Below are 72,089 nucleotides of genomic sequence, written 5' to 3'. Positions count from 1 at the left end.
CCCCATTCCTTCTCGACCATGGTCTCACATCGCCCTAGACTTCATTACCGGTCTGCCTTTGTCTGCGGGGAAGACTGTGATTCTTACGGTTGTCGATAGGTTCTCTAAGGCGGCACATTTCATTCCCCTCGCTAAACTTCCTTCCGCTAAGGAGACGGCACAAATCATCATTGAGAATGTGTTCAGAATTCATGGCCTCCCGTTAGACGCCGTTTCAGACAGAGGCCCGCAATTCACGTCACAGTTTTGGAGGGAGTTCTGTCGTTTGATTGGTGCGTCCGTCAGTCTCTCTTCCAGGTTTCATCCCCAGTCTAACGGTCAAGCAGAGAGGGCCAATCAGACGATTGGTCGCATACTACGCAGCCTTTCTTTCAGAAACCCTGCGTCTTGGGCAGAACAGCTCCCCTGGGCAGAATACGCTCACAACTCGCTTCCTTCGTCTGCTACCGGGTTATCTCCGTTTCAGAGTAGTCTGGGTTACCAGCCTCCTCTGTTCTCATCCCAGCTTGCCGAGTCCAGCGTTCCCTCCGCTCAAGCGTTTGTCCAACGTTGTGAGCGCACCTGGAGGAGGGTGAGGTCTGCACTTTGCCGTTACAGGGCACAGACTGTGAGAGCCGCCAATAAACGCAGGATTAAGAGTCCAAGGTATTGTTGCGGCCAGAGAGTGTGGCTTTCCACTCGCAACCTTCCTCTTACGACAGCTTCTCGTAAGTTGACTCCGCGGTTCATTGGTCCGTTCCGTGTCTCCCAGGTCGTCAATCCTGTCGCTGTGCGATGCTTCTTCCGCGACATCTTCGTCGCGTCCATCCTGTCTTCCATGTCTCCTGTGTCAAGCCCTTTCTTCGCACCATGTGTCGTCTTCCCTCCCCCCTCCCGTCCTTGTCGAGAGCGCACCTATTTACAAGGTACGTAGGATCATGGACATGCGTTCTCGGGGACGGGGTCACAATACTTAGTGGATTGGGAGGGTTACGGTCCTGAGGAGAGGAGTTGGGTTCCGTCTCGGGACGTGCTGGACCGTTCACTTATTGATGATTTCCTCCGTCGCCGCCAGGATTCCTCCTCGAGTGCGCCAGGAGGCGCTCGGTGAGTGGGGGGTACTGTCATGTTTTGTCTTAGATTGTCTTGTCATTTTGCTTTTCCCTCTGTTCATTTTCCCCTGCTGGTCTTTTTAGGTTCGTTCCCCTTTTTCGCTCTCCCTTCCTCCTCTCTTCTCTCTATCTTTCCGTTCCTGCTCCCAGCTGTTCCTATTCCCTAATCAATCATTTAGTCTTCCCACACCTGTTCCCGATCCTTTTCCCTGATTAGAGTCCCTATTTCTCTCCTTGTTTTCCGTTCCTGCCCTGTCGGATCCTTGTCTATTGTTCACCGTGCTGTGTCTATGTATCGCCCTGTCGTGTCGTGTTTCCCTCAGATGCTGCGTGGTGAGCAGGTGTCTGAGTCTGCTACGTTCAAGTGCCTTCCCGAGGCAACCTGCAGTTCTTGATCAAGTCTCCAGTCTGTTCTCGTCATTACGAGTAGAATTATGCCTTTTGATTGTAAAGTTACTTTACTGGATTAAAAACTCTGTTTTCGCCAAGTCGCTTTTGGGTCCTCATTCACCTGCATAACAATCATAGCTTTCACCTGGATTCACCTGGTCAGTCTATGTCATAGAAAGAGCAGGTGTTCATAATGTTTTGTACACACAGTGTATATATTCTGGCAACATAAATAATGTTTTCTTTTGGAATGGACCCGATATTCAGGTTCTCTCGGTTTACAGATAAAACATTTAACAGATGCACTTATCCAGAGCAATTTACAGGAGAAATTAGGGTTAAGTGCCTTGCTCAAGGGAACATCGACAGACTTTTCACCTAGTTGGCTCTGGGATTTGTACCAGCAACCTTTCGTTTACCAACGCTCTTAAAAGCTTGGCAACCTGTCACCCCCTCATCTTTCACACCTCCATATGCAAATATGTGAAAGAACAGGTTTCTTTGTGTGTGTGTGTGTGTGTGTGTGTGTGTGTGTGTGTGTGTGTGTGTGTGTGTGTGTGTGTGTGTGTGTGTGTGTGTGTGTGTGTGTGTGTGTGTGTGTGTGTGTGTGTGTGTGTGTGTGTGAGTGCGTCTTTTTTCAAGAGATCTTTTTCCCTAAGTAAAAAGATTTGATCTGAGATAAAACAGAATGACAGAGTGCTATAGAGAGAGAGAGAGACAGAGTGCTATAGAGAGAGAGAGAGACAGAGTGCTATAGAGAGAGAGAGAGAGACAGAGTGCTATAGAGAGAGAGAGAGAGAGAGAGTGCTATAGAGAGAGAGAGAGACAGAGTGCTATAGAGAGAGAGAGAGACAGAGTGCTATAGAGAGAGAGAGAGAGAGTGCTATAGAGAGAGAGAGACAGAGTGCTATAGAGAGAGAGAGAGACAGAGTGCTATAGAGAGAGCGAGAGACAGAGTGCTATAGAGAGAGAGAGAGACAGAGTGCTATAGAGAGAGACAGAGTGCTATAGAGAGAGAGAGAGAGAGAGAGAGAGAGAGAGAGAGACAGAGTGCTATAGAGAGAGAGAGACAGAGTGCTATAGAGAGAGAGACAGAGTGCTATAGAGAGAGAGAGAGAGAGACAGAGTGCTATAGAGAGAGAGACAGAGTGCTATAGAGAGAGAGAGAGAGAGACAGAGTGCTATAGAGAGAGAGACAGAGTGCTATAGAGAGAGAGAGAGAGAGAGAGAGAGAGAGAGAGAGAGAGAGACAGAGTGCTATAGAGAGAGAGAGACAGAGTGCTATAGAGAGAGAGACAGAGTGCTATAGAGAGAGAGAGAGAGAGAGACAGAGTGCTATAGAGAGAGAGACAGAGTGCTATAGAGAGAGAGAGAGAGACAGAGTGCTATAGAGAGAGAGACAGAGTGCTATAGAGAGAGAGAGAGAGAGAGAGAGAGAGAGAGAGAGAGAGAGAGAGAGAGAGACAGAGTGCTATAGAGAGAGAGAGACAGAGTGCTATAGAGAGAGAGAGAGAGACAGAGTGCTATAGAGAGAGCGAGAGACAGAGTGCTATAGAGAGAGAGAGAGACAGAGTGCTATAGAGAGAGAGAGAGAGAGAGAGAGAGAGAGAGAGAGAGAGAGAGAGAGAGAGACAGAGTGCTATAGAGAGAGAGAGACAGAGTGCTATAGAGAGAGAGAGAGAGACAGAGTGCTATAGAGAGAGAGAGACAGAGTGCTATAGAGAGAGAGAGAGACAGAGTGCTATAGAGAGAGAGAGACAGAGTGCTATAGAGAGAGAGAGAGAGACAGAGTGCTATAGAGAGAGAGAGAGACAGAGTGCTATAGAGAGAGAGAGACATAGTGCTATAGAGAGAGACATAGTGCTATAGAGAGAGAGAGAGTGCTATAGAGAGAGAGACAGAGTGCTATAGAGAGAGAGAGAGAGAGAGAGACAGAGCTGCTATAGAGAGAGAGAGACAGAGTGCTATAGAGAGAGAGACAGAGTGCTATAGAGAGAGAGAGAGAGACAGAGTGCTATAGAGAGAGAGAGAGACAGAGTGCTATAGAGAGAGAGAGAGACAGAGTGCTATAGAGAGAGAGAGATAGAGTGCTATAGAGAGAGAGAGAGAGAGAGAGAGAGAGAGAGAGAGAGAGAGAGAGACAGAGTGCTATAGAGAGAGAGACAGAGTGCTATAGAGAGAGAGAGAGACAGAGTGCTATAGAGAGAGAGACAGAGTGCTATAGAGAGAGAGAGAGAGAGACAGAGTGCTATAGAGAGAGAGAGAGAGAGACAGAGTGCTATAGAGAGAGAGACAGAGTGCTATAGAGAGAGAGAGACAGAGTGCTATAGAGAGACAGAGAGACAGAGTGCTATAGAGAGAGAGAGACAGAGTGCTAGAGAGAGAGAGACAGAGTGCTAGAGAGAGAGAGACAGAGTGCTAGAGAGAGAGAGAGAGAGAGAGAGAGAGAGAGAGAGAGAGAGAGAGAGAGAGAGAGACAGAGTGCTATAGAGAGAGAGAGAGACAGAGTGCTATAGAGAGAGAGAGAGAGAGAGAGAGAGAGAGAGAGAGAGAGAGAGAGAGAGAGAGAGAGAGAGAGACAGAGTGCTATAGAGAGAGAGAGACAGAGTGCTATAGAGAGAGAGAGACAGAGTGCTATAGAGAGAGAGAGACAGAGTGCTATAGAGAGAGAGAGAGACAGAGTGCTATAGAGAGAGAGAGACAGAGTGCTATAGAGAGAGAGAGAGAGACAGAGTGCTATAGAGAGAGAGAGAGACAGAGTGCTATAGAGAGAGAGAGACATAGTGCTATAGAGAGAGACATAGTGCTATAGAGAGAGAGAGAGTGCTATAGAGAGAGAGACAGAGTGCTATAGAGAGAGAGAGAGAGAGAGAGACAGAGTGCTATAGAGAGAGAGACAGAGTGCTATAGAGAGAGAGACAGAGTGCTATAGAGAGAGAGAGAGACAGAGTGCTATAGAGAGAGAGAGAGACAGAGTGCTATAGAGAGAGAGAGAGACAGAGTGCTATAGAGAGAGAGAGACAGAGTGCTATAGAGAGAGAGAGATAGAGTGCTATAGAGAGAGAGAGAGAGAGAGAGAGAGAGAGAGAGAGAGAGAGAGAGAGAGAGAGACAGAGTGCTATAGAGAGAGAGACAGAGTGCTATAGAGAGAGAGAGAGACAGAGTGCTATAGAGAGAGAGACAGAGTGCTATAGAGAGAGAGAGAGAGAGACAGAGTGCTATAGAGAGAGAGAGAGAGAGACAGAGTGCTATAGAGAGAGAGAGACAGAGTGCTATAGAGAGAGAGAGACAGAGTGCTATAGAGAGAGAGAGACAGAGTGCTATAGAGAGACAGAGAGACAGAGTGCTATAGAGAGAGAGAGACAGAGTGCTAGAGAGAGAGAGACAGAGTGCTAGAGAGAGAGAGACAGAGTGCTAGAGAGAGAGAGAGAGAGAGAGAGAGAGAGAGAGAGAGAGAGAGAGAGAGAGAGAGAGAGAGAGAGAGTGCTATAGAGAGAGCGAGAGACAGAGTGCTATAGAGAGAGAGAGAGACAGAGTGCTATAGAGAGAGAGACAGAGTGCTATAGAGAGAGAGAGAGACAGAGTGCTATAGAGAGAGAGAGAGAGACAGAGTGCTATAGAGAGAGACATAGTGCTATAGAGAGAGAGAGTGCTATAGAGAGAGCGAGAGACAGAGTGCTATAGAGAGAGAGACAGAGTGCTATAGAGAGAGCGAGAGACAGAGTGCTAGAGAGAGAGAGAGAGAGAGAGAGAGAGAGAGAGAGAGAGAGAGAGAGAGAGAGAGAGAGAGAGAGAGAGAGAGAGAGAGAGCGAGAGACAGAGTGCTATAGAGAGAGAGACAGAGTGCTATACAGAGAGAGAGACAGAGTGCTATAGAGAGAGAGAGAGAGAGAGAGAGACAGAGTGCTATAGAGAGAGAGAGACAGAGTGCTATAGAGAGAGAGAGACAGAGTGCTATAGAGAGAGCGAGAGACAGAGTGCTATAGAGAGAGAGAGACAGAGTGCTATAGAGAGAGAGAGACAGAGTGCTATAGAGAGAGAGAGACAGAGTGCTATAGAGAGAGAGAGAGAGAGTGCTAGAGAGAGAGAGAGAGAGAGAGAGAGAAGAGAGAGAGAGAGAGAGAGAGAGAGAGAGAGAGAGAGAGAGAGAGAGACAGAGTGCTATAGAGAGAGAGAGACAGAGTGCTATAGAGAGAGAGAGACAGATGTCTTCCTTTGTAACGCACAGCGCTGAGATGCTATAGAGAGACAGAGTGCTATAGAGAGAGAGAGACAGAGTGCTATAGAGAGAGAGAGACATAGTGCTATAGAGAGAGACATAGTGCTATAGAGAGAGAGACAGAGTGCTATAGAGAGAGAGAGACAGAGTGCTATAGAGAGAGAGAGAGACAGAGTGCTATAGAGAGAGAGAGAGACAGAGTGCTATAGAGAGAGAGAGAGACAGAGTGCTATAGAGAGAGAGAGACAGAGTGCTATAGAGAGAGAGAGAGACAGAGTGCTATAGAGAGAGAGAGAGACAGAGTGCTATAGAGAGAGAGAGATAGAGTGCTATAGAGAGAGAGAGAGAGAGAGAGAGAGAGAGAGAGAGAGAGAGAGAGACAGAGTGCTATAGAGAGAGAGACAGAGTGCTATAGAGAGAGAGAGAGACATAGTGCTATAGAGAGAGACATAGTGCTATAGAGAGAGAGAGAGTGCTATAGAGAGAGAGACAGAGTGCTATAGAGAGAGAGAGAGAGAGAGAGACAGAGTGCTATAGAGAGAGAGACAGAGTGCTATAGAGAGAGAGAGACAGAGTGCTATAGAGAGAGAGAGAGACAGAGTGCTATAGAGAGAGAGAGAGACAGAGTGCTATAGAGAGAGAGAGAGACAGAGTGCTATAGAGAGAGAGAGATAGAGTGCTATAGAGAGAGAGAGATAGAGTGCTATAGAGAGAGAGAGAGAGAGAGAGAGAGAGAGAGAGAGAGAGAGAGACAGAGTGCTATAGAGAGAGAGACAGAGTGCTATAGAGAGAGAGAGAGACAGAGTGCTATAGAGAGAGAGAGACAGAGTGCTATAGAGAGAGAGAGAGAGAGACAGAGTGCTATAGAGAGAGAGAGACAGAGTGCTATAGAGAGAGAGAGACAGAGTGCTATAGAGAGAGAGAGACAGAGTGCTATAGAGAGAGAGAGACAGAGTGCTATAGAGAGAGAGAGACAGAGTGCTATAGAGAGACAGAGAGACAGAGTGCTATAGAGAGAGAGAGACAGAGTGCTAGAGAGAGAGAGAGAGAGAGAGAGAGAGAGAGAGAGAGAGAGAGAGAGAGAGAGAGAGTGCTATAGAGAGAGAGAGAGACAGAGTGCTATAGAGAGAGCGAGAGACAGAGTGCTATAGAGAGAGAGAGAGACAGAGTGCTATAGAGAGAGACAGAGTGCTATAGAGAGAGAGAGAGACAGAGTGCTATAGAGAGAGAGAGACAGAGTGCTATAGAGAGAGACATAGTGCTATAGAGAGAGAGAGTGCTATAGAGAGAGCGAGAGACAGAGTGCTATAGAGAGAGAGAGAGAGAGAGAGAGAGAGAGAGAGAGAGAGAGAGAGAGAGAGAGAGAGAGAGAGAGAGCGAGAGCGAGAGACAGAGTGCTATAGAGAGAGAGACAGAGTGCTATAGAGAGAGAGAGACAGAGTGCTATAGAGAGAGCGAGAGACAGAGTGCTATAGAGAGAGAGAGACAGAGTGCTATAGAGAGAGAGAGACAGAGTGCTATAGAGAGAGAGAGAGACAGAGTGCTATAGAGAGAGAGAGAGAGAGAGAGAGAGAGAGAGAGAGAGAGAGAGAGAGAGAGAGAGAGAGAGAGAGAGAGAGAGAGAGAGAGAGAGAGAGAGAGAGAGAGAGAGAGAGAGACAGAGTGCTATAGAGAGAGAGAGACAGAGTGCTATAGAGAGAGAGAGACAGAGTGCTATAGAGAGACAGAGTGCTATAGAGAGAGAGAGACAGAGTGCTATAGAGAGACAGAGACAGTGAGACGGTTGATGAAGGTAGGACTTCATACTCATCATTACAATAGTGCCATGGTGCCCAAATGGTAAATCAGTGGTGCTATATAAACTCAGCATAAAAAGAAAAATCCTCTCACTGTCAACTGCTTTTATTTTCAGCAAACTTAACATGTGTAAATATTTGTATGAACATATCAAGATTCAACAACTGATACATAAACTGAACAAGCTCCACAGACAAATGGAATAATGTGTCCCTGAACAAAGGGGTGGTCAAAATCAAAAGTAAGTCAGTATCTGGTGTGGCCACCAACTGCATTAAGTACTGCAGTGCATCTCCTCCTAGTGGACTGCACCAGATTTGCCAGTTCTTGCTGTGAGATGTTACCCCACTCTTCCACCAAGGCACCTGCAATGTCTCTGACATTTCTGGGGGGAATGGCCCTAGCCCGCACCCTCCGATCCAACAGGTCCCAGACGTGCTCGATGGGATTGAGATCCGGGATCCTCGCTGGCCATGGCAGAACACTGCCATTCCTGTTTTGCAGCAAATCACACATAGAACGAGTATGGCTGGTGGTATTGTCATGCTGGAGGGTCATGTCAGGATGAGCCTGCAGGAAGGGTACCACATGAGGGAGGAGGATGTCTTCCTTGTAACGCACAGCGCTGAGATTGCCTGCAATGACAACAAGCGCAGTCCGATGATGCTGTGACACACCGCCCCAGACCATGACGGACCCTGCACCTCCAAATCGATCCCGCTCCAGAGTGCCGGCCTCGGTGTAACACTCATTCCTTCGACAATAAACACGAATCCGACCATCATCCCTGGTGAGACAAAAACGTGACTCGTCAGAGAAGAGCATTTTTTGCCAGTCCTGTCTGGTCCAGCGACGGTGGGTTTGTGCCCATAGGCGACGTTGTTGCCGGTGATGTCTGGTGAGGACCTGCCTTACAACAGGCCAACAAGCCCTGTCCAGCCTCTCTCAGCCTATTGCGGACAGTATGAGCACTAATGGAGGGATTGTGCATTCCTGGTGTAACTCGGGCTGTTGCTATTGCCATCCTGTACCTGTCCCGCAGGTGTGATGTTCAGATGTACTGATCCTGTGCAGGTGTTGTTACACGTGGTCTGTCACTGCGAGGACCATCAGCTGTCCGTCCTGTATCCCTGTACCGCTGTCTTAGGAGTCTCACAGTACGGACATTGCAAATTATTGCCCTGGCCACATCTGCAGCCCTCATGCCTCCTTGCAGCATGCCTAAGGCACATTCACACAGATGTATAGGGTCCCTGTGCATCTTTCGTTTGGGTTTTTTCAGAATCAGTAGAAATGCCTCTTTAGTGTCCTAAGTTTTCATAACTGTGACCTTAATTAAAGGTATTTGCATATTTGACTGAACAGATGGCAGCAGGGAAAGGTTGTGTCAAAGGGCAGTAGTTTACCCAGATTCTAACCAATACCAACACCGTAGACGTGTGCCAGAAGCCACTAGACATCATGTCACTAGCTTTGTTTCCATTAACTTGTTCAGTGCTTCTTTGTTGACATTTAGAAAGTTTGCATGGAAAAGAGATGTGACAGTCGCCTGCTAGGGTGCTTTTTCATTTAACTAAAGTATCTTGTGTCCATAAAAACAGCTGGACGTAATGTCACACCACTTTTTTGGCAAAAACCTACAGTATTGAGCATTAATACATTTGGCGACAGCCTGTAGGTCCTCCAACCTACTGTATCTGTTTCATGTCTCAGGTGTAGCCAATGAAAGCAAGCATGTATAGAATGCAATAATTAACTCATATTTGCCATAAAAGATCCCCACAGCATGATGCTGCCACCACCATGCCTCACCGTAAGGATGGTGCCAGGTTTGCTCCAGACGTGATGCTTGGCATTCAGGCCAAGAGTTCAATCTTGGTTTCATCTGAGCAGAAAATCTTGTTTCTCAAAATCTTGTCTGAGAGTCTTTAGGTGCCTTTTGGCAGACTCCAAGTGGTCTGGCATGTGCTTTTTGCTGAGTGGCTTCCGTCTGGCCACTCTACCATAAAGGCCTGATTGGTGGAGTGCTGCAGAGATGGTTGTTCTTCTGGAAGGTTCTTCCATCTCCACAGAGGAACTCTAGAGCTCTGTCAGAGTTACCATCGGGCTATTGGTCACCTCCCTGACCAAGGCTCTTCTCCCTCAATTGCTCAGTTTGGCCGGGCGGCCGGCTCTAGGAAGATTCTTGGCGGTTCCAAACTTCTTCCATTTAAGAATGATTGAGGCCACTGTGTTCTTGGAGACCTTCAATGCTGCAGACATTTTTTGGTACCCTTCCCCAGATCTGTGCCTCAACACAATCCTGTCTTGGAGCTCTAAGGACAATTCCGTAAACCTCATGGCTTGGTCTTGCTCTGACATGCACTGTCAACTGTAGGATCTTATATAGACAGGTGTGTGCCTTTCCAAATCATGTCCAATCAATTGAATTTAACAGAGGTGGACTCCAATCAAGTTGTAGAAACATCTCAAGGATGTTCGATGGAAACAGGATGCATCTGGGCTCAATTTCGAGTCTCATAGCAAAGGGTCTGAACACTTATGTAAATAAGGTATTTCTGGTTTTTATTTTTTATTAATTTGCAAACATTTCTAAAAATGTGTTTCTGCTTTGTCATTATGAGGTACTCTGCGTAGACTGATGGGTGAAAAAAATGTATTTAATCAATTTTAGAATAAGGCTGTAACGTAAAAAAGTGTGTGAAAAGTCCAGGGGTCTGAATACTTTCCGGAGACACTGTAACTGCCTTTTCCATTACACAAAAATAACATCCTGTGTGGATGGGTGGGTGTATAACAGGAATGTCTAGTAACCGAAAAGTTGTGAGTTGAAATCTCATAATGGACAACTTTAGCATTTTAGCTAATTTGCAACCTTTAATTTGCAACTACTTACTACTTTTTAGCTACTTTGTAACTACTCAGTACGTTAGCTAAACCTCCTCCTAACCCTGACCTTAACCCTTTTATCTAAGCATTTCCCTCACCTTAACTCATTAACCTAACTCCTAAATGGGATTTTAGCCCCCTCTCTCATCAGAAGGGTCTGGTATCCACCCTTCTCTAAACGTACAGGTGTCAGGAGTAGAGCAGGGTGTTTGATGTGTGTCTCTTGTTTTCCTGTTTCTCTCTCTCTCTCTCTCTCTCTCTCTCTCTCTCTCTCTCTCTCTCTCTCTCTCTCTCTCTCTCTGTCTCTCTCTCTCTGTCTCCCCCTCTCTCTCTCTCTCCCTCCCCCTTCTCTCCGTCCCCCCATTCTCTCCCCCTCTCTCTCTCTGTCTCCCCCTCTGTCTCTCTCTCTCTCTCTCCCCCTTCTCTCCGTCCCCCTTCTCTCTCTATCTCTCTCTCTCTCGTTCTCTCATGCTCACACATGCAGAAACACACGCGCACACATTTGCACACATGCACTTTTAATGACAGTGAAGTGCTGAAAAGACATTTCATATTCATTCCTTTATGTAACTTTTAATGGCAGTGGTGTTAAAGTACTTAAGTCAAAATATGTTTAAAGTACTACTTAAGTAGTTTTTTGGGGTATCTGTACTTTACTATTTATATTTTTGACTACTTTTTCTTTTACTTCACCACATTCCTAAAGAAAATGATGTACTTTTTACTCCATACATTTTCCCTGGCACCAAAAAGTACTCGTTACATTTTGAATGCTTAGCAGAACATAAAATGGTCCAAGTTCATCCCTACTGCCTCTGATCTGACGGACTCACTAAACACAAATGTGTGTTGGAATGTGACACTGGCTATCCATAAATAAATAAAAAACAAAACAATTGTGCTGTCTGGTTTGCTTAATATGAGGGATTTTTAAAATTATTCGTACTTTTACGTCTACTTTTGATATTTAAAACCTGCTAGGGTGCATGAACCGCTAGCGGGACACCTACGACAACATCCGGCGAAATTGCAGAGCACAAAATTCAAAATACACAAATTGTAATATTGAACATTCATGAAAATACAAGTGTCCTACATAACTTAAAAGCTTAAACTTCTTGTCAATCCAACCACGTTGTCAGATTTCAAAAAGTCTTTACGACGAAAAAATACCATGCGATTATCTGAGGACAGCGCCCCACATCAAAATACTTTTTCAACCAGCACAGGCCTCTTAAAATCCCAAATAGTGATTAAATAAATCACTTAACTTTTAAGATCTTCTTCTGTTTGCAATCCCAAGGGTCCCAGCTACACAATTAATGGTTGTGTTGTTCGATAAGGTCCTTCTTTATATGCAAAAAAGTCTGTTTGGTTGGCGCCAATGATCTCAGTAATCCACTCATTCAACATGCATACAAACGAATCCAAAAGGTTACCGCTAAAGTTCATTCAAACAAGTCAAACTATGTTTCTAATTAATCCTCAGGTACTCTAATATCTAAATAAACGATAATATTTAAGACAGAGAATCATATGTTCAATAGGGAAGATAAGTAACAAAGAGCACGCACCTCATTCACGTGCCAACAAGACTACTTTTCTAATGAGAGACACCTTGTAGTTTTTCCAACTACTGTTGACATCTAGTGGAAGCCATAGGAACTGCAATCTGGGTCCTATTTATTTGTATTTCCCATAGGCTTGCACTGAAACGGCCCGTGACCTAAAAAAAAAAAAAATAAAAAAATAAGGAAAATAATTTTCCTCAGGTTTTTGCCTGCCACATCAGTTTTGTTATACTCACAGACATTATTTTAACAGTTTTCGAAACGTCAGAGTGTTTTCTATCCAATGCTACCAAGTATATGCATATGCTAGCTTCTGGGCCTGAGTAACAGGCAGTTTACTTTGGGCATGTCAGTCATCCGAAATTACGAACAATAACCAGTATGCTAATGAAGTTAAGTATATTTTAGCAATTACATTTACTTTTGATATTTAAGTATATTTAAAACCAGATATGTTTAGACTTTTACTCAAGTAGTATTTTACTGGGTCTTTCACTTTTACTTGAGTCATTTTCTATTAAGGTATCTTTACTTTTACTCAATGTCACGTATACTCTCTGGCGCTCGAGGTCACCCGTCTGCTTATTATTACGCACACCTGTCACCATCGTTACACGCACCAGTGCCTCATCAGACTCACCTGGACTCCATCACCTTCCTGATTACCTTCCCTATAACTGTCACTCCCTTTGGTTCTTTCCTAAGGCATTATTGACTCTGTTCATGTTTCATGTCTGTACGCTTTTTGTGGTTCTTGTTATGTTCCATGTTCGTTTATTTATTACATTATTCACTCCTTGTACTTGCTTCCTGACTCCCAGCATACATGTTACAGAATAACGCCTCACCAAAGGGGAGCATCGGAGTGTTTCTTGTTTTGTAGGTGACGTCTGGTCTGGGTTCCCATGCCTCAGCAGAAACGATCGGCCCAGTCCTGGCCCCTGGTCGGCATCCTGTGGCTGGAGCCGCACGTCAAGGAGAGGGTACTGTCACATATACTCCCACTCCAGCACTCAAGGTCGCCAGTCTGCTTATTACGCACACTTGTCACCATTGTTACACACACCACGCCTCATCAGACTCACCTGGACTCATCAGACTCACCTTCCTATAACTGTCACTCCCTTTGGGGCTTTCCCAGGTGTTATTGACTCTGTTTTAGTTTCATGTCTGTACGCTGTTCGTGTTTCTTGCTTTCCAAGTTAATTTATTTATTAAATGATTCACTCCTTGGACTTGCTTCCTGACTCCCAGCGTACACATTACACTCAAGTATGAGAATTGAGTACTTATTCCACCACTGCTTGTGTTGTGTCTCTGGCTATCATTATTAAATGTGAAGACTTATTTTATCAAATCAATTCTCTGTAATTATTGTTATGTGATTACACTAATCATGTACATTTTCCGAATATAACTCTTCAGATATTTTAATATCTGATCAATTAGACTTCTATTAATGAATCATTCTTTACCTTACGTCAGTCTCATTTCAAACGTCATAGAATTCTTGGTTATCTACACGAAAACAGCCTAAACCATGAATCATCCGTACACCAATTGGCTTAATCATTTATTTACTACCTAACTAAATAATCACAGAAATACATTAAACAAACAAACCGTATGTATTGGTTACTAACAATGATAGGGAAGATCCCCTAGTGGGCTAAACCGATATGACAGCTTGGTGGACAAAGGAAAGGGGGTGTGGACTGAGAAAGAAGCAGGAAAGACAAATGGCTTCACTACACACAGTGGATAATTATATTATTGAAATGCTAATCCTTTGCACATGATCGGCCGCTCATTTGGGAAAAATTGCAATAAATATATTTACGCCCGTATGTCGTTGTCTTCTCTGTTGGAATCGTCGGTTCATCTGCTGGAGAGTCAGTTCATCAGAGAGTCTCTGGTTACTTCCCCAGAAGTTAGAATGTCTTTCGTGGTTGTAGCTTTATCAGCGCCTCTGGATTGTGTCTGTTGTAACGGATACGTCAGGCGTCCAGTTTTCTTAGGATAGATGTTTCGGGGGTTGTCGGTATTCTCATCTTATTCTGTAGGGATCGTTTAAAACTCACAACAGATCATGAAAAAGGCTGTTGTTTTTTAAAAACTTTTAGAACATTTTCAATTCACTAAGTACAACACACAAAATCACAGTGACTTTTTCACCAAACCTAATCAGTGTTTAATCTAGAAATACATTTCATATAAAGGTATTGCTTTTCACAATGCTCACAATAATTGTCATATAATCGTCTTCTCATTTGTTTAAATACATTTGACTATCACTTAATCCAACTGTGCTTAGTGGTTTAATCACTTAACTGTTTGGTGAAATAGATAGATAGATTGTAAACTGGTTTGTATACTACAGTAATACGGATTTTGAGTACTGCAGAAATAAAGTGTTTGTAAAGTTTAAACATCTAAGATACAATATAACCATACATAATGACTACTCAATATTGCTTATTGATTTCACATAGTGGTAACCACAATTGGTCACCATATAAAAGAGCGTGTGTGAAATTTGCATGTTCTTTCAACATGGAACAGGATAGACATTAAGGGAGAGGAAGATATAAAAAATCTTGTAGACAAGGGGCCCGTCAGAAAGGTCAAAGAGGTGGGCTTGGGCCCCGTCAAAGAGGTCAAAGAGGTGGGCTTGGGCCCCATCAAAGAGGTCAAAGAGGTGGGCTTGGGCCCCGTCAAAGAGGTCAAAGAGGTGGGCATGGGCCCCATCAAAGAGGTCAAAGAGGTGGGCTTGGGCCCCATCAAAGAGGTCAAAGAGGTGGGCTTGGGCCCCGTCAAAGAGGTGGGTATGGGCCCCATCAAAGAGGTCAAAGAGGTGGGCATGGGCCCCATTAGAGAGGTCAAAGAGGTGGGCATGGGCCCCGTCAAAGAGGTCAAAGAGGTGGGTATTAGCCCTGTCAAAGAGGTGGGTATGAGCCCTGTCAAAGAGGTCAAATGAGTGGGCATGGGCCCCATCCAAGAGGTGGACACTAGAAAGAGGGAGGCAGACGGTAGGGAACTGATACTCTGAATGATCGGAAAAGCCCACTGACATTAACTCCTGAGGTGCTGACCTATTGCACCCTCTACAACCACTGCAATTATTATTATTTGACCCTGCTGGTCATCTATGAACATTTGAACATCTTGGCCATGTTCTGTATAATCTCCACCCGACACAGTCAGAAGAGGACTGGCCACCCGTCATGGCCTGGTTCCTCTCTAGGTTTCTTCCTAGGTTCCGGCCTTTCTAGGGAGTTTTTCCTAGCCACCGTGCTTCTACACCTGCACTGCTTGCGGTTTGTGGTTTTAGGCTGGGTTTCTGTACAGCACTTTGTGACATCAGCTGATGTAAGAAGGGTTTTATAAATATATTTGATTGATTGATTGAGTGTTGTGTCTAATGAAGTCCGGGCCATTGTTGTTGACCATGTGGTAAACAGAGGCCTTACCATGGCAGAGGCTGCCAGACTAGTTCATTCCCATCTGAAAAGATCAACTGTCAATTACATCGTAAAAACATTTTGCCAAAATAAACGGTACGTCTGCAGGATATGCACTATGCTTTACCATGACATTTACAGTAAATGACATATTGTAATGCATGTACGTTCAGAAAACATGTAACAGTACTCTTACAGTGTGATCTATTGACAGTACACTCTGTTGTACCCTCAAAATGGACAGAAAACCCCATGCTGGTGGCCGTGGCTGTGTGCTGACCGACGAGCAGGAGAGGGTGGAAATGATGAGAGCCACAAATGACATCTGGCTGTCAAAAAATAAAGCAGGCCATTGAGGAGAACAATGACACCTTTGCCAATGTGGCATCCATCAGCCTACCAACAATCGCCCGCCGTATGAAGTGGCACCAGGTGTCCCTGCGTGTCCATTTCACTTTGATTATACATCAGATAGATATTATGAAAATTATAGACTTTCTGTCAATGTTGTTGAGTAATGTAAGTGTATTGCCTAATGTGAAAAATACTGTAATTTACTGTACTCTAGCATACTACTTTCAGAACTTCTAAGGGCGATTTGAAACACATATCCTGCATTGTTTGCTCTTGGATTGTTGGATTAACTGATAGTTAAAATGACTAAATTGAAAAGATATCATGTTGTGTTTTGGTGATGATTGATCAAGACAAAGGAGATGATTGTGAACTACAGGAAAAGAGGATCGAGCACGCCCCCATTCTCATAAATGGGGCTGCAGTGGAGCAGGCCCAGAGCTTCAAGTTCCTTGGTGTCCACATCACCAACAAACTAACATGGTCCAAGCACACCAAGACAGTCGTGAAGCGGGCACGACAAAACCTATTCCCCCTCAAGAGACTGAAAAGATTTGGCATGGGTCCTCAGAACCTCAAAAGGTTCTACAGCTGCATCATCCTGACTGGTTGCATCACTGCCTGATATGGCAACTGCTCTGCCTCCGACCGCAAGGCACTACAGAGGGTAGTGCGAACAGCCCAGTGTATCACTGGGTCTAGCTTCCTGCCATCCAGGACCTCTATACCAGGCGGTGTCAGAGGAAGGCCCTAAAAATTGTCAAAGACTCCAGCCACCGTAGTCATAGACTGTTCTCTCTGCTACCGCATGGCAAGCTGTACCGGAACGCCATGTCTAGGTCCAAGAGGTTTCTAAACATCTTCTACCCCCAAGCCATAAGACTCCTGAACATCTAGTCAAGTTCACTAAGTGCCACACCAGTGCCAATCTCTGTTGTCATCTATGCATAGTCACTAACAACTCTACCTACATGTACATACTACCTCAACTAACCGGTGCCCCCGCACATTGACTCTCTACCGGCACCCCCCTGTATATATTGTTATTTTTTACTTGCTGCTCTTTAATTACTTGTTACTTGTTATATCTCTTATATTTATCCATATTTTTTTAAACTGCACTGTTGGTTAGGGGCTCGTAAGTAAGCATTTCACTGTAAGGTCTACAATAAAATTTGATTATACCAATGTTCTCATTACATTTCACAATAAACGTATATTTTGAATCAATGGGTGTGTGGTAGAGATGTTTACAATCTAAATGCACAATGACAGGTTTTGAATGAAAGACTGGCTGCGTTACAAGTGTAACCTGTTTGGAGTTTGTGAAAATGTACCAAAGCAATTAAAACAAACTGTAGCGTTAGTGCGTGTGCGTGTGCGTGTGTGTGTGTGTGTGTGTGTGCGTGCGTGTGCGTGTGTGTGTTTGCGTGCGTTGGCGTGTGCTGTTCGTCAGCATTGAAACTGACATTACTGTCTCAAGTTCACCTGACAGACAGACAAATGGACAGGCAGACAGACAGCATTAGCCTAGGCTACGACAAGACAGACAATTATGAGAGCTTGGGAATAGGAAGTTCTATCTGCAAAAGGATGATTCTGAGATAAAGTTCTGAACACTCATTGGTTTGAATGGTGTCAGTAATTTGCATATTTTGAAATGAACATGAATTGTGGTATTAATATAGGTAGAGAACATTGAACAGAACTAGGCTGTGTCAATAACTACATTTACACCTGAATGCAGATAGAACCCTATAGCCGCAAACTCTACAAACTGGTTCTACCAGCAAAGATGTGCTGTGGGACAGGTTTTCGCTCTTGGCATCAAGCACCAGTTTGCGATGTATAGGTGGAAACACCCATATGAGATGTCCTTTCCAGGCTCTAGGCTTCCCCAACATTGTGTAAATAAAGTGTATTTCTCCAATTACAGTACAGCTTCCACCATCGGCAGTGTGACGCACAGGTGAGAGAGAGAGAGACAAGAGAAAGAAAGACAGAGAGAGAGAGAAAGAAAGAAAGACAGAGAGAGAGAGAAAGAAAGAAAGACAGAGAGAGGCTCCTGTCGCATCCTGTAGTAGGCTGTAATATCCACACCATTTCCATGGTCTGGCTGCATCTGGTGGATTTGACTAAACTATTTGAAATTTGAATCTATTTACACATCATAAATCACTACCTTTTTGTGGATACAATTTGGTCCTTTTCCTGGACTTACACGCAGGTATTTTCAGTTCCTTCTTGAAATGGATTGATGTTGGTGCCAGATATATTTACGATTTTCTAAAACCCATTAACAACTGGCTTCTAGCTGTTTTCAAGAGATTGTTAAATACATTGTATAACTATTTGATTTGAATAACATTACCTCTAGAATTGCATGATTCCACGTTTAGCTCTATCATCAGAGTTATACAGCTAGTAACTGCATGCTTTTCATGATCAGTAACCATCAGTTGATCATGTATTTTCAGATATACGTGATAGTAACCTATTCATTTGACATGAGCTACCTAGCTGGCTAAGCAAACAACGTGTCATTTAGCATAGATTAGGTTGAAGGAAAGAGATTGACATTGGCAAATCCGTGTCCTGGTAAAGATGTTAATCAGAACTACTGTCATCACCACTACATTCAGAATACGGCTGCCAGGATCCTGGTGAGAAAAGGAATGGTGTTGTAATGTATTTGTTTGTCCAACATCCTTTCTCGAATTGAAAAGTAATCCAAGATGTAATCATTTAGATTTTCAAACGTATCTGTAATCTGATTACAATATGTTTTGCTGATAACACACCTGTTTAGAGTTACAGTTTGTAACTGATTACAGTTACATTTTGTAACTGATTACAGTTACAGTCCAGGCGAGATTCGTGTTGGGAGGGTCTTTCAATTCGGCATTCTTGATGGGTGGCCAATATCTGGTGGGTTGAAGAGTTCCTCCTGGAGTGGCAGATGTGGGGTGGTGGAGTCTTAAAATCATTTTGTGGGTTTTTGAGAGTCTCCGGATACAATGCGTTCAGAAAGTATTCAGACCCTTTGACTTTTTCCACATTTTGTTACGTTACAGCCTTGTTATAAAAGGGTTTCAATAAAACAGTTCTCAATCTACCCACAATACACCCGAATGACAAAGCAAAACCAGGTTTTTAGAAATGTTTGAAAATGTATTAAAAGTAAAAAAAACAAGGTATTTTGATCAAAAATTGATTCAAAAAATGTATTTTTGAAGAGATCTTTAAAAAAGGTATCATTTTAATGAATGATATAATAAATAGGACTGTAGTTATGACACACATGCAGTTAACACAGACATATGGAAATGTCTGCTCTACCCAAAATTACAACCAACTAATTGCAGCATTACCCCAAAAATGAAAGAGGCAAGTAGAAGGGGGAAAAAGTAAGGAACTTGTATGGCGGCCCTGTATTAAAGAACATAAATGGTTAAAGAAAAGTGTGATAAATAAAAACATATACCAATTTAATTTAAGGACCAAAAAAAACTGACCAAAAAAAACTGTGCCATATAAATTGCTAAATAGTTGGGAAGAGATTTTTGATGTACCCATTCCATGGCACATGTTTTATGAATAAATACGCAAAACGCCGGATTCAAAACTTCAAATGTATCAATCGAAATTACTATACAAAATTATTGCAACCAATAGAATGTTATATATATGGGGGATACAATCTTCCCAGCTCTGCAGATTCTGCTGTGAGGAGGCAGAGTCATTAGATCATTTATTTTGGTATTGTCCATATGTAGCTCGTTTTTGGTCACAGGTCCAGGAATGGCTGAAGAATTGCAACATTTGCCTAGAACTAACTCTGCAGAAAGCAATACTGGGTGATTTGAAAAGCCATAGTCAATCAATCAATAATCTAATCATTATTTTAGCAACATTTTAATTTGTTTATTCACAATCTGTAGAAGCTATGAGAATAGAAAGGTTCAGTACTTTTGTGAAGCATCACTGCAGAGTTGAAAAATATATGGCAAATAGAAATCCAAAATGGATGATGTTGAGAGACAGATGGGAGGGGTTGAATGGAGCTGAAGGGTGGGACTTAATAACAAGATAACCAATGTAAAACAAAGGGCTTCTGTTAAATGTATATAGGTTCAGAACTTTTGTGAAATAGCACAGTTACAAATAGAAAACAAACTGGATGGACATCAGAAATAGAGGAAGGACTAAAAACAAACTAAATATAACTATTGTACAATAGATTATGTCTGTAAAATGTGTATAAGATGTATAAATTGAAGGTAAAAACTGAAGTGTTTATTAGTTTACTCCAATTGGGGGATCGGCGGTAGGATTTGCGGGGAATAATAATAAAGGTATATTCTTACAAAAGTATGTATGTCTATATAGGTATGTGCATGTATATATGTGTATACAGTATATATGTCTATATAGGTATGTGCATGTATATATGTGTATACAGTATGTATGCATGCGTGTATGTATATGGATATATTTACCAAACAAATATATTTAAAAAATATATAAAAAATATATATATAATAAATAAATAAATAAACATTTAAAAACTGAAAGTATTCAGACGCTTTACTCAGTACTTTGTTGAAGCACCTTTGGTAGCGAATACAGCATTAAGTCTTCTTGGGTATGACGCTACAAGCTGAGCACAACTGTATTTGGGGAGTTTCTCCCATTCTTCTCTGCAGATCCTCTCAAGGTCTGTCAGGTTGGATAGGGAGTGTCGCTGCACAGCTATTTTCAGGTCTCTCCAGAGATGTTCGATCAGGTTCAAGTCCGGGCTCTGGCTGGGCCACTCAAGGACATTCAGAGACGAGTCCCGAAGCCACAACAGAGTTGTCTTGGCTGTGTGCTTCGTCCCAGTCTGAGGTCCTGAGCACTCTGGAGTAGGTTTTCCTCAAGGATCTCTCTATACTTTGCTCTGTTCATCTTTCCCTCGATCCTGACTAGTCTCCCAGTCACTGCCTCTGAAAAACATCCACACAGTATGATACTGCCATCACCATGCTTCACCGTAGGGATGGGGCCAGGTTTCCTCCAGACGTGACACTTGGCATTCAGGCCAAGAGTTCAATCTTGGTTTCATCAGACCAGAGAATCTTGTTTCTCATGGTCTGAGAGTCCTTTAGGTGCCTTTTGGCAAACTCCAAGCGGGCTGTCATGTGCATTTTACTGAGGAGTGGATTCTGTCTGGCCACTCTACCATAAAGGCCCGATTGGTGGAGTGCTGCAGAGATGGTTGTCCTTCTGGAAGGTACTCTGATCTCCACAGAGGAGCTCTGGAGTTCTGTCAGAGTGACCATCGGGTTCTTGGTCACCTCCCTGACCAAGGCCCTTCTCCACCGATTTCTCAGTTTGGCTGGGCGGTCATCTCTAGGAAGAGTCTTGGTTGTTGCAAACTTCTTCCATTTAAGAAAAATGATGGAGGCCACTGTGTTCTTGGGGACAATCAATGCTGCAGAAATCTTTTTCCCACACTGTCAACTGTGGGACCTTATATAGACAGGTGTGTTCCTTTCCAAATCATGTCCAATCAATTGAATTTACCACAGGTGGACTCCAATCAAGTTGTAGAAACATCTCAGGGATGATCAATTTTTATTTTTTATTTTTTATTTCACCTATATTTAACCAGGTAGGCTAGTTGAGAACAAGTTCACATTTGCAACTGCGACCTGGCCAAGATAAAGCATAGCAGTGTGAACAGACAACACAGAGTTACACATGGAATAAACAATTAACAAGTCAATAACACAGTAGAAAAAAATGGGCAGTCTATATACAATGTGTGCAAAAGGCATGAGGAGGTAGGCGAATAATACAGTTTTGCAGATTAACACTGGAGTGATAAATGATCAGATGGTCATGTACAGGTAGAGATATTGGTGTGCAAAAGAGCAGAAAAATAAATAAATAAAAACAGTATAAAAAACAGTATGGGAATGAGGTAGGTGAAAATGGGTGGACTATTTTCCTATAGACTATGTACAGCTGCAGCGATCGGTTAGTTGCTCGGATAGCTGATGTTTGAAGTTGGTGAGGGAGATAAAAGTCTCCAACTTCAGCGATTTTTGCAATTCGTTCCAGTCACAGGCAGCAGAGTACTGGAACGAAAGGCGGCCAAATGATGTGTTGGCTTTAGGGATGATCAGTGAGATACACCTGCTGGAGCGCGTGCTACGGATGGGTGTTGCCATCGTGACCAGTGAACTGAGATAAGGCGGAGCTTTACCTAGCATGGACTTGAGGTCATAGCAAAGGGTCTGAAAATTTATGTAAATAAGGTATTTCATTTTTTAAAAATTGTATGTACATTTAAATAATTTCTAAAAACCTGTTTTTAATTTGATTTGTCATTATGTCATTTAATTAATACATGTTTATTTTACCAGGTAAGTTGACTGAGAACACATTCTCATTTACAGCAACAACCTGGGGAATAGTTACAGGGGAGATGAATGAGCCAATTGTACGCTGGGGATGATTAGGTGGCCATGATGGTATGAGGGACTGCTTGGGAATTTAGCCAGGACACCGGGGTTATAACCCTTACGATAAGTGCCAAATGATCTTTAATGACCGCAGACACCCGTTTAACGTCAGGACACCTGTTTAACGTCCTATCCAAAAGACGGCACCCTGTGTGTGTGTGTGTGTGTGTGTGTGTGTGTGTGTGTGTGTGTGTGTGTGTGTGTGTGTGTGTGTGTGTGTGTGTGTGTGTGTGTGTGTGTGTGTGTGTGTGTGTGTGTGTGTGTGTGTGTGTGTGTGTGTGTGTGTGTGTGTGTGTGTGTGTGTGTGTGTGTGTGTGTGTGCATGGTGTGTGTGTGTGTGTGTACCTTGACTTAGCACCGTAACTCCCCTTGTGATTTTCCACATGTGAAATCATGTGTTTTTCTGTAAAGATCTGCTGCTGATAATGAGGGTGCTAATTCTGCAGGTAGTAGTGCTCCCTGTAGAGCCAGCTAGTTTGGAGATGAGGTGGTTCTAGGTTTGACTATGGTGGCAGTGCTCTCTGTAGAGCCAGCTAGTTCGGAGATGAGGTGGTTCTAGGTTTGACTATGGTGGCAGTGCTCCCTGTAGAGCCAGCTAGTTAGGAGATGAGGTGGTTCTAGGTTTGACTATAGTGGCAGTGCTCTCTGTAGAGCCAGCTAGTTAGGAGATGAGGTGGTTATTGGTTTGACTATGGTGGCAGTGCTCCCTGTAGAGCCAGCTAGTTAGGAGATGAGGTGGTTCTAGGTTTGACTATGGTGGCAGTGCTCCCTGTCGAGCCAGCTAGTTTGGAGATGAGGTGGTTCTAGGTTTGACTATGGTGGCAGTGCTCTCTGTAGAGCCAGCTAGTTAGGAGATGAGGTGGTTCTAGGTTTGACTATGGTGGCAGTGCTCTCTATAGCCAGCTAGTTAGGAGATGATGTGGTTCTAGGTTTGACTATGGTGGCAGTGCTCTCTGTAGAGCTAGCTAGTTAGGAGATGAGGTGGTTCTAGGTTTGACTATGGTGGCAGTGCTCTCTGTAGAGCCAGCTAGTTAGGAGATGAGGTGGTTCTAGGTTTGTCTATGGTGGCAGTGCTCTCTGTAGAGCTAGCTAGTTAGGAGATGATGTGGTTCTAGGTTTGACTATGGTGGCAGTGCTCTCTGTAGAGCCAGCTAGTTAGGAGATGAGGTGGTTCTAGGTTTGACTATGGTGGCAGTGCTCCCTGTAGAGCCAGCTAGTTTGGAGATGAGGTGGTTCTAGGTTTGACTATAGTGGCAGTGCTCTCTGTAGAGCCAGCTAGTTAGGAGATGAGGTGGTTATTGGTTTGACTATGGTGGCAGTGCTCCCTGTAGAGCCAGCTAGTTAGGAGATGAGGTGGTTCTAGGTTTGACTATGGTGGCAGTGCTCTCTGTAGAGCCAGCTAGTTTGGAGATGAGGTGGTTCTAGGTTTGACTATGGTGGCAGTGCTCCCTGTAGAGCCAGCTAGTTAGGAGATGAGGTGGTTCTAGGTTTGACTATGGTGGCAGTGCTCCCTGTCGAGCCAGCTAGTTTGGCGATGAGGTGGTTCTAGGTTTGACTATGGTGGCAGTGCTCCCTGTCGAGCCAGCTAGTTTGGAGATGAGGTGGTTCTAGGTTTGACTATGGTGGCAGTGCTCTCTGTAGAGCCAGCTAGTTAGGAGATGAGGTGGTTCTAGGTTTGACTATGGTGGCAGTGCTCTCTATAGCCAGCTAGTTAGGAGATGATGTGGTTCTAGGTTTGACTATGGTGGCAGTGCTCTCTGTAGAGCTAGCTAGTTAGGAGATGAGGTGGTTCTAGGTTTGACTATGGTGGCAGTGCTCTCTGTAGAGCCAGCTAGTTAGGAGATGAGGTGGTTCTAGGTTTGTCTATGGTGGCAGTGCTCTCTGTAGAGCTAGCTAGTTAGGAGATGATGTGGTTCTAGGTTTGACTATGGTGGCAGTGCTCTCTGTAGAGCCAGCTAGTTAGGAGATGAGGTGGTTCTAGGTTTGACTATGGTGGCAGTGCTCCCTGTAGAGCCAGCTAGTTTGGAGATGAGGTGGTTCTAGGTTTGACTATGGTGGCAGTGCTCCCTGTAGAGCCAGCTAGTTTGGAGATGAGGTGGTTCGAGGTTTGACTATGGTGGCAGTGCTCCCTGTAGAGCCAGCTAGTTAGGAGATGAGGTGGTTCTAGGTTTGACTATGGTGGCAGTGCTCTCTGTAGAGCCAGCTAGTTTGGAGATGAGGTGGTTCTAGGTTTGACTATGGTGGCAGTGCTCCCTGTAGAGCCAGCTAGTTTGGAGATGAGGTGGTTCGAGGTTTGACTATGGTGGCAGTGCTCCCTGTAGAGCCAGCTAGTTAGGAGATGAGGTGGTTCTAGGTTTGACTATGGTGGCAGTGCTCCCTGTCGAGCCAGCTAGTTTGGCGATGAGGTGGTTCTAGGTTTGACTATGGTGGCAGTGCTCTCTGTAGAGCCAGCTAGTTAGGAGATGAGGTGGTTCTAGGTTTGACTATGGTGGCAGTGCTCTCTGTAGAGCTAGCTAGTTAGGAGATGATGTGGTTCTAGGTTTGACTATGGTGGCAGTGCTCTCTGTAGAGCCAGCTAGTTAGGAGATGAGGTGGTTCTAGGTTTGACTATGGTGGCAGTGCTCCCTGTAGAGCCAGCTAGTTTGGAGATGAGGTGGTTCTAGGTTTGACTATAGTGGCAGTGCTCTCTGTAGAGCCAGCTAGTTAGGAGATGAGGTGGTTATTGGTTTGACTATGGTGGCAGTGCTCCCTGTAGAGCCAGCTAGTTAGGAGATGAGGTGGTTCTAGGTTTGACTATGGTGGCAGTGCTCTCTGTAGAGCCAGCTAGTTTGGAGATGAGGTGGTTCTAGGTTTGACTATGGTGGCAGTGCTCCCTGTAGAGCCAGCTAGTTTGGAGATGAGGTGGTTCGAGGTTTGACTATGGTGGCAGTGCTCCCTGTAGAGCCAGCTAGTTAGGAGATGAGGTGGTTCTAGGTTTGACTATGGTGGCGGTGCTCTCTGTAGAGCCAGCTAGTTTGGAGATGAGGTGGTTCTAGGTTTGACTATGGTGGCAGTGCTCCCTGTAGAGCCAGCTAGTTTGGAGATGAGGTGGTTCGAGGTTTGACTATGGTGGCAGTGCTCTCTGTAGAGCCAGCTAGTTAGGAGATGAGGTGGTTCTAGGTTTGACTATGGTGGCAGTGCTCCCTGTCGAGCCAGCTAGTTTGGCGATGAGGTGGTTCTAGGTTTGACTATGGTGGCAGTGCTCTCTGTAGAGCCAGCTAGTTAGGAGATGAGGTGGTTCTAGGTTTGACTATGGTGGCAGTGCTCTCTATAGCCAGCTAGTTAGGAGATGATGTGGTTCTAGGTTTGACTATGGTGGCAGTGCTCTCTGTAGAGCTAGCTAGTTAGGAGATGATGTGGTTCTAGGTTTGACTATGGTGGCAGTGCTCTCTGTAGAGCCAGCTAGTTAGGAGATGAGGTGGTTCTAGGTTTGTCTATGGTGGCAGTGCTCTCTGTAGAGCTAGCTAGTTAGGAGATGATGTGGTTCTAGGTTTGACTATGGTGGCAGTGCTCTCTGTAGAGCCAGCTAGTTAGGAGATGAGGTGGTTATTGGTTTGACTATGGTGGCAGTGCTCCCTGTAGAGCCAGCTAGTTAGGAGATGAGGTGGTTCTAGGTTTGACTATGGTGGCAGTGCTCTCTGTAGAGCCAGCTAGTTTGGAGATGAGGTGGTTCTAGGTTTGACTATGGTGGCAGTGCTCCCTGTAGAGCCAGCTAGTTTGGAGATGAGGTGGTTCGAGGTTTGTCTATGGTGGCAGTGCTCTCTGTAGAGCTAGCTAGTTAGGAGATGATGTGGTTCTAGGTTTGACTATGGTGGCAGTGCTCTCTGTAGAGCCAGCTAGTTAGGAGATGAGGTGGTTCTAGGTTTGACTATGGTGGCAGTGCTCCCTGTAGAGCCAGCTAGTTTGGAGATGAGGTGGTTCTAGGTTTGACTATAGTGGCAGTGCTCTCTGTAGAGCCAGCTAGTTAGGAGATGAGGTGGTTATTGGTTTGACTATGGTGGCAGTGCTCCCTGTAGAGCCAGCTAGTTAGGAGATGAGATGGTTCTAGGTTTGACTATGGTGGCAGTGCTCCCTGTCGAGCCAGCTAGTTTGGAGATGAGGTGGTTCTAGGTTTGACTATGGTGGCAGTGCTCTCTGTAGAGCCAGCTAGTTAGGAGATGAGGTGGTTCTAGGTTTGACTATGGTGGCAGTGCTCTCTATAGCCAGCTAGTTAGGAGATGATGTGGTTCTAGGTTTGACTATGGTGGCAGTGCTCTCTGTAGAGCTAGCTAGTTAGGAGATGAGGTGGTTCTAGGTTTGACTATGGTGGCAGTGCTCTCTGTAGAGCCAGCTAGTTAGGAGATGAGGTGGTTCTAGGTTTGACTATGGTGGCAGTGCTCCCTGTAGAGCCAGCTAGTTAGGAGATGAGGTGGTTCTAGGTTTGACTATGGTGGCAGTGCTCTCTGTAGAGCCAGCTACTTAGGAGATGAGGTGGTTCTAGGTTTGACTATGGTGGCAGTGCTCCCTGTAGAGCCAGCTAGTTAGGAGATGAGGTGGTTCTAGGTTTGACTATGGTGGCAGTGCTCTCTATAGAGCCAGCTAGTCAGGAGATAAGGTGGTTCTAGGTTTGACTATGGTGGCAGTGCTCTCTGGAGAGCCAGCTAGTTAGGAGATGAGGTGGTTCTAGGTTTGACTATGGTGGCAGTGCTCCCTGTAGAGCCAGCTAGTTAGGAGATGAGGTGGTTCTAGGTTTGACTATGGTGGCAGTGCTTCCTGTCGAGCCAGCTAGTTTGGAGATGAGGTGGTTCTAGGTTTGACTATGGTGGCAGTGCTCTCTGTAGAGCCAGCTCGTTAGGAGATGAGGTGGTTCTAGGTTTGACTATGGTGGCAGTGCTCTCTATAGCCAGCTAGTTAGGAGATGATGTGGTTCTAGGTTTGACTATGGTGGCAGTGCTCTCTGTAGAGCCAGCTAGTTAGGAGATGAGGTGGTTCTAGGTTTGACTATGGTGGCAGTGCTCTCTGTAGAGCCAGCTAGTTAGGAGATGAGGTGGTTCTAGGTTTGCTATGGTGGCAGTGCTCTCTGTAGAGCTAGCTAGTTAGGAGATGATGTGGTTCTAGGTTTGACTATGGTGGCAGTGCTCTCTGTAGAGCCATCTAGTTAGGAGATGAGGTGGTTCTAGGTTTGACTATGGTGGCAGTGCTCCCTGTAGAGCCAGCTAGTTTGGAGATGAGGTGGTTCGAGGTTTGACTATGGTGGCAGTGCTCTCTATAGAGCCAGCTAGTTAGGAGATAAGGTGGTTCTAGGTTTGACTATGGTGGCAGTGCTCTCTATAGAGCCAGCTAGTTAGGAGATGAGGTTGTTCCTGGTTTTCACAGCCGATGAAGCCCTGTCTCCTGCAGAGTGTCAGTCAGTGTCTGTAGCCTTGGTGATGACTGTTGACATGTGGGAAATACATATTTGATCTGTATCTTATTTAGTTCAGCAGGCTGCTACAATGGGATATTGGAATGGAATAGGCCTAGCAAAAAAGTGCAAACTCTAATTTACACTAATTCAAGCACAGATTGACATATGTATTGCAAGCCTGGGTAGGGAGAATATGAATAGGATAGGATAGAATATGAATTGGATAGAATATGAATTGGATAGAATATGAACAGGATAGGATAGGATAGAATATGAATTGGATAGAATATGAACAGGATAGGATAGGATAGAATATGAATATGATATAATATGAATTGGATAGAATATGAATAGGATAGGATAGAATATGAATAGGATAGGATATAATATGAATAGGATAGGATAGAATATGAATTGGTTAGGATAGAATATGAATAGGACAGGATAGGATAGAATATGAATAGGATAGGATAGAATATGAATAGGATAGGATATAATATGAATAGGATAGGATAGAATATGAATAGGATAGAATATGAATAGGATAGGATATGAATATGAATAGGATAGAATATGAATAGGATAGGATATGAATATGAATAGGATAGAATATGAATAGGATAGGATATAATATGAATAGGATAGGATAGAATATGAATAGGATAGGATAGAATATGAATAGGATATAATATGAATAGGATAGGATAGAATATGAATAGGATATAATATGAATAGGATAGGATAGAATATGAATGGGATAGGATAGAATATGAATAGGATAGGATAGAATATGAATGGGATAGAATATGAATAGGATAGGATAGAATATGAATAGGATAGGATAGAATATGAATAAGATAGGATAGAATATGAATGGGATAGAATATGAATAGGATAGGATATGAATATGAATAGGATAGGATAGAATATGAATAGGATAGGATAGAATATGAATAGGATAGGATAGAATATGAATAGGATAGGATAGAATATGAATAGGATATAATATGAATAGGATATAATATGAATAGGATAGAATATGAATAGGATAGGATATAATATGAATAGGATAGGATAGAATATGAATGGGATAGAATATGAATAGGATAGAATATGAATAGGATAGGATATAATATGAATAGGATAGGATAGAATATGAATGGGATAGAATATGAATAGGATAGGATATGACTATGAATAGGATAGGATAGAATATGAATAGGATAGGATATAATATGAATAGGATAGGATAGAATATGAATGGGATAGAATATGAATAGGATAGGATATGAATATGAATAGGATAGGATAGAATATGAATAGGATAGGATAGAATATGAATAGGATATAATATGAATAGGATAGGATAGAATATGAATGGGATAGGATATAATATGAATAGGATAGGATAGAATATGAATGGGATAGAATATGAATAGGATAGGATATGAATATGAATAGGATAGGATAGAATATGAATAGGATAGGATAGAATATGAATAGGATAGGATAGAATATGAATAGGATATAATATGAATAGGATAGGATAGAATATGAATGGGATAGAATATGAATAGGATAGGATATGAATATGAATAGGATAGAATATGAATAGGATAGGATAGAATATGAATGGGATAGGATAGAATATGAATAGGATAGAATATGAATAGGATAGGATAGAATATGAATAGGATAGGATATGAATATGAATAGGATAGAATATGAATAGGATAGGATAGAATATGAATGGGATAGAATATGAATAGGATAGGATATGAATATGAATAGGATAGGACAGAATATGAATAGGATAGGATAGAATATGAATAGGATAGAATATGAATAGGATAGGATAGAATATGAATAGGATAGGATATGAATATGAATAGGATAGGATATGAATAGGATAGGATATGAATATGAATAGGATAGGATAGAATATGAATAGGATAGGATAGAATATGAATAGGATATAATATGAATAGGATAGGATAGAATATGAATGGGATAGAATATGAATAGGATAGGATATGAATATGAATAGGATAGGATAGAATATGAATAGGATAGGATAGAATATGAATAGGATATAATATGAATAGGATAGGATAGAATATGAATGGGATAGAATATGAATAGGATAGGATATGAATATGAATAGGATAGAATATGAATAGGATAGGATAGAATATGAATAGGATAGGATAGAATATGAATGGGATAGGATAGAATATGAATAGGATAGAATATGAATAGGATAGGATAGAATATGAATAGGATAGGATATGAATATGAATAGGATAGAATATGAATAGGATAGGATAGAATATGAATAGGATAGGATAGAATATGAATGGGATAGGATAGAATATGAATAGGATAGGATAGAATATGAATAGGATAGGATAGAATATGAATAGGATAGGATAGAATATGAATGGGATAGGATAGAATATGAATAGGATAGGATAGAATATGAATAGGATAGGATATGAATATGAATAGGATAGAATATGAATAGGATAGGATAGAATATGAATGGGATAGAATATGAATAGGATAGGATATGAATATGAATAGGATAGGATAGAATATGAATAGGATAGGATAGAATATGAATAGGATATAATATGAATAGGATAGGATAGAATATGAATAGGATAGGATATGAATATGAATAGGATAGGATATGAATAGGATAGGATATGAATATGAATAGGATAGGATAGAATATGAATAGGATAGGATAGAATATGAATAGGATAGAATATGAATAGGATAGAATATGAATAGGATAGGATAGAATATGAATAGGATAGGATAGAATATGAATAGGATAGAATATGAATTGGATAGGATAGAATATGAATAGGATAGGATAGAATATGAATAGGATAGGATATGAATATGAATAGGATAGAATATGAATAGGATAGGATAGAATATGAATGGGATAGAATATGAATAGGATAGGATATGAATATGAATAGGATAGGATAGAATATGAATAGGATAGAATATGAATAGGATATAATATGAATAGGATAGGATAGAATATGAATAGGATAGGATATGAATATGAATAGGATAGGATATGAATAGGATAGGATATGAATATGAATAGGATAGGATAGAATATGAATAGGATAGGATAGAATATGAATAGGATATAATATGAATAGGATAGGATAGAATATGAATGGGATAGAATATGAATAGGATAGGATATGAATATGAATAGGATAGAATATGAATAGGATAGGATAGAATATGAATAGGATATAATATGAATAGGATAGGATAGAATATGAATGGGATAGAATATGAATAGGATAGGATATGAATATGAATAGGATAGAATATGAATAGGATAGGATAGAATATGAATAGGATAGGATAGAATATGAATGGGATAGGATAGAATATGAATAGGATAGAATATGAATAGGATAGAATATGAATAGGATAGGATATGAATATGAATAGGATAGAATATGAATAGGATAGGATAGAATATGAATAGGATAGGATAGAATATGAATGGGATAGGATAGAATATGAATTGGATAGGATAGAATATGAATAGGATAGGATAGAATATGAATAGGATAGGATAGAATATGAATTGGTTAGGATAGAATATGAATAGGATAGGATAGAATATGAATGGGATAGAATATGAATAGGATAGGATAGAATATGAATAGGATAGGATAGAATATGAATTGGATAGGATAGAATATGAATAGGATAGGATAGAATATGAATAGGATAGGATAGAATATGAATAGGATAGGATAGAATATGAATTGGATAGGATAGAATATGAATAGGATAGAATATGAATAGGATAGGATAGAATATGAATTGGTTAGGATAGAATATGAATAGGATATAATATGAATAGGATAGGATATGAATATGAATAGGATAGAATATGAATAGGATAGGATAGAATATGAATAGGATAGGATAGGATAGAATATGAATAGGATAGGATATGAATATGAATTGGTTAGGATAGAATATGAATAGGATAGGATAGAATATGAATGGGATAGAATATGAATAGGATAGGATAGGATAGAATATGAATAGGATAGGATAGAATATGAATTGGTTAGGATAGAATATGAATAGGATAGGATAGAATATGAATGGGATAGAATATGAATAGGATAGGATATGAATATGAATAGGATAGAATATGAATAGGATAGGATAGAATATGAATAGGATAGGATAGAATATGAATAGGATAGAATATGAATGGGATAGGATAGAATATGAATGGGATAGGATAGAATATGAATAGGATAGGATAGAATATGAATAGGATAGGATAGAATATGAATAGGATAGAATATGAATGGGATAGGATAGAATATGAATAGGATAGGATAGAATATGAATAGGATAGGATAGAATATGAATAGGATAGGATAGGATAGAATATGAATAGGATAGGATAGAATATGAATAGGATAGGATAGAATATGAATAGGATAGGATAGAATATGAATGGGATAGGATAGAATATGAATAGGATAGGATAGAATATGAATAGGATAGGATAGAATATGAATAGGATAGAATATGAATGGGATAGGATAGAATATGAATAGGATAGGATAGAATATGAATAGGATAGGATATGAATATGAATAGGATAGAATATGAATAGGATAGGATAGAATATGAATAGGATAGGATAGAATATGAATAGGATAGAATATGAATGGGATAGGATAGAATATGAATGGGATAGGATAGAATATGAATAGGATAGGATAGAATATGAATAGGATAGGATAGAATATGAATAGGATAGGATAGAATATGAATAGGATAGAATATGAATGGGATAGGATAGAATATGAATAGGATAGGATAGAATATGAATAGGATAGGATATGAATATGAATAGGATAGAATATGAATAGGATAGGATAGAATATGAATAGGATAGGATAGAATATGAATAGGATAGAATATGAATAGGATAGGATAGAATATGAATAGGATAGGATAGAATATGAATGGGATAGGATAGAATATGAATAGGATAGGATAGAATATGAATAGGATAGGATAGAATATGAATAGGATAGAATATGAATGGGATAGGATAGAATATGAATAGGATAGGATAGAATATGAATAGGATAGGATATGAATATGAATAGGATAGAATATGAATAGGATAGGATAGAATATGAATAGGATAGGATAGAATATGAATAGGATAGAATATGAATGGGATAGGATAGAATATGAATGGGATAGGATAGAATATGAATAGGATAGGATAGAATATGAATAGGATAGGATAGAATATGAATAGGATAGGATAGAATATGAATTGGATAGGATAGAATATGAATTGGATAGGATAGAATATGAATAGGATAGGATAGAATATGAATTGGATAGGATAGAATATGAATTGGATAGGATAGAATATGAATAGGATAGGATAGAATATGAATTGGATAGGATAGAATATGAATTGGATAGGATAGAATATGAATAGGATAGGATAGAATATGAATATGATAGGGTAGAATATGAATAGGATAGAATATGAATTGGATAGGATATAATATGAATAGGATAGGATAGAATATGAATTGGATAGGATAGAATATGAATAGGATAGAATATGAATATGATAGGGTAGAATATGAATAGGATAGAATATGAATTGGATAGGATAGAATATGAATAGGACAGGATAGAATATGAATAGGATAGGATAGAATATGAATAGGATAGGATAGAATATGAATAGGATAGGTTAGAATATGAATAGGATAGAATATGAATAGGATAGGTTAGAATATGAATAGGATAGGATAGAATATGAATAGGATAGGTTAGAATATGAATAGGATAGGATAGAATATGAATAGGATAGGTTAGAATATGAATATGATAGGGTAGAATATGAATTGGATAGGTTAGAATATGAATATGATAGGATAGAATATGAATAGGATAGGTTAGAATATGAATATGATAGGGTAGAATATGAATTGGATAGGTTAGAATATGAATATGATAGGATAGAATATGAATAGGATAGAATATGAATAGGATAGGTTAGAATATGAATATGATAGGGTAGAATATGAATTGGATAGGTTAGAATATGAATATGAATAGGATAGAATATGAATAGGATAGGTTAGAATATGAATTGGATAGGATAGAATATGAATAGGATAGGTTAGAATATGAATAGGATAGGTTAGAATATGAATTGGATAGGATAGAATATGAATAGGACAGGTTAGAATATGAATAGGATAGGATAGAATATGAATAGGACAGGTTAGAATATGAATAGGATAGGATAGAATATGAATAGGACAGGTTAGAATATGAATAGGATAGGATAGAATATGAATAGGACAGGTTAGAATATGAATAGGATAGGATAGAATATGAATAGGACAGGTTAGAATATGAATTGGATATGATAGAATATGAATAGGATAGGTTAGAATATGAATAGGATAGGTTAGAATATGAATAGGACAGGTTAGAATATGAATAGGATAGGATAGAATATGAATAGGACAGGTTAGAATATGAATAGGATAGAATATGAATAGGACAGGTTAGAATATGAATAGGATAGAATATGAATAGGACAGGTTAGAATATGAATAGGATAGGATAGAATATGAATAGGACAGGTTAGAATATGAATAGGATAGGATAGAATATGAATAGGACAGGTTAGAATATGAATAGGACAGGTTAGAATATGAATAGGACAGGTTAGAATATGAATAGGACAGGTTAGAATATGAATAGGACAGGTTAGAATATGAATTGGATGAAGTAACCGGCAGGTAGCTAGTGCACGCAGGATGAGTGGCAGAGGGGCGGGTTTCTTTTTTCAAGATTCCTTCGTTTCTGATCAATTATGTACTTTGACGGATAATTCATTGCATTTAAATTACAAGCGAGAAAAGAGGCAGACAATTATATACAAAATAATTAGTTTTAAAAAACTGCTACCAATAAAAAGCACACTTTTTTCATAGGAGGGAAAAAGTGCAGGTGCCCCAGCACCTCTATGGCTCTATCTGTGCACCCGCGTGTGTGTAGTAAGCACAGAGACGGAAGAGGAAGAGAGACATCCCACACCCTCATCAGTCAACTAAGCAGACCAGACCTAGCTGCTTATGCATTGGTGCCTATGCGAGAGCCACCCTATTAATTAAGCAGACCGGAATGGACAATGTGTTTTATATGATAAACAGCCTAAGTGGGACATCTTCATTTATCGACCATCTTTGGTAAGAGTACCCGGTCGTTGATCTCATCAGGTATCTTACTGAGGATGTGTTTCAGAGCTCTGGCTTTCTCATTTAGGTCCTGAAACTCCAGCTCTGGCTTGTCCACTAAGAACTCTATAAACACACCACAACAATAACTGCAATCAACCGCGGCACACACCTGTCACTTCCCCTCAAGGCAGTGGTTGATTTATTGTATTTGACAGGTTAAGAAATACATACACAGCAAAAAAAAAAACTAGAAAGAGATAATACAAAGCCAATGTCTTACTTCCGGCACCGACAGAGATGGCTGCCTCGCTTCGCGTTCCTAGGAAACTATGCAGTATTTTGTTTTTTTATGTGTTATTTCTTACAATGTTACCCAAGAAAATCTTAGGCTTTATTATATACAGTCAGGAGGAACGATTGGATATAAGAGCAATGTCAACTCACTAACATTACGACCAGGATTACGACTTTCCCGAAGCGTATCCTCTGTTTGGCCCACCACCCAGGACAATGGATCGGATCGCAGCCGGCGACCCAAAACAACAGCACTGTAGAGACCCAAAACAACAGCGCCGTAGAGACCCAAAACAACAGCGCCGTAGAGACCCAAAACAACAGCGCAGTAGAGACCCAAAACAACAGCGCCGTAGAGACCCAAAACAACAGCGCAGTAGAGACCCAAAACAACAGCGCAGTAGAGACCCAAAACAACAGCGCAGTAGAGACCCAAAACAACAGCGCCGTAGAGACCCAAAACAACAGCACCGTAGAGACCCAAAACAACAGCACCGTAGAGACCCAAAACAACAGCGCAGTAGAGACCCAAAACAACAGCGCAGTAGAGACCCAAAACAACAGCACCGTAGAGACCCAAAACAACAGCGCAGTAGAGACCCAAAACAACAGCGCAGTAGAGACCCAAAACAACAGCGCTGTAGAGACCCAAAACAACAGCGCCGTAGAGACCCAAAACAACAGCGCCGTAGAGACCCATAACAACAGCGCCGTAGAGACCCAAAACAACAGCGCCGTAGAGACCCAAAACAACAGCGCCGTAGAGACCCAAAACAACAGCGCCGTAGAGACCCATAACAACAGCGCAGTAGAAGGGGCAGACGGAGCGGTCTTCTGGTCAGGCTCCATAGACGGCCACATCGCGCACTGCTCCCGAGCATACTACTTGCCAATGTCCAGTCTCTTGACAACTAGGTAGACAAAATACGAGCAAGAGTTGCCTTCCAGAGAGACATCAGAGACTGTAAAGTTCTTTGTTTCACGGAAACATGGCTCACTCGAGACACGATACCAGAGTTGGTACAGCCACCTGGTTTCTTCACGCATCGCGCCGACAGAAACAACCATCTCTCTGGTAAGAAGAAGGGCGGGGGTGTATGCCTTATGATTAACGAGACGTGGTGTGATCAACTCAAGTCCTTTTGTTCACCTGACTTAGAATTCCTCACAATCAAATGCCGATCACATTATCTACCAAGAGAATTCTCTTCGATCATAATCACAGTCGTGTATACCCCCCCCCCCCCCCCCCCGAGCAGACACATCGACGGCCCTGAAAGAACTTCATTCGACTCTATGTAAACTGAAAACCACATATTCTGAGACTGCATTTATTGTAGATGGGGATTTTAACAAGGCTAATCTGAAATCAAGGCTCCCTAAATTCTATCAGCATATCGATTGCACAATCCGGGCTGGCAAAATCCTGGATCATTGATATTCTAACTTCCGCAATGCATATAAGACCCTCCCCCGCCCTCCTTTTGGAAAAGCTGATCACGACTCCATTTTGTTGCTCCCAGCCTATAGTCAGAGACTAAAACATGAAGCACCCGCGCTCAGGGTCGTTCAACGCTGGTCCGACCAATCGGATTCCACTGCATAACGTCGACCAGAAACTGTGGATTGATGGCAGCATTCGCGCAAAACTGAAAGCTCAAACCACTGCTTTTAATCAGGGCAAAGTGACCGGAAACATGACCGAATACAAACAGTGTCGCTATTCCCTCCGCAAGGCAATCAAACAAGCGTCAGTATAGAGACAAAGTCGAGTCGCAATTCAACGGCTCAGGCACGAGAGGTATGTGGCAGGGTCTATAGTCAATTACGGAATACAAAAGAAAAACCAGCCCCGTCACGGACCACGATGTCTTGCTCCCAGACAGACTAAACAACTTCTTTGCTCGCTTTGAGGACAATACAGTGCTACTGACACGGCCCGCTACCAAAACCTGCGGGCTCTCCTTCACTGCAGCCAATGTGAGTAAAACATTTAAACGTGTTAACCCTCGCAACGCTGCAGGCCCAGACGGCATCCCCGGCCACATCCTGAGAGCATGCGCAGACCAGCTGGCTGGGGTGTTTACGGACATATTCAATCAACCCTTATCCCAGTCTGCTGTTCCCACATGCTTCAAGAGGGCCACCATTGTTCCTGTTCCCAAGAAAGCTAAGGTAACTGAACTAAATGACTATCGCCCCATTGCACTCACTTCTGTCATCATGAAGTGCTTTGAGAGACTAGTTAAGGATCATGTCACCTCCACTCTACCTGACACCCTAGACCCACTCCAATTTGCTTACCGCCCCAATAGGTCCACAGACGACGCAATCGCAATCACACTGCACACTGCCTTAACCCATCTGGACAAGAGAAATATCTATGTAAGTATGCTGTTCATCGATTACAGCTCAGCATTTAACACCATAGTACCCTCCAAACTCGTCATTAAGCTCGAGACCCTGGGTCTCGACCCCGCCTTGTGCAACTGGGTCCTGGACTTTCTGACGGGCCGCCCCCCAGGTGGTGAGGGTAGGTAACAACATCTCCACCCCGCTGATCCTCAACACTGGGGCCCCACAAGGGTGCGTTCTCAGCCTCCTGTACTCCCTGTTCACCCTTGACTGCGTGGCCATGCACGCCTCCAACTCAATCATCAAGTTTGCAGACGACACATCAGTAGTAGGCTTGATTACCAACAATGACAAGACGGCCTACAGGGAGGAGGTGAGGACCCTCGGAGTGTGGTGTCAGGAAAATAACCTCACACTCAATGTCAACAAAACAAAGGAGATGATCGTGGACTTCAGGAAACAGCAGAGGGAACAGCCCTCTATCCACATTGACAGGACAGTAGTGGAGAGGGTGGAAAGTTTTAAGTTCCTTGGCGTACACATCACAGACAAACTGAAATGGTCCACCCACACAGACAGCGTGGCGAAGAATGAGCAGCAGCGCCTCTTCAACCTCAGGAGGCTGAAGAAATTTGGCTCGTCACCAAAAACACTCACAAACTTTTACAGATGCACAATCGAGAGCATCTTGTCGTGCTGTATCACCTCCTGGTATGGCAACTGCTCCGCCCACAACCGTAAGGCTCTCCAGAGGGTAGTGAGGTCTGCACAACACATCACTGGGGGCAAACTAGCTGCCCTCCAGGACACCTACACCACCCGATGTCACAGGAAGGCCAAAAAGATGCCTGTTCACCGCGCTATCATCCAGAAGGCGAGGTCAGTACAGGTGCATCAAAGCGGGGACCGAGAGACTGAAAAACTCAAAGCCATCAGACTGTTAAACAGCCACCACTAACATTGAGTGGCTGCTGCCAACATACTGACTCAACTCTAGCCACTTAAATAATGGAACAATGGATGTAATAAATGTATCACTCGCCACTTTAAACAATGCCACATAATATAATGTTTACATACCCTACATTACTCATCTCATATGTATATAATGTACTCTATACTATCTACTACATCTTTCCTATGCCGTTCGGCCACCACTTATATATTCTTATTCATTCCTTTACACTTGTGTGTGTATAAGGTAGTTGTTGTGAAATTGTTAGGTTAGATTACTTGTTAGATATTACTGCATGGTCGGAACTAGAAGCACAAGCATTTCGCTACACTCACATTAACATCTGCTAACCATGTGTATGTGACAAATACAATTAGATATGATTAGATTTATTTCCATTGTGTCCCTTACTGTCGTTTCCATTCTGGTCCATGTGGATTTGATGTTTTTCATGTCATACGTGCTCCCCTGCTGCAAAGCCACTATTGCCCTCTCTGGGACAAATAATGCTGCAAGTTGAAAGTTGAACTTGAGGCCTATTGACTGTCATTAGATACAGTATTTTGCATGTCATGCATGTCTTCATCTCACTCCAAGGATCAGAGGCTGCGTTTAAACAGGCAGCCCAATTCTGATATTTTGCCCAATTACGGGCAAAAGAGCTGATCTGATTGGTCGAAAGACCAATTTGTGGCAAAAAACTATCAGAATTGGGCTGCATGTGTAAACGTAGCCAGGGAGCAAGTGCGACTACATTATTAACTTTCCCTTCTCTTCAAAGGTCACCTCATTCTTCACCTTCTATAAACTACCTTCCTAGATCTGGCTCATGATGGTGAAGAGGGGTGCGTTACGCTTACTGATAGCTTCTGCTCTGGCAGTCATGGTCTACGCCATCTTCACATTACCCAGGTACCGTGTAGCCTCTGCCGTACAATCAAGAAACGTAATAAAAGTGCCAAATGGAAAATATCTGTCCATGATTCCGCAGGTCACAGCCAGGCAACCACCAGGACCACCAGCACCTCTATCCGCACCACATCTCTGACCAGTCCATCACGCCTGTCAACGACACCAAACACTTCATGGTGGGGGCCTACAAGGAACATCGTGTGGAGGGAAGCTCCGTACGCATCATCAGTATCTTCAGACGAGACTCTGTCCAGCCTCTGTACTGTGTGTTCTACTGTGGGACTCACTGGGCTAATGGAATGAAGGCTGAAGTCCAGATGCACTCTGATCACTTTGGTACCTGCTATTTGGTTTTAGCCCTGCACTGACACACCCGAATCAAAGAAATAAGGGGCTTGGTGATTCTCTGATTAGTTTGTGGATTTACAGTTATGTGACTCTGTTCTGTATTGGGATGAAGGTTTCCGCTTCGTGACGACCGACGTCCTTTGTCCGAATGTCCCCGGCTGTAACCCGTCGCACGTGACCCTCGCCACACAAGCTGACACCGAGCTCGCTCAGAACCAAACCTTCCTCCGCATCCAGAACCTTGTGAAAAGGGAGGAAGAGGAGTTTCAGTTCAACTTCACTGTCTGTTGGTCCAATTTATTTGGCGATTATAACAACGTGCTTCAGGTCACCCAGACTCTGGAGATGTACAAGTGGGTATTGCGTGATGGATTGATTGATTAAATGGTTGGTTGATTGATTAAATGGTTGGTTGATTGATTAAATGGTTGATTGATTGATTAAATGGTTGATTGATTGATTAAATGGTTGATTGATTGATTAAATGGTTGGTTGATTGATTGCTATGTTGCAGGCTGTTGGGAGTGCAGCATGTTGTGGTGTATAACACCAGCTGTGGATCAGATCTGGAGAGACTGCTACAGAGTTACACACAGGACGGCTTTGTGGAGGTAAGAATTAACTGATTGGATGGATGGATACATGGATAGATACATAGACAGATAGCAGTGAAGGCTGCTGAGGGGAGGACGGCTCATAATAATGGCCGGAACGGAGCAAATGGAATGGCATCAAACACCTGGAAACCATGTGTTTGATGTATTTGATACAACTCCACCTATTCCGCTCCAGTCATTACCACGAGCCCGTTCTCCCAAATTAACTGGCGGATTGATTGACTGCAGGTGGTGCCCTGGCCCATCGGCAAATACATGAACCCGTCCAGTGGGTGGCAGCCCAGTGAAAATGGAGGGGACATCCACTACTATGGCCAGTTGACCACTCTAAATGACTGTGTCTACAGACACATGTATCAGTCACGCTATGTACTGCTGAACGACATCGATGAGATTATAGCTCCATACCAGCATCAAACCCTGCCCCAGATGATGGACGTACTTCAGAGGCAAAACCCAAAGGTAGGGGGAGGACTCAGGGAAGTACTGTGTATGTGTGTTAATTATGATCATTATGTGTGTAGTATGCATATGTTAGGCTGTTTACACAGGCATCCCAATTCAGATTTTCTTGCCAATTATTTGGCATATCTGACACCTGATATTTTGCTCAATGTGTAAACAGCAATTACTGATCTTTGGTGTTTTTGTTTCTTTGACCAATCATATCTGATCTTCTGACAGTTTTTAGAACTGAAAAGACCAATTATTGAAAAAAGATCAGAATTGGGCTGCTCGTGTAAAAGCAGCAATGGACTCTTGTCTTTTGACTTCTGATTCCACATTCGTATGTGATTCTCATCAGTCTGGATGCTCACATCAGAATTGTTGTTCTTGCACATGACCTGCCGTTACCAAGATAACCACCCCAACATTGACAGGAAATGAATGAGCATAGAGTTTGCATGTGAATGTGCAAATCTGATATGGGTCAAAATACAATAAAGGTGTGGACAGTGAGAAAGATGTATTGGATATGAAGGGAAAAAATCAGAATTCCTCCTCTCTTTTGCCTTCTCTCACTCAACACTCCTTCTCCCCAGGCCGAAGTGTTCCTCATAGAGAACCACATCTATCCTAAGTCCCAGTTTGAGCCCAGTGGAAGGTTTGAACTGCCCCGCTGGAGAAATGTTCCAGGGATCAACATCATGGCGCACATCTACAGAGAGGAGCCAGACTATCGCATCTCCCACCCCTCCAAGATGATAGTACGGCCCAGGTTAGAATCTCCTACCTCTCCAAGATGATAGTACGGCCCAGGTTAGAATCTCCTACCTCTCCAAGAAGATAGTACGGCCCAGGTTAGAATCTCCTACCTCTCCAAGAAGATAGTACGGCCCAGGTTAGAATCTCCTACCTCTCCAAGAAGATAGTACGGCCCAGGTTAGAATCTCCTACCTCTCCAAGAAGATAGTACGGCCCAGGTTAGAATCTCCTACCTCTCCAAGAAGATAGTACGGCCCAGGTTAGAATCTCCTACCTCTCCAAGATGATAGTACGGCCCAGGTTAGAATCTCCTACCTCTCCAAGATGATAGTATGGCCCAGAGTAGTATACTAAGAAGCTAGCTAGATATACTCAGGGCTTTCTAAAGCTAGTCAGCTTCAGTTAGGTTCACATTCCAGCTCAGGCTTCATCCCTATTACAACGTTGGATATTGCTTGTACTCCTGCTGCTCACTCTAGCAGACTTATAACTGCGCATGCATGTCGCACGTGGCTAGTCAAACTCCGAACTCTTCATTGAGACAATGCTGAAACATAAATCCTTGGGCGAGTCAGCGCTACATTACATTTTTAACCCGATCAACATGAATTAAAAGCTATCTTGCAAATTCTGCAGGTTATGGTGTGAAAAGGGTCATAAGAAGTGCCGTCTTTTATTATGTATCGTTCATGCCGTCTTAGGTGTGCTTATTAATGCACAAGCACCTTTTCTCCCCCACTCTATAGATAAAATAATTATATTAAGTCATACAAAAGTTAAACTCTGCATGAAGTTTCAAATGCATCCTGTCATTACTAAATGTGTATTTAATATTACAACAAAGAATTACACCGAAAAAAAACCACTTGATTAATATTTCATCAGTGGTCCTCCTCAAATTAAAGGGATGATGGGAACCTGATCTCATTGGTCCTCAACTCACGGCTCAGATATTTCATTCAGGATGAGTAGAGTTAGCCCTGATTTCGCCTGCCCAGAAATGTACCTGGCTAAAAGGTGAGCCACATTTGAGTAAGTGGTTATCGCATGTTGAACTCAGAGTTCGTAGTATAGGGCTCTTGTTAGAACATACCACCCCTACAAGATGAAAGTAAGACCCAGGAAAGGATAGAATAGAGCAGATGTCAGTCCACTCTGTCTAACAACCCTTCTGTGTCTCTGACCCCAGGACAGTGGAGCAGACGTCGGTCCACTCTGTCTAACCACCCTTCTGTGTCTCTAACCCCAGGGCAGTGGAGCAGACGCCGGTCCACTCTGTCTAACAACTCTTCTGTGTCTCTGACTCCAGGACAGTGGTGTCTCTAACAACCCTTCTGTGTCTCTGACCCCAGGGCAGTGGAGCAGACGCCGGTCCACTCTGTCTAACAACTCTTCTGTGTCTCTGACCCCAGGACAGTGGAGCAGACGTCGGTCCACTCTGTCTAACAACTCTTCTGTGTCTCTGACCCCAGGACAGTGGAGCAGACGTCGGTCCACTCTGTCTAACAACTCTTCTGTGTCTCTGACCCCAGGACAGTGGAGCAGACGTCGGTCCACTCTGTCTAACAACTCTTCTGTGTCTCTGACCCCAGGACAGTGGAGCAGACGTCGGTCCACTCTGTCTAACAACTCTTCTGTGTCTCTGACCCCAGGACAGTGGAGCAGACGTCGGTCCACTCTGTCTAACAACTCTTCTGTGTCTCTGACCCCAGGACAGTGGAGCAGACGTCGGTCCACTCTGTCTAACAACCCTTCTGTGTCTCTGACCCCAGAACAGTGGAGCAGACGTCGGTCCACTCTGTCTAACAACTCTTCTGTGTCTCTGACCCCAGGACAGTGGAGCAGACGTCGGTCCACTCTGTCTAACAACTCTTCTGTGTCTCTGACTCCAGGACAGTGGAGCAGACGTCAGTCCACTCTTTCTAACAACCCTTCTGTGTCTCTGACCCCAGGGCAGTGGAGCAGACGTCGGTCCACTCTGTCTAACAACTCTTCTGTGTCTCTGACCCCAGGACAGTGGAGCAGACGTCGGTCCACTCTGTCTAACAACTCTTCTGTGTCTCTGACCCCAGGACAGTGGAGCAGACGTCGGTCCACTCTGTCTAACAACTCTTCTGTGTCTCTGACCCCAGGACAGTGGAGCAGACGTCGGTCCACTCTGTCTAACAACCCTTCTGTGTCTCTGACCCCAGGGCAGTGGAGCAGACGTCGGTCCACTCTGTCTAACAACCCTTCTGTGTCTCTGACCCCAGGGCAGTGGAGCAGACGTCGGTCCACTCTGTGCTGCGTAACTTCGGGCAGACAGTGAAGGTTCCTCCTAACGTGTGTCATATCATCCATGTCAGAGTTCCCCTACGAGGAGGACTGACCAAGGAGGAGCTGCATGAAGACAAGAGAGTCTGGGACTACGAGAGACAACTGGTGCCTAATGTAGATAAAGCACTGGAACAAGCAGGACTACTAATCGAAGGAAGGAAGGAGTAGTCAGAGATGGAAGAGGAAGCATGACATCCACTCACAATTTTTAAAATATATATATATACAATCAATGAACTCAGCAGACAAGACCTAGCTGCTATCGCATTGGTGCCTACGGGACCAATATCCCCGATTGCAGTTTAGACTACCAAAATCCAGCAATGGCTGATGAATTGGAATATTTACCTGGAGATAACTCTGCAGATAGCACTGTTCGGTGATTTTAAAAGTCCTAGTCAATCAATGAATAATATAATAAAACTTCTAGCAAAATGTTTATCTTTCATTTACAATCTGTAGAAACTATGAGAATAGAATGGTTCAGAACTTTTGTAAAATATCACAGCACAGTTGAAAACTATATGGCAAGTAGAAATCCAATATGGATGGTGTTAAGAGATAGATGGGAGGGGTTGAATGGAGATGAAGGGTGGGACTAATAACAACAACAACAACAAGATAACTAATGTCAAATATACTGTGTCTGTAAAATGTATATAGGTTAAGAACTTTTGTGGAACAGAGTTTAAAAAATATGGCAAATAGAAATCCAACAGGATGGTCTTCAGAAATACAGTTGAAGTAGGAAGTTTACATGCACCTTAGCCAAATACATTTAAACTCTGTTTTTCACAATTCCTGACATTTAATCCTAGCAGAAATTATAGTTTTAGGTCAGTTAGGATCACCACTTTATTTTAAGAATGAAATGTCAGAATACGAGTAGAGTGATTTATTTAAGCTTTTATTTCTTTCATCACACTCCCAGTGGGTCAGAAGTTTACATATACTCAATTAGTATTTGGTTGCATGCCTTTAAATTGTTTAACTTGGGTCAAACGTTTCAGGTAGCCTCCCACCAGCTTCCCACAATAAGTTGGGTGAATTGTGGCCCATTCCTCCTGACAGAGCTGGTGTAACTGAGTCAGGTTGGTAGGCCTCCTTGCTCGCAAACACTTTTTCAGTTCTGCCCACACATTTTCCTATATGCTTGAGGTCAGGGCTTTGATGGCCACTCCAATACTTGACTTTGTTGTCCTTAAGCGATTTTGCCACAACTTTGGAAATATGCTTGGGGTCATTGTCCATTTGGAAGACCCATTTGCAACCAAGCTTTGACTTCCTGACTGATGTCTTAATATGTTGCTTCAATATATCCACATCATTTTCCATCCTCATGATGCCATTTATTTTATGAAGTGCACCAGTCCCTCCTGCAACAAAACACCCCCACAACATGATGCTGCCACCCCCGTGCCTCACGGTTGGGATGGTGTTTTTCGGCTTGCAAGCTTCCCCCTGGTTCCTCCAAACATAACGATGGTCATTATGGCCAAACAGTTCTATTTTTGTTTCATCAGACCAGAGGACATTTTTCCAAAAAGTACAATCTTTGGCTCTATGTGCAGTTGCAAAACATAGTCTGGCTTTTTTATGGCGGTTTTGGAGCAGTGGCTTCTTCCTTGCTGAGCGGCCTTTCAGGTTATGTCGATATAGGACCCGTTTACTGTGGATATAGATACTTTTGTACCAGTTTCCTCCAGCATCTTCACAAGGTCCTTTGCTGTTGTTCTGGGATTGATTTGCACTTTTCGCACCAAAGTACGTTCATCTCTAGGAGACAGAACGCGTCTCCTACCTGAGCGGTATGATGGCTGTGTGGTCCCATGGTGTTTATACTTGCGTACTATTGTTTGTACAGATGAACGTGGTACCTTCAGGCATTTGGTAATTGCTCCCAAGGATGAACCAGACTTGCAGAGGTCTACAATTATTTTTTCTGAGGTCTTGGCTGATTTCTTTTGATTTTCCCATGACTTCAAGCAAAGAGGCACTGAGTTTGAAGGTAGGCCTTGAAATTCATCCACAGGTACACCTCCAATTGACTCAAATTTGGTCAATTAGCCTATCAGAAGCTTCCTAAGCCATGACATCATTTCCTGTAATTTTTCAAGCTGTTTAAAGGCACGGCTTGGCTGGCTGTCAACTTAGTGTATGTAAACTTCTAACCCACTGTTATAAGTGAAATAATCTGTCTGTAAACAATTGTTGGAAAAATGACTTGTGTCATGCCAAAGTAGATTTCCTAACCGACTTGCCAAAACTATAGTTTGATAATAAGAAATGTGTGGAGTGGATGAAAAACGAGTTTGAATGACTCCATAAGTGTATGTAAACTTCCGACTTCAACTGTAGCGGAAGGATAGAAGTAAAAAGAAACCAAGGTTGTGTTCGTAAAATGTATCCACGGGTTTCCTGGCGAGGTTACTGGGGAAACGATTATTGGTGGCACTTCCGGCAGAAGTAGCGAAGTACTGAGTAGATTTTAGATGCCAACTGGGATAAGCAATAAGATATTCACTCGCTAGATGATGAAATGTTACGGAGCTCAGGGACAACATGTGCTGTTCGTGGTTGACAAAGACACAACTTAATGATTGGCTTAAATTGGAGTGCTTCGACCATAAACCAAAAACTAAATCAGAATGTTCCTGTCAGAGATAGTACAGTTTCCATCACCAAATGACGATCAAGCGAAAATAAATAGTCTCAGAAACATAGAACTTTTTTTTTTTTTTAAGTTTGTTTGTTTGTTTCACTTTGTTGATAAGACACCAATGCAGGATAATTAATCTCTTTCATTTCTACCAGCCACTTTTTTAAATATATATATCTGACACTTATGAAATCTATATTAAACACTTTATAATTGTAAACACTGAGTCAGTCAGGCGAACTGACATTAGAAATATGAGACATATTGTGGAACCTTAATCCATGATTATTCTTCATTTATAAAAAATATTAATAGTTTGTTTAACACTTTTTTGGGTTACTACATGATTCCATGTGTTATTTCATAGTTTTGATGTCTTCACTATTTTAAAAATTCAAGAAAAACTCGAATGAGTATGTGTCCAAGCTTTTGACTGGTACTGTATATACACAAGATTTTCTGGTCTGAAACCAAGATTGAACTCTTTGGCCTGAATGCCAAGTGTCACATCTGGAGGAAACCTGGCACTGTCCCTAAGGTGAAGCATGGTGGTGGCAGCATCATGCTGTGGTGGATGTTTTTCAGCAGCAGGGACTCGGAGACTAGGACTATACATCCTGTAAGTAGCCCATTACTCCACCTATACAACAACACAGGACTATACATCCTGTAAGTAGCCCATTACTCCACCTATACAACAACACAGGACTAGGACTATACATCCTGTAAGTAGGGTTCATTCAGACACTGGCAAGTCTAATTCAAGAACGTTCAGGGACGCTTTCAAGCACTTCATTTTAATTTTAGAGTACCTCAATATTATGCAATTGTATAATTGATCTGCTAATAGAGCAGTAACACACCAGCGCACTACTTTTCTGGAGAAAAAAGAACATTGCCAGCGCTGCAAACAGATATTTGATCTGCTAATACATGACATGGAAAGGACCAGCGCACTACTTTGGGAAGAAAATGTTTTATATTTCCCTACTCCCTCATCCAAGAGTATATTTGGGATTCAGCACCCCTACTTCCCATGGCTATGTAGATATTAGATCCAATGTGGATCCAGGCACCACTGTCTTCACCAGTTTAAGGAATGAGACACCAAAATATCCTGGACAACACCTTTAAATGCACTTTCACAACAGCTGTTCGTCACTTGACTGTCATTCAGAAAATTTCCTTCTGGATCTGATGATGATGTGTGAGAATATCATGGCATAACTCATCAGCTGGACACCAAATGTGCATCCAACAAGTATTATGCATAAATATTGAAGAACCACGTTAATGACAGTATCGATTTAGGTTTTAAGTATCAAGGTAAGGTGACTCTTTCGGGTTAGAGGCATTCGACCTTGCAATTAAATACATCATTTTGGATTTGTGTGCCCATGAAAACTGTTTTCACGCCATAAGATAAGGAGACACAACATGTTATGTAGTTAAGCTGCATTTCTGATCTCTATATAAAAACTATCCAACAGCTAGATCCAGGATTCTTACAGGGTTCAAGTTCAATGTATAATTTAACTGAATGTGTAATATATTATTTAATGACAACTTACACTACCATAAATGCAAGGACAGAAAGTAATATTTTGTCACATGATTTTGGACAAATCCATCAAGACACCAACCATGATAGTGTGTGAAACCGGTTTTAAATCAACTCATGAATTTGACTGAATATAGCTGTGATGCCCCCTTCTATCTTCATGTAATTATATTTAAAAAATGATCAATGACTTATCAACATCTGTAACAAGTTGTCCAGTGTAGGAAATCCTCCCTGCTACCCTAGTACATAGAAAGACCCATTTACACTATACACATAGCTTATGCTTGGTTCCACCTTGACATCCCTGATCTACTTGCCTCAATAAATTAAATGCTAGAACATTGGTCGCCAGGATTAGCTATTTGTAACTAGCCTCTTCATACTTGCATAAAGGTGCGAGATAGACACATGTTCATTATAGTCATAATGAGTTGTGATGCCATGGTCGCTGCCTTGACTAAGATCCTCCAGAAAAGTACAGGGCCTGTTGTATTTATTCGCATGATAATGAAGTCAGATTGATGAATGTAGTTTATATTCAACCTCATTTTCATTCAAATACAGTATATCCAAAGTGTACTCTATTTTCATGTGGTGAAAAGTGTACTGCAGTATACTTCATGAGCATACACTTGATTGTAATTATTCGCCTACCTCCTCATGCCTTTTGCATACAATGTATATAGACTCCCTTTTTTTCTACTGTGTTATTGACTTGTTAATTGTTTACTCCATGTGTAACTCTGTGTTATCTGTTCACACTGCTATGCTTTATCTTGGCCAGGTCGCAGTTGCAAATGAGAACTTGTTCTCAACTAGCCTACCTGGTTAAATAAAGGTGAAATTAAAAATGTAAAAATAAAAATAAAATTAATTTTCATATCTCAATAAGTGTACTTCAGTATACTTACAAAAAGTATACTTTTCATGTCTTCAAAAAAGGTCTTTAGTATACTTACAATAAATGAACTAGAATATCATGTACTTCAAAGTACTAGATTTTCATGTAACGAGTGTTTGCAAAAAGCAAGACCACACTAGAAATCAGACATACTTATTATTGTTCTCAATAAGGAAGTAGTTACCTTATATTTCCTGAAAGTTATACCTGCCTGCCTGTAAACAAAAAACTCTTCAATGAGGAAATACTTTCCAATATTCAGCTACTTGTCTTTTCAAATAAAAGTATATCTGAATACTTACTTTGAAATGTATGTGAAAGTAATTGAGACATTTTAATTAGTCATTTAACCCAGGTCTGGTTCCACCAATACAAACCTTTCAGAAATACACAAGTGATTAGAGGAGAGGGATTAGGGTCTAAGCACTAGATCTCTGGAACAGAAAATGGAACAAGTTTAGTTTTTATGATGAGGCAACTGTCTGTGTAAACAGACAATAAAACACTATCTGATGGACTCCATTCATGGAAAATCCCATGGGGTAAATCCCAGTAGTCTTTAAAAAAATCTCTTCTTGTCTCCCCCTAAACACAAACTGCATAATTAGGAAATTATTTATTGAACATTTGCCACCAGACATACAGTATCAGTTAAATAGACAGCTTCAACCTGGAGCGGTTTCTATCCCTTCATCTTGAAACATCAGGGACAGACTCCCTTTACAAACCCTCCTCTCTCCTCAGTCATGCTCTCTGTAGCTACACACACAGACAGTGTGAGAATGTTACTTTGTGAATCCCAAATCGATCCCTCCCTAGTCCGCCCCTACCCCGAAGTCTTTTGGTTTTCTGTCTTCTAATAGAGAGTAGAATACGGGTGCATCTCAATAATCAAACAAGGTTTCCTCTCCTCACACCGCTCCCTTCCTCTGCACTACTCTGTAAAGACTGGACAGGTGAAAGGTCATACCCAGTAGGGTTAGAACATCATATTGCTTTCTCTTAAGAGAGGGAGACACTTGAGATGCACAGTAGGTAGTGAAAGCCGTTTCCGTTCTGAAAGCATGATTAAGAGGCTAAATTGCCCCTAAACACTGACACAGGGTCAGACACAGTGAGCTCAAAAAGTATTGGAACAGTGAATTTTTGCTGCCGTTGTCATTTTGGCTCTGTACTGCAGCCCTTTGGATTTGAAATTATACAACGACTATGAGATTAAAGTTCAGACCGTCATAGAATACACTTCTACATTGATGTGGATGCTACCATGATTATGGATCATTCTGAATGCATCGTGAATAATGATGAGTGAGAAAGTTACAGATGCACAAATATCATACCCCTAAAACATGCTAACCTCTTACCATTACAATAACAGGGGACGTTAGCATATTTTAGGGAGGGGGGGGTGATATGTGTCCAACTTTCTCATATCATTATTCACAATTTATTCAGGATGATCCATAATCATGGTAGCATCCATATTAATGTAGAAGAGTTTAGAAACATTTTATTCTTATTTACACTAAAACTCACTACAAAATGACAATACAATATTTACCATTGATTTCTATTGGGCACAAAATAATATAAAACACAACCTAAACAAACAGCAAATGCATTCAACAAATGTGTAGTCACAAGCTTGATGTAGTCATTGTGTGATATGAATATGGGACCAAATACTTTTTACTACACAAGTGAATTTGTATGAAATACTTTTGGTCCCCTAAAATGAGAGGACTACGTACAGAAAATGCTGTAATTTCTAAACAATTCACCCGATATGGATGAAAATACCCTCAAATTAAAGCTGACAGTCTGCAATTTAACCTCATAGTCATTGTATCATTTCAAATCCAAAATGCTAGAGTACACAGTCAAAACAACAACAAAAATGAAATACTTTTGGAGCTAACTGTATTCTTCATCCCAGTAACAGGTAAAGTTAGGATTGGGGAAAGGTAATCTGATCCTAGATATGTGGTTAGGGGGAAACTTCTACCTTGAACCTAATGTAAAGTAATCACATGAATATATATTATCAAAAATGGCAATTAGTCTGACAAATGCCTCGTCTCCTCTACTTCTAACAAGACCAGGTGTGTGTTCAACAAGTAGGGCCAGGAAGATACCAGTATCATTCATAACATGGCAAGAAACAAAAAGCTCATTTTACATCTTTAGATAAACAGCCCTAATTTTAGAAACAAATATCATTATCTTGTCGCATTTATTTAATTTCTAAGATATAGCACAGAATATTTTACATACAGCAAGTTTTTATAGGACCAAAGAAAAATTGAAACAAATATTGTCATACTGTTATCGTCACAGCCTGATCAACAAGACTGTCCCAAAACTTTAAAATGCTGATTCACACAATTAAACAGTAGCAAGGGAAAAACTAAAAAACCTATCACATATGCTGAAGTTCTTCAGCTAGCTTTTGGCCATTAAAACATTCACTAACGTTGGCTAACAGTTTAAAAGCTGATGTATTTCACTGCTAACATCAGCCTTTTTGAACGCACCTCAAGGGCATAAATTAAAACTGTCCGGTCAAAATCAAGCCTCTATTGTACATTTAAATCTGGTAGAAGATGCTCTCCGATCATATGCCATTTTTAATGTTGCTTTGTTGGAAGATTGGATGGCCTCTCCAAGGCAAGCCTACACACACGTTCAGACAAAGACACAAACACAGGAGACATAGATTAGAAATCACTGGCCACTTTAAGAAATGGATCACAAGCCACTTGAATAATGGTCCGTATCTAGCATTACTCATCTCATATGTATAAACCGCACTCTTCTACGGTATCTTAGTCACTTTTAAATTGTGTCTACATATTGCATCACCCATTTCATATTTATATACTGTATTGTATTCTAGACTACACCCCTGTGTCACGACTCCCACCGAAGTTGGCTCCCCTGCCTGTTGGGGTGGTGCTCGGCGGTCGTCGTCACCGGCCTACTAGCCGCCACCGATCCCCTTTTCCCTTTTCTGTTAGTTTAGTCTCATGAGTTGCACCTGTTCCTGTTCCTGTTTTCTTGATTTACTTTCCTATTTAAACTTGTGTAGCCTGCCCTTGTTTGTGGGGGATTCATTTTAGTTCACGTCTTGTATCGGAGGCGTTGTTGTGCTCCGGACCGTTGCCACCCTGTGTTCTGGGTTGGACTGTGTTTCCCTCCCTGTGTTCTGGGTTGGACTGTGTTTCCCTCCCTGTGTTCTGGGTTGGACTGTGTTTCCCTCCCTGTGTTCTGGGTTGGACTGTGTTCTCCGCACTGTGTTTTGGGCATGACCATTTTGTGCCGGATTAAAGTGCATTTCTCCGTGAACCCTCTGCTCTCGATTCCTACCTTCCCCTCCTTGTCAGCCGTGACACACTGACTGTCAAACAGCCATCTCCAGCACATCAAAGGCTGCTGCCTATAGACAGATTAGGAATCACTGGACATTTTTAAGGAAATGAAACACTAGCCACTTTAATCAAGGACATAAGGTCTCTCCGAATCTTGCATTATTAATCTCATATGCGTAAACTGTACTATTCTGCGGTATCTTAAGTCACTTTAATTGTTTGTAAATATTGCATCACCCATCTCATATGTATATACTATGCCACTGTATCTTAGTCCAATGCTGCTCTGACATATATATATATATATATTCTTAATCCATTTCTTACTCAGATTTACATGTATTTTGGGTATATCTTGTGAAACTGTTAGATGTTACTGCACTGTTGGATCTAGAAGCACAAGCATTTCACTACACCCGCAATAACATCTGCTAAACACGTGTATGTGACTTATAAAATTTGATTTGAAGAGAAAGGAGGCTGTCAGTGGACATAGACAGTAGCACCGGCATAATAAACAATCTCCCACCATAGAGTTAGTTAGAGATCTCAACTTTGTATCTGTCCCATTATGGCTTCTGTGCTATCTCCATTTTGAAGTAGTCCATTTTCTTCTTTGTTGTGTTTTTTTTAAAAAGCATAAACTTTATAATGGTGAATTACCGCCACCTGCAGTACTGGATTTGATTTTGATTTGATTTGGAGTCCTGAACCAAATATTGTGCGTCATTTATTGTGGCCACTAGATGGCAGTGATACAGCTTAAAGCTATTTACAAACTGGGTAACCCAATTTGAAGAAGCAGCCAATGCTCTGCTCATTCATTGGCTGATACCTCCCAACCTATAGGAATCGCCACTTACTTGTCTACTTTTAAATTATGGAAGCCCTCAATGGCAATGTTCATGCAACAACAGGTTGTATCCAACTAGAACTCTCTAACTATGTCTCACACACCCCTATTGTACCTATATGACGGTCTTGAAGGTCTGCAGAATGAGGTTGGTTTGGTGGATCAGTCTGTTCGCACTGATGAACACGTTGATCGCCCTGGAAACAAGGATGGTTCATTTATATTGTTATTTAACGACTGCAAATAAAACAAAAACGCAATGTCATCAAAACAGTTGTTCAAAATAGCCCTGACATTTCAAACCTGATTAAATAATTGGTTTCTCATGGTCATCAAAAAATAAACAGTAAGAACATTCCCACTACTAATATTATTAGTATTAATGTACACTGAACCAAATATAAAACGCAACATGCAACAATTTCCAGAGTTCCAGTTCATATAAGGCAGTGGTCACCAACCGGTCGATGGCGCAATTGGCGGTGCACTTGATTCAGAAGATCTGTGGCTAAATCGAGTGTGCCTACTGTGCCTACAACTTCCAGCAAAGTTTGATACTAGCTACATGAGATTTCATAACTTATAAAAACCAGACAGAGAGAGACTGTCAAAGAATACAGCAAAGAGCTGCTGTTTCTATGACTTTTTATTCAGCACTGCCAACACTGTTTTTATTCAACACAATTACAAAACATAACACGTACTCTGTACTACCACTCGCGCTGCAGCTGCGATTAATTAGTAGCCAAGTGTATCGATAGCCCTGCGTTTTTATTGTTATTAGCAGCTCATCGTGTCTATTTGAATATATCGAGGAATATTTCATTTTCTCTGGTCATAGGAACAACATGAATTTGTTGTTTGACTTGTTTTGCCATCAGGTGGAAGACAGTGTCCCCTACCTCTGGTCAGTCTCACCGGAGGCAAGGCAAGGAAGGACAGAGCAGGGACCATGAGAGGCAGACACTCTGCTGCTCTCTTCCTCCCTCCGCTGAGACTAATGCCGTGTTCAAAACAACTAGGAACTCTGAAATTTCAGACTTCTGACTTCAGTGCGTTCAAGCGAACAGGGAACTCAGGGAAAAAAACTAGATGCGACTGGGAAAAATAGTTTTGAGCTGGGGATTGAGTTGATCAGGCTATTGATTGTGGCCTGTGGAATGTTGTCCAACTCTTCTTTAATGGCTGTGGAAAGTTGCTGGATATTGAAGAGAACTGGAACATGCTGTCGTTCCTGAGCATCCCAAACAGGCTCAATGGGTGACATCTCTGGTGAGTGTGCAGGCCATGGAAGAACTGACATTTTCAGTTGCCAGGAATTGTGTACAGATTTTTGCAACATGTTGCCGTGCATTATCATTCGGAAACATGAAGTGATGGTGGCGGATGAATGGCACGACAATGGGCCAGGATCTCGCCACGGTATCTGTGCATTCAAATTGTCATCGATAAAATGCAATTGTGTTCGTTGTCCATAGCTTATGCCTTGCCGTACCATAACCCCACCGCCACCATGGGGCACTCTGTTGACAACGTTGACATCAGTAAACCACTCGCCCACATGACAATATACACGTCTGCCATCTGCCCGGTACAGTTGAAACTGAGATTCATCCGTGAAGAGCACACTTCTCCAGTGTGCCAGTGGCCATCGAAGGTAAGCATTTGCCCACTGAAGTCTGTTACAAGGTCAAACTACAGTTAGATCAAGGCTTTGGTGGAGGACGACGAGCACACAGATGAGCTTCCCTGAGACGGTTCAATTTCTGCAGAAATTCTTCGGGTTGTGTAAACCCAGCAGTCCAGGTGGCTGGTCTCAGATGTACCCGCAGGTGAAGAAGCTGGATGTGGAGGTCCTGGCTGGTGTGGTTACATGTGGTCTGCGGTTGGACGTATTGTCAAATTCCCAATTCTCTGGCAAGTGCTCTGGGGGAAATTCCTGCAGTCAGCATGCAAATTGCACGCTCCCCCAAAACATGGCATCTGTGGCAGTGTGTTGTGTGACAAAACGGCACATTTTAGAGTAGCCTTTTATTGTCCCCAGCACAAGGTGCACCTGTGTAATGATCATGCTGTTTAATCAGCTTCTTGATATGCCACACCTGTCAGGTGGATGGATTATCTTGGCAAAAGATAAATGCTCACTAACAGGGATATAAACAAATTTGTGCACAACATTTGAGAGAAATATGCTTTTTATGCATATGGAACATTTCTAGGACCTTCTATTTTAGCTTATGTAACATGGGACCAACACTTTATATGTTGCGTTGAAATTTTTGTTCAGTGTATTTTTGCTGTGGGTTTAGTAAGTGCTGTTTTGTGAAGAAAAGAAATCCCCCAATCACAATGCACTGCTTTTGATAAGCATATATCCATCTATTCAGCTTCCTTATGAATCTACTCTACATGACTCACTTTCCATCTTTGAAGTATGTTTTGAGGGTGTCGCTGAAGCTTTTGGAGTATTTGACAAACTCCTTCTTCTGGTGCTCAAGAGCCTGGACACACAGAATAGACAGCTGTGAACATCGCCTTCACAATGATATCAGCTCTACTTTCAGCCATTGATCACATTAAAGATAAGGAAGAAACAACACTGAGTGTACAAAACATTAGGAGCACCTTCCTAATATTGAGTTGCAACCCCTTTTGCCCTCAGAACAGCCTCAATTCGTCGGGGTATGGTCTCAACAAGGATGTCAAAAGTGTTCCACAGGGATGATGGCCCATGTTGACTCCAATGCTTCCCACAGTTTGTGTCAAGTTGACTGGATGTCCTTTGGGTGGTGGACCATTCTTGATACACACAGGAAACTATTGAGCGTGAAAAACCCAGCAGCGTTGCAGTTCTTGACACACTCAAATCTGTGCGCCTTGCAACTTCTACCATACCCTGGTTAAAAGCACATCAACATTTTTTTCTTACCCATTCACCCTCTGAATGGCGCACACACACAATCCATGTCCTTCTTTAACCCGTCTCCTCCTATTCGTCTACACTCACTTAAGTCCATTTAACAAGTGACATCAATAAGGGATCATAGCTTTTCACCTGGATTAACCTGCTCAGTCTACGCCATGGAAAGAGCTGTTTTGTCCCCTCAGTGTATATTCCACATCTCTGTGTGTCTTACCCTACGGTTCTGGTAGTGGTATTTCTTAAAGACGCTATTGACTGTATCCAGGAGCTCCTTTATAGCACTGGCGATGTCTCTATGGAAAACAACAACCAACACCAATCAAAAAGCAGGATGTCAAGGGCATGCTCATGAAGGTGTGTGTGTTCGTGTATACTGTGTGTGTGTGTACTCACTTAATTGTCTGTAGGAAGCGTACCCTGTCGTTGATCTCGTCAGGTATCTTACTGAGGATGTGTTTCAGAGCTCTGGATTTCTCATTTAGGTCCTGAAACTCCTGCTCTGGCCTGTCCACTAAGAACTCTACACACACACACACACAGGGAATAGGACATATGAGTCCATTTAATAAACAACTACAAACATATTGAATCTCTTGTAAGCAGATGCTTAGTGCTGGTACTTTTCTACACACACACACACCTTCCACGTCATCTGCAGCCATGCGCAGCAGAGACTCTGTGTAGTTTATCTGAACGTTTTTCTTCTCCAGAATTTTCATTATGATGTCCTGAGTTAGGCCTGGGTTCTCCCTCTCTGCCTAGCAACACCAACACACAATTACACCTGTTGATTATTCAAGCTGCCCATCCTTGCAACCAGAGCCCAGCGGTTACGTAAGGGCAAAGGTCATACATTTATGAGGTAAGGGGTTAGATGTCAGGGATCGTGTGTTTGTGTGTCTTACCTTGATGAAGGCTGCCCTCAGTGTCTGGGCAGCTGACAAGTTGATCCTCTCCAGCTGCCAAACCAACACACACACACATCGTTAGAGGCTGACAAGAAGAAACACACTCATCCAGGGTTCGATATACAAGGCTGCCTGCTGGTATGGGGAGATTTTGGAAGCCCTCTGGGCCAGTCAATCATCCACACCAGTGGCCCGCTTGGGTCAGTGAAAAAAATATAAATATATTGTTATTTTCAATCAAGGCTATATAATTGATGAAAAACACAGGAATTCCTGAAGCTGCTAGTTGGTTATATAGATTATTTATCTCACACGTGCCGCACACACAGCCTCATTTGAGTGGAATCATCTGTCGGGCAGCAAGACTGCGCAGCTCTCAACTGTCCTGATTCTTTTGCAACAGACACCATTTATTCCAAACGCTCTTCAACGTAAATGCTGTTGAGTTCTTAAACGGAAGTTGTACCATAGTCCCATGTACCAACACCACAGTCACCTCCAAACTCATCACCAAGCTCAGGACCCTGGGACTAAACATCTGCCTCTGCAATTGGATCCTGGACTTCCTGATGGGCCACCCCCAAGTGGTGAGTGTAGGCAACAACACATCCGGCACACTGATCATCAACACGGGGGCCCCTCAGGAGTGTGTGATTTGTCCCCACCTGTACACCCTGCGTGGACGTGCATGACTCCATCATCATCATCATCATCAAGTTTGCTGACCACACAACGGTGGTATGACTGATCACCGACAACGATGAGGCAGCCTATAGGAAGGAGGCAAAGAGACCTGACAGTGTGGTGCCAGGACAAGAACCTCTCCCCCAATGTCAGCAAGACAAAGGAGCTGACCGTGGACAACAGGAAACGGAGGGGTGAGTACGCCCCCATCCACAGATGGGGATGTAGTGGAGCAGGTCGAGAGCTTCAAGTTCCTCAGTGTCTAAATCATTACGGAATGATCATGGTCCACACACACCCACACAGTTGTGAAAAGGGCATGACAGCACCTGCCCTCAGGAGGCTGAAAAAACGTGGCCTGGACCATTGAGAGCATCTTGACAGGCTGCAACACCGCTTGGTAAGGCAACTGCAAGGCACCTGATCTACACAGGGTAGTGAGTATGGCCCAATACATCACTGGGGCCAAGCTTCCTGCCATCCAGGACCTCTATACCAGGCGGTGTCAGAGGAAGGCCCTAAAAATTGTCAAAGACACCAGCCACCCTGGTCATAGACTGTTCTCTCTGCTACCATACACAAGCGGTACCAGAGTGCCAAGTCTAGGTTCAAAAGGCTCCCTAACAGCTTCTACCCCCAAGCCATAAGACTCCTGAGCAGCTAATCAAAGGGCTACCCAGACCCCTCTTTAACACTGCTGCTACTCTCTGTTTATTATCTATGCATAGTCACTTTAACTCTACCTACATGTACATATTACCTCAATTACCTCGACTAACCGGTGCCCCCGCACATTGACTCTGTACCGGTAACCCCCTGTATATAGCCTCTCTTGTTATTTTACTGCTGCTGTTTAATTATTTGTTACTTTATTTTCTATTTTTTACTTAACACTTATTTTTATTTTTTTAACTTCTTAAAGCATTTTTGGGTAAGGGCTTGTAAGTAAGCATTTCAATATAAGGTCTACACAATGATTCTCTACCCTATACTTGCTTGTTTTGTCACAAACTGAAATTAGGCGAACTATTCAAATTTTAGCAAACCAGGAAATGGGGAGAGATTTCTGCATAGTGTATCGTTAACTCCGCATTGTTGGAAAAGAAAGAACCCCTAATTAATCATTTAACTTTTAGTCAGTGGTGTAAAGTACTTAAGTAAAAATACTTGGAAGCAATACTTAAGTAGTTGGGGTATCTGTACTTTACTATTTTTGACAACTTTTACAATATTACACTACTACTTTTACAACTTTTACACTACATTCCTGAAGAAAATGATGTACTTTTTACTCCATACATTTTCCCTGGCACCCAAAAGTACTCGTTACATTTTGACAGGAAAATGTTCCAATTCACCCACTTATCAAGAGAACATTCCTGGTGCCTCTGATCTGGCGGACTCACTAAACACAAATGCTTTGTTTGTTAAATCAATATCTAAGTCTTGGAGTGTGCCCCTGGCTATCTGCAAATTTTTGTAAAATAATTTAAAAATATGCTGAGCCATACTCACCACCCTTTTACATAATATAAGGACTTTGAAATTATTAATACCTTTACTTTTGATACATAAGTATATTTTAGCAATTCCGTTTACTTTTAATACTGAAGTATATTTAAAACCAAATACTTTTAAACTTTAACTCAATTAGTATTTTAATGCGTGACTTTCACTCACGTTATTTTCTATTAAGGTATCTTTACTTTTACTGAAGTATGACTTTTCAGTACTTTCTCCACCAGTGCTTTTAGTCTACACCTGTTGTTTACCAATCATCTGACAAATACAATTTGATTTGTATGGTTTCCACGCATTGCCATTCCAATCTGAATAGTTTGCAAATGTTTGGCACAAGCCTGCTACGTTAGGTTAAGCACAAGCTGCACATCTATAAATGATAACTTCGTCCATGCTCTAAAGTGGAGTGAAGTCCACAGGGTTCCATATTTCAACTTCTTCCAGACACTAAAAAACACTAAACAAATGAGAGACACGACTGAACTACAACTTCCGTTTAAGAATAAAATGGAAATCAACAGCATTTGGAGTAAACGGTTTCTGTTGCGAAACGTTTTCCAACTAGCTCGTGAAAAATAATTGTTGTGGACTTAGAACATCCCATTTTTTTGTTTTTCTGTAAGAAAAAGTGTGATTTAGAGATTGGAAACCAGAAAACACTACAGGAAAACTCGGAAACGCGGACAAACAAAACCTTGAAAACAGAATTCAGCGTAATGTAAACAGCAGGAAGCAGGTCTCGAGGCCTCGACCTTCTAGCTCGAGGTCCGGCGCGCTATCGACTGTGCCGCAAAAGCATGCTCGTGCGGCAGGGTCGATTTCCGAGCGTATAAACTCAGGGTCGTTACAGTAAGATAAAACAGATTTTAAAGGGCCTTAGAACTGACTGTTCAAAATCACCAACAAGAACACCCTTTTTGAGATTGCGCAAGTTTTATTTTTCCCCTCAAAACAATCAATGTAAATGTTACATTGTCCAGTTAAAATGTTATTATTTGTGTATGGAGAGTAGGTTATAGGCTATACGCTAGCTTGCTCAGCCCGCAAATTAAAGATCAAATCCCCTGATATGTAAATTATGCACGCATCATCCACTATCCTTTGAGATATTGGCCCCCTTCGGTATGTTTTTCATTTGGACAAGTAGCTTTCAGGTCGCACTGGCCCGGGGTGTTACTTGAACATTTACCTGAATCTTTATTAGATAAAACACTCACACACATTACCTCGTTAAAAACTGGGTACATGACAGCGTAAAGCGTCATTGAGACCATGGAGTTTGTCTCGGTTTCAATCCTCATCTCTTCCATGGTCATCCTCCAAGGAGGTGCAGAGAATACACACTCACTTTTTCCTCTCTTTCACTCTCACACACACACAGAGAGAGAGAGAAGCTCCAAGAGTCCCCAGAGTGACAAGAGCCTAGAGAGAGAGAGAGAGAGAGAGAGATTTGTGCCCTGTTCCCACAAGGGCAACCAGTGAAAAACAAACACCATTGTAAATACAACCCATATTTATGTTTATTTATTTTCCCTTCTGTACTTTAACTATTTGCACATCATCTTAACACTTTACGTAGCTATAATATGACATTTGAAATGTCTCTATTCCTTTGAAACTTTTGTGAGTAATGTTTACTGTTCATTTGATTGTTTATTTCACGTTTGTTTATTATCCAGTTCACTTGCTTTGGCAATGTAAACATATGTTTCCCCTGCCAATAAAGCCTTTTGAATTGAATAGAGAGAACTTTGTCTATGTTGTCATGTAGACAGACCTAAGGCGTTATTAACTTCCTCTTCTACTGTGACACGATAAGCTACTGTACACAATAACGTTGCCATGTAAGTTAACGTTAAACATGTTCGGTTCCTAAGAAGCTAGCTAACTTAACTGGCACACATGCTCGCTAACATTAGTTACCAAATTTTGGTAACTAACTACATAGCTAGTTTGCAGATTCTATGTCAATTTAGGCGGACCTTTAACTGTGAAAATCACCAAGGAATATAGCTAACATTAACTAGCTAACGTCACCCATCAGTATCATGCTCTACTGTAGCTAATACGTTTAGTTACGCTTGAGCAACTCGCAAATGTGTGGCTAATGCACTGTCATTCAGTTGAGATAAGTCTAACGGTCAAATGGTGGTTATCTTAACTAACCACAGATAGTTACCTTTCTTGTCACCGTTCTAATAGCGAAAATGTCTGGTTAGCTGCGTTGTTATCATCAACTTCTCCTTCAGCGACACTTCCGGGTCACGGAATTTTGGAAACGCTCTAAATAAAAGTCCCCAACATAATAGTAGAAAAGTGTCAATATCCTCATTTATTCATGCTACATTAAAAATAATTGTCGAAACATGAACAATAATTTTAAAAAATTCAAATTTAAGTGACATTTGCATTAAATGTTCCAAGGTCGAATAAATGCCCACAATGAAAATTATTGTACATTTTGCATACAGCATACAATGACATTCTACACGATTCTATGCTTACAACTTTGTGGCAACAGTTTGGGGGAAGCCCTTTCCTGTTTCAACATGACCATGCCACCGTAAAGCGAGGTCCATACAGACATGGTTTGTCGAGATCGGTGTGGAAAAACTTGACTGGCCTGCACAGAGTCCTGACTTCAACCCCATCGAACACCTTCGGAATGAATTAGAATGCCGACTGCGAGCCAGGCCTAATCCCCCAACATCCGTGCCAAACCTCACAAATGCTCTTGTAGCTGAATGGAAGCAAGTCCTCGCAGCAAAGTTCCAACATCTACTAGAAAGCCTTCCCAGAAGAGTGGAGGCTGTTATGGCAGCAAAGGGGGGACCAACTCCATATTAATGCCCATGATTTTGGAATGAGATGTTTGACCAGCAGGTGTCCACATACTTTCAGTCATGTAGTGTGTCTAATGTATGGTGTCATTTCATAGTGGTCTGAATAATATGGAGTGTTGCTGGCCTTTTACTGTGGTCAAACTGCTTAAAATGGAACCACTGGACACTGTATGGTACAAATATTGCACTGTGCAGGCAAAGCAATCAAATCGCACAACGTAATAGACTTGTGTTCAATGAGAGGCTGTATAGAGACTGCCCAATGTGTGTGTGTGTGTGTGTGTGTGTGTGTGTGTGTGTGTGTGTGTGTGTGTGTGTGTGTGTGTGTGTGTGTGTGTGTGTGTGTGTGTGTGTGTGTGTGTGTGTGTGTGTGTGTGTGTGTGTGTGTGTGTGTGTGTGTGTGTGTGTGTGTGTGTGTGTGTGTGTGTGTGTGTGTGTGTGTGTGTGTGTGTGTGTGTGTTGCTTGGTTGCTCCTCTGGTGTCGCATGGGTATGTGTTTTAAATGGAAGCCAGTCTGTTTCTGCTGATTTACTTTCTCTTTTCTCTCTCATCCAGTCCTCTTTGTTCTAGACAGAAGATACTGTCTTTTTCCCCACTGCTCTCTCTCCCTATGTTGAGCCACTTGAAAAAGACCATTGGTCAGTGGTTTCAATAGCCTACTCTGGTAGCCTACTAATAAATGTTTGGCTATTTTTGTATTTTATCCCAACTTCTGCCCTTTAACTAATTACCAATATGTCGACTTTGACTACACGGTGTTATATTTCCTGTCTGCCCTCTGGCACAGATCTAGGATCAGATAACCAGTATCATTTTAATTACAGATGCAAAGGTCTACACCAGGGTTTTATTTGGCCCCCCAATTCTGAGCTAAAAAATCTGAATGTTTTTTTTAAATGTTCATTGTTGGATATACAAAAAAAAATGTAAAAACACATGAAAATCAGCTTCAAGTGATTTTAATTTGGAAAATGTGTTCGCAAGTATTCACATGAATAATAGAGACACGTGTGTCACGTTCGTCATAACGAGGAGACCAAGGTGCAGCGTGATAAGCAAACATTCTGACCTAACCAAAATAATTGTCATGTTTTGTCATTTATTATCATGTCTTGTCCCTGTGCTTCCCATTCTATTCGTTTCCCTCTGCTGGTCTTATTAGGTTCTTTCCCTCTTTCTATCCCTCTCTCTCCCCCTCCCTCTCTCACTCTCTCGCTCTCTCTTCTCTCTATCGTTCCGTTCCTGCTCCCAGCTGTTCCTATTCCCCTAATCATCATTTAGTCTTCCCACACCTGTTCCCGATCCTTTCCCCTGATTAGAGTCCCTATTTCACTCCTTGTTTCCCGTACCTGCCCTGTCGGATCCTCATGTATAATTCACCGTGCTGTGTCTATGTTTTGCCCTGTCGTGTCGTGTTTTCCTCAGATGCTGCGTGGTGAGCAGGTGTCTGAGTCTGCTAGGTTCAAGTGCCTTCCCGAGGCAACCTGCAGTTCTCGATCAAGTCTCCAGTCTGTTCTTGTCTTTACGTGTAGTATTATGCTTTTTGTTTTGTAAAGTTTATTCTGGATTAAATACTCTGTTTTCGCCAAGTCGCTTTTGGGTCCTCATTCACCAGCATGACAATAATAAAGAAAACAAAGATAACTAAGTCAGGGCGTGACAACGTGATCATAAACAAATGTAAGCAAGGTTTTGAAAGTATTACGTTTTTATTCCAATATTATATCTGTTTGGGCTTATTATTTGTAATTATGTTCAGGACCCCCAACTCTCCGCTCAAGAAACAATTGGCCCACGGCTGAATCTAGTTGATGATCTCTACACCAGGTAATCTAGTTGATGAGCTCTACACCACACAATCTAGTTGATGATCTCTACACCACGCAATCTAGTTGATGATCTCTACACCACTCAATCTAGTTGATGATCTCTACACCACGCAATCTAGTTGATCATCTCTACACCACGCAATCTAGTTGATCATCTCTACACCACGCAATCTAGTTGATGATCTCTACACCACGCAGTCTAGTTGATGATCTCTACACCACGTAATCTAGTTGATGATCTCTACACCACGCAGTCTAGTTGATGATCTCTACACCACGTAATCTAGTTGATGATCTCTACACCACGCAGTCTAGTTGATGATCTCCACTGGCCTACACCTTGAAACCCTGCATACAGCTAGTTCAGCCCTGTTTATTTTTGTCAAATCACAGTTGTTGTCGGGACAAGAACTGTGAGGCCATTAAACCATATGACCTGATTAGAAAAATAGTCTGGTTCCATGAAAACTTTTTTTTTGCATCTGATTTATTACTATGTCATACACTACCACCAGGGAAGGGAAAGAGGATCACTAATCAGTTGTACAACTGAATGCATTCAACCGAAATGTGTCTTCCCCATTTAACCCAACCCCTCTGGTGCAGGGGGCTGCCTTAATCAACATCCACTGCACAGATGTTGTGGGTGTTAACTGCCTTGCTCAAGGCCAGAACACCTTGCCAGCTCGGGGAGTCAAACAAGCAACCTTTCGGTTACTGTCCCAATGCTCTAACCGCTAGGCTACCTGCTACTTCCAGAGGTAGCGGTCGAGTTTAGGCTGTAGCTCAGTGGGCTAACATAGAGCCTCTTCACACTTACTCCAATTTTCATCAAAATACCGTCTGCTACACATAGTACTAAAATGTAAACTTGCTACATCTCGACCGCTACTTCTGGAAGTAGCGCAGGACACTCGACAGTTGCCAGCCTTGAAACAGGACAATGTGAACAGAATTGTCTCATTGAGCCAACATTTCCACAGTTTAAATGGTAATAGTTTTAGAAACAGCTGAAATGCACAGACATGTTCCTAATATGAGAATTGTTTTACTGAATTTGTAGTGTGAAGAGGCTTTATGTTAGCCCACTGAGCTACAGCCTAGACATTTTTAGGGAGGTTACTCATTATCCTATGAGCCTGGTTAGCGAAGGTGAGTGAAGGACAGAGTGTCTGGTCAGACCACATGTTGTCAGGGTGCGGTTGAGAGGCAGTAGGGAGGTGACTGGTTTGTCTAGTTTGCACACAGGATGGGCTGTGGTGGACGTGGACCTCAGTGGTGTGTGTGTGTGTGTGTGTGTGTGTGTGTGTGTGTGTGTGTGTGTGTGTGTGTGTGTGTGTGTGTGTGTGTGTGTGTGTGTGTGTGTGTGTGTGTGTGTGTGTGTGTGTGTGTGTGTGTGTGTAGGTTGGTTGGTTGGAATTATGTTGAATATAATAAGAAACTACAAATGAACAAAAATAGAAACGCAACATGCAATACTTTAAAAACAGTTACAGTTCAAAGAAAGAAATCAGTCAATTGAAATAAATGATTTAGGCGCTAATCTATGGATTTCACATTTCTGGGAATACCGATATGCATCTGTTGGTCACAGATACCTTAAGAAAAAAGGTAGGGGTGTGGATCAGAAAACCAGCCAGCATATGGTGTGACCACCATTTACATAATGCAGCGTGACATCTCCTTCGCATAGAGTTGATCAGGTTGTTGATTGTGGCCTGTGGAATGTTGTCCCACTCCTCTTCAGTGGCTGTGCGAAGTTGCTGAATATTGGCAGGAACTGGAACATGCTGTCATAAACATCGATCCATAGTATCCCAAACAGGCTCAATTTGTGACATGTCTGGTGAGTATGCAGGCCATGGAAGAACTGGGACATTTTCAGCATCCGGGAATTGTGTACAGATCCTTGTGACATGGGGTCGTGTATTATCATGCTGAAACATGAGGTCATGGTGGCAGATGAATTGCACAATAATGGGCCACGGTATCTTATCACGGTATCTCTGTGCATTCAAAGTGCAATCGATAAAATGTAATTGTGTTCATTGTCCATAGCTTATGCCTTGCCATACCATAACCCCACAACCACCATGGGCACTCTGTTCAAAACGTTGACATCAGTAAACCGCTCGCCCACATGACAATATACACAATGTCTGCGTATCTAAAACCGTGATTTATCTGTGAAGAGTGGCCATTGAAAGTGAGCATTTGCCCACTGAAGTTGGTTACAAAGCCAAACTGCATTCAGGTCAAGACCCTGGTGAGGACAACGAGGACACATATGAGCTTCTGTGAGATGGTTTCTGACAGTTTGTGTAAGAATTCTTTGGTTGTGCAAACCCACAGTTTAATCAGCTGTCCGGGTGGCTAGTCTCAGCCGATCCTGCAGGTGAAGAAGCAGGATGTGGCATTCCTGTGGAACTACTGGGCTGACGTACTGCCAAATTCTCTAAAATGACGTTGGAGGTGGCTTATGGTAGAGAAATGAACATTAAATTCTCTGGCAACAGCTCTAGAGGAATGCTCACTAACAGTGATGTAAACAAATTTGTGCACAAAATGTTGTGTGTATGACAGATTTCTGGTATCTTTTATTTCAGCTCATAAAACATGGGACCAACACTTTATTTGTTGCATTTATATTTTTGTTCAGAGTACATTCATTAATCTGATTTCATTATTACGTGAATGCTGTAGGCCCATAAGCATTTCCAACGTATCTATCCATGGTAGCGAGCCTTGCTTCACCACTGAATACTATTAAGAGGCTAAGAGACAAAATAACTAACATCTTATGTCCTAGCATTAAATGATTGAGTTGACCTTAGCTCAGAGCTGCACATTTAGAGGCCAAGCATTTGGATGTGTAGTGTGAATAACACTTACCATTAGACCATTCACAAATAATAATACAAAGAATATTAGCTTCTCTGAAATATGAGGACTACAGTTTCGTATCCATTTAAAAGTAATACGATTTATTACAGTTATGCAATTACAATACAATCATCAAATGGTACACACCATACCACATCTTTAACTTCAAAAGATACAAACATATCTAAAAGTCTATAGGCTAAGTTTTAAAAAACACACTATAGTGTAATGGAACGCTACAGCAGGAGATTGGTCTACAATGTTTCAGTTTCAGGTTTTAATGTCACGTGCACAAGTGCAGTGAAATGTCTTTCTTGCAAGCTCTAAACCCAACAAAGCAGTAATCAATAGCAATGTAATACTAAAAATAGCATGAGGTAGTACAAAATAACACACGAGAAATAGAACTAAGAAGAACACTAGAAAGTAAATAAGCATACTATGTATATACAGGGTCAGTCAGTTCCAGTACCATATTTACAATGTGTCGGGACACAGGAGTGATAGAGGTATATTTATTTTTATTTATTTTATTTCACCTTTATTTAACCAGGTAGGCAAGTTGAGAACAAGTTCTCATTTACAATTGCGACCTGGCCAAGATAAAACAAAGCAGTTCGACAGATACAACGACACAGAGTTACACATGGAGTAAAACAAACATACAGTCAATAATACAGTATGAACAAGTCTATATACAATGTGAGCAAATTAGGTGAGAAGGGAGGTAAAGGCAAAAAAGGCCATGGTGGCAAAGTAAATACAATATAGCAAGTAAAACACTGGAATGGTAGTTTTGCAATGGAAGAATGTGCAAAGTAGAAATAAAAATAATGGGATGCAAAGGAGCAAAATAAATAAATTAATTAAATACAGTTGGGAAAGAGGTAGCTGTTTGGGCTAAATTATAGGTGGGCTATGTACAGGTGCAGTAATCTGTAAGATGCTCTGACAGTTGGTGCTTAAAGCTAGTGAGGGAGATAAGTGTTTCCAGTTTCAGAGATTTTTGTAGTTCGTTCCAGTCATTGGCAGCAGAGAACTGGAAGGAGAGGCGGCCAAAGAAAGAATTGGTTTTGGGGTGACTAGAGAGATATACCTGCTGGAGCGTGTGCTACAGGTGGGAGATGCTATGGTGACCAGCGAGCTGAGATAAGGGGGGACTTTACCTAGCAGGGTCTTGTAGATGACATGGAGCCAGTGGGTTTGGCGACGAGTATGAAGCGAGGGCCAGCCAACAAGAGCGTACAGGTCGCAATGGTGGGTAGTATATGGGGCTTTGGTGACAAAACGGATTGCACTGTGATAGACTGCATCCAATTTGTTGAGTAGGGTATTGGAGGCTATTTTGTAAATGACATCGCCAAAGTCGAGGATTGGTAGGATGGTCAGTTTTACAAGGGTATGTTTGGCAGCATGAGTGAAGGATGCTTTGTTGCGAAATAGGAAGCCAATTCTAGATTTAACTTTGGATTGGAGATGTTTGATATGGGTCTGGAAGGAGAGTTTACAGTCTAACCAGACACCTAAGTATTTGTAGTTGTCCACGTATTCTAAGTCAGAGCCGTCCAGAGTAGTGATGTTGGACAGGCGGGTAGGTGCAGGTAGCGATCGGTTGAAGAGCATGCATTTAGTTTTACTTGTATTTAAGAGCAATTGGAGGCCACGGAAGGAGAGTTGTATGGCATTGAAGCTTGCCTGGAGGGTTGTTAACACAGTGTCCAAAGAAGGGCCGGAAGTATACAGAATGGTGTCGTCTGCGTAGAGGTGGATCAGGGACTCACCAGCAGCAAGAGCGACCTCATTGATGTATATATAAGGGGTAAGGGGACTAAGCATCAAGATATACAGTCCCGTTTAAAAGTATTTGCCCCCTTTCTGATTTTAAGCATATTTTTAAAACGGAACGTTATCAGATCTTCAACCAAAACCTAATATTAGATAAAGGGAACCTGAGTTAACAAATTTTTTTGTTTTTAATTATACTTATTTTATTTATTTAATGAACAAAGTTATGTAACACCCAATCCCCCTTACACTCAATAACTGGTTGTGCCACCTTTAGCTGCAATGAGTGAAACCAAATGCTTCCTGTAGTTGTTGATCAGTCTGACATCTCTGTCCCCACTCTTGCATGCAGAACTGATTAACTCAGCGCCATTTGTGGGTTTTCAAGCATGAACTGCTCATTTCATGTTCTGCCACAACATCTCAATTGGGATTAGGTCTCAACTTTGACTAAGCCATTCCAAAACGTACAATTTGTTGCTTTTTAGGCATTTTCATGTAGACTTGATTGTGTGTCTTGGATCATTGTCTTGCTGCATGACCCAGCTGCGCTTCAGCTTCAGCTCACAGACAGATGGCCTGACATTCTCCTGCAGAATTTTCTGATACAGAGCAGAATTCATGGTTCTGTTAGGTTCTAATTCTCGAGTAAAAAACTCAGCAGGCATTATGGAAGCTTAACCAGGTTTATTCTTCCCAGAGGATCAATACAGCTGCATTAGACAAATACATGTTTCCACCACCACAAGTATGTATACTGTCACGGCTTTCTTCCTGGGAAGGAGAGGCGGACCAAAACGCAGCGTGGTTTTAGTTCATGGTTCTTTAATAAGAAAACTCAAACATGAATAAACTACAAAAACAATCAACGTGAAAACCGTAACAGTCCTAACCGGTGCATAAAACACAAAGACAGGAAACAATCACCCACAAAATACCCAAAGAATATGGCTGCCTAAATATGGCTCCCAATCAGAGACAATGATAAACACCTGCCTCTGATTGAGAACCAATCCAGGGCAACCATAGACTTACCTAGACACCTAAAAGAACACAACCCCATAAATCTTCAAAAAACCCTAGACAAGACGAAACACATAAATCACCCATGTCACACCCTTAGGCACTCCTCCTTCTCTCCAATCCTTACATCTTTAATGGTTTGACAGGAAGACGAAGTGATGGGGTAATAAACCATTCCTTCTCCCTTATGGTGATCTGACCTGACCTCAACACCCTTGATGCCTAATCCAAAGATCTCCACCTGTATCACCTATAGCAATCCTGTGAATTCCTCCCATCTACCCAGCACATTCCAAAGCTAGTCTGCCTCCTACAGATAACCATTAACTTCTGATGTAAAAACCAGTATCTTTCACCCCTCAGAGACTATAGTTTTACTTCTGATGTATCATGTCTCTAGGATAGCAATGTTCAAAGTTTAACCAAGAATCCAACAGTTCCTTCTATTAAGGCAAGTTGTTCAGGTCCTGGGGCAGCAAAGCATCCCCAAAGCATCCCACTACCACCACCATGCTTGACCGTTGGTGTGAGGTTCTTACTGTGGATGCAGTGTTTGGTTTTCGCCAGGCATAATGGGACCCATGTCGTCCAAGAGGTTTACTCAAGTTTTCCAAAAAAGCACCTGGATGATCATCAAGACGCGTGGAAGAATGTTCTATGGACAGATGATTCAAAAGTATAACTTTTTGGATGACATGAGTCCCATTATTCCTGGCGAAAACCAAACACTGTGTAGCTCTTTATGAATTTTTGAAGCAATCCAAACATGACAATTTAATTCACACAGTAACATTAAATTTGTCGATTTCACGTTTCATCTGTCTTCACACCTCACAGGGGTCTGTGAGAACGTCCCTCCCTGTAGAAGGCCACCGACAAGGTGTGTTTGACCCCTGTGATACCCCACAAACAGTAACGATTTTAGCATGTAAATCTTGGTGGGGCAAACTCACAAAAAATGTTTTAGATGCATGCCAGCAAAGCCACTACACAATACATTAATTGGACACTAATGTTGACAAACGGTGCCCACAAAATTTTAGGGCCTACATGAAAATGTCCCAACACCAAAGTCCCAAAAGCAATCCCAACATCTTACCATTGCTACACCTGGCTATCAGCTGAGCCGTGTCTGGCAGCGAAACAATTCATTCAGCCTCATTTGCAACCTTTAAAAAAACATAGCTGATATGGCTGACATGCTTAAACAAATGTGGTTTCTACTTACAATTGAGATGTACAAACTATGGTATAAGGGGACGACAAGCAGATAAGAGGTCCGTAATTTCGACTAAGACATTAATGAGCGAGCTAGGACGAACATAGCCAATATAACTATTTGTTCAGCACTTTTGAAATGTACAGCGACAGAATTCAGAACATGGGCCGTTCATACAGTATTGTCCCTGTACACCAAGTCAGAATCCGTAGGGTAAATAAAGGAGGCATATAAGCAGACAATGAAAGCTCTTACAATATTCAATGATTACATTTCTCTAGAACAGGCTATAGGCTACATGTGCACCACCAAGTCAGAACAGTAAGCTAAATTATGAAGGGAAAAGGGACCAAATTATTAGTGTGAGGCACATGGGCTACTAACAGCTTACTACCCAACATGCACTTAGCATTACTTTCTTAGCTACAGTATACATATCTCCCTGGCATATTACATAATTTATGTAGCAGCATACAATACATTTTTGGACTCACCTTGTTTTGCTGGACTCACTTGAACAGGAAGGTGGCGCGGCGGGCCTTCGTGGGCAAATTTTGTTATCAAACTTTGTCCTCAAAGTCTGGCTTCTCTGGATTTATGGTGCTTTCAAGACAACTGGGAACTCAGAAAAAAACATGGTTGAATCATGATGTTAGTGTTCTTCAGGTCAGAGCTCTAGAAAGAGGCCAGAGTAATCCGATTTGAGAATTTCGAGTTGGATGATCAATTCAAAACTTATTTTGAAGTAAGTTGGAGTTCATTTTTTCCCCGAGTTCCCAGTTGTCTTGAACTTACTGAAGTCTGAGATTACCCATTTCGGAGTTTCCGGTTGTTTTGAACGCAGCAGAAGTCATGCTAGATTGACAGCATGGCTAATGTTGATTGTTTATCATTTTAAGATTGGAAAAAATACCTTTAAACCCAGACTTGGACCACACGTCCACTCCACTGAATAGTAGGCTAGTGATTGCTTTGTAATGCTCGCAGTGAGCCACTGATTCCTTCCAAACCACTCATTGTTGAATTTGAGATTTGCAACTTGTTGTGTAATGTTTATGTCCACTGGCCGATGAGCACCAATACATTTTATCTATAATTTCTCTACACAATTTA

The 72,089-nt window shown here is 41.9% G+C and overlaps 2 protein-coding genes across 3 annotated transcripts; one reads left to right on the top strand and one right to left on the bottom strand.

Annotated features, from left to right (window-relative positions):
• The first annotated feature begins 37,634 nt into the window (after nucleotides 1-37,634).
• On the top strand, nucleotides 37,635-44,577 carry LOC124007891. Its single transcript, XM_046318739.1, has 8 exons — nucleotides 37,635-37,689; nucleotides 39,435-39,526; nucleotides 39,606-39,862; nucleotides 39,987-40,227; nucleotides 40,389-40,485; nucleotides 40,720-40,953; nucleotides 41,535-41,710; nucleotides 43,950-44,577. Exons 2-8 carry the CDS (start codon nucleotides 39,444-39,446, stop codon nucleotides 44,179-44,181), a joined length of 1,320 nt encoding a protein of 439 aa, XP_046174695.1. The 5' UTR covers nucleotides 37,635-37,689; nucleotides 39,435-39,443; the 3' UTR covers nucleotides 44,182-44,577.
• Nucleotides 44,578-51,353: 6,776 nt separating this feature from the next.
• On the bottom strand, nucleotides 51,354-61,669 carry LOC124007892 (programmed cell death protein 10-B-like). Of its 2 annotated transcripts, none has more exons than XM_046318741.1 (9): nucleotides 61,574-61,669; nucleotides 60,621-60,816; nucleotides 57,187-57,240; nucleotides 56,922-57,039; nucleotides 56,675-56,801; nucleotides 56,496-56,574; nucleotides 55,777-55,859; nucleotides 53,463-53,555; nucleotides 51,354-51,810 (listed from the first exon to the last, which is right to left on the bottom strand). In XM_046318741.1, exons 2-8 carry the CDS (start codon nucleotides 60,708-60,710, stop codon nucleotides 53,474-53,476), a joined length of 633 nt encoding a protein of 210 aa, XP_046174697.1. In that variant the 5' UTR covers nucleotides 60,711-60,816; nucleotides 61,574-61,669; the 3' UTR covers nucleotides 51,354-51,810; nucleotides 53,463-53,473. The 2 variants fall into 2 exon arrangements, with proteins under 2 accessions (XP_046174697.1, XP_046174696.1); XM_046318740.1 differs by having other exon boundaries at nucleotides 53,474-53,555.
• Between the last annotated feature and the right edge of the window lie 10,420 nt (nucleotides 61,670-72,089).

Source organism: Oncorhynchus gorbuscha, linkage group LG21 (genome assembly GCF_021184085.1).
Source record: "Oncorhynchus gorbuscha isolate QuinsamMale2020 ecotype Even-year linkage group LG21, OgorEven_v1.0, whole genome shotgun sequence".
Classification (NCBI taxonomy): Eukaryota; Metazoa; Chordata; class Actinopteri; order Salmoniformes; family Salmonidae; genus Oncorhynchus; species Oncorhynchus gorbuscha.
This window is presented reverse-complemented; position numbering and strand designations above follow the sequence as displayed.

What these genes read in the sequence shown, in the direction of transcription:
- LOC124007891 (XM_046318739.1), top strand. Translation starts at nt 39,444, where the DNA reads ATGATGGTGAAGAGGGGTGCGTTACGCTTACTGATAGCTTCTGCTCTG. An exon ending in CACAGGACGGCTTTGTGGAG is followed by an intron (nt 40,486 to 40,719) that starts GTAAGAATTAAC and finishes GATTGACTGCAG; the next exon opens with GTGGTGCCCTGGCCCATCGG. An exon ending in AAGATGATAGTACGGCCCAG is followed by an intron (nt 41,711 to 43,949) that starts GTTAGAATCTCC and finishes CTCTGACCCCAG; the next exon opens with GGCAGTGGAGCAGACGTCGG.
- LOC124007892 (XM_046318741.1), bottom strand. Translation starts at nt 60,710, where the DNA reads ATGACCATGGAAGAGATGAGGATTGAAACCGAGACAAACTCCATGGTC. An exon ending in GGCTGCAGATGACGTGGAAG is followed by an intron (nt 56,802 to 56,921) that starts GTGTGTGTGTGT and finishes GTGTGTGTGTAG; the next exon opens with AGTTCTTAGTGGACAGGCCA. An exon ending in ACATACTTCAAAGATGGAAA is followed by an intron (nt 53,556 to 55,776) that starts GTGAGTCATGTA and finishes CCTTGTTTCCAG; the next exon opens with GGCGATCAACGTGTTCATCA.